The 72,089-nt window shown below is 41.5% G+C and overlaps 1 long non-coding RNA gene across 1 annotated transcript; it reads left to right on the top strand.

Annotated features, from left to right (window-relative positions):
* Positions 1-27,648: 27,648 nt before the first annotated feature.
* LOC114319686 (uncharacterized) lies at positions 27,649-37,164 on the top strand. Its single transcript, XR_014347449.1, has 9 exons — positions 27,649-27,925; positions 28,021-28,124; positions 31,652-31,733; positions 31,814-31,870; positions 32,678-32,816; positions 34,764-34,845; positions 34,943-35,423; positions 36,073-36,310; positions 36,754-37,164. It is a non-coding gene; the product is annotated as an uncharacterized LOC114319686 (long non-coding RNA).
* Positions 37,165-72,089: the final 34,925 nt, after the last annotated feature.

Below are 72,089 nucleotides of genomic sequence, written 5' to 3'. Positions count from 1 at the left end.
TTCAGGAGTCCCCACCAACCCTTCTTGGGACTCATCACCATCACATTTATTTGTCTCTGGGCCATCCTCCCAAGGTATGAAGTTTGGCCCCCAAGACCGTCATAGGTAGTAAACTATCTTGCCGCCCTCGTGCACCTTGACAATCTTAGGTGGAGGACTTGTGGACTTGCTGCTCCTCTTCTGCCCACTACTTTCTAGAACAGCCAATGCATCTTGAATGTCTTCCCACTTCAGTAACTTTACCCCTGCAACTTTACTAATCCTTGGAGTTTCATCCGTTGACAGCTCAGTAAAGAAAACTGCATCAGACTAGTGGGCCTCCTCTATCCCAAATGGCTTGTTAGATGCATTTATGGTCACTGTGCGCTTTCCCAACTTTGCCTTGACACGTTGGTGATAACTCGACGGAATAGTGCCATATTGATGCATCCAAGCTCTGCCAAGTATCGTGTGGTAATTGTGTCCGCTTCAATCACATGGAACTTAGTTACGGAGCGGATCTCGCCAACTATGCTCTGTCTGCTTCTGAAAAGGTAATAGCCAGATAGTCTTCCGGAATACGCTAAGGCACATATTCCTTAGCCTTAGCAACTTCAGAGTGGTGCACTTCAAAGATGTTGATGAGGGCTTTTGTTGTTTCCAACCTGGTGGTTTATCTCAGCCCTAACTAGTCAAAGAAGGTACGAAACTTAACAGAGTTTTGCAAGGCTTGAGCATGGGTGTCCTCTGTGAGTTTTGCCTCTGCCGATACTATCTCAAGGAGCTGACTCGTGGCGATTTCTTCCAACTCATCATAGTAGGACGCAATGTTTACTTGATCGTAGATAGGCCCAAGATACCCTATCATGTGTACATTTTTCCCCTTCTCCTTGTGGTTAGGATAAGGGTCCTTTCTCACATCGCAGTTATCGGCATCCTTGAACTTCAGCTCATTCGCGGTAACTTTCTTCTTAAAAATACTTTTCAAAGTCCAACAGTCCCTTATAGGGTGTTTAGTGGCTCTATGGTAGATACAATAATCTGGGCTCTTTTTGTCCTTCTTGGTTAGGGAAACATCAACCGGAGGTAAAGTAAGTTCACCATCGGCTACCCATTCTTTAACCAAGGCTTTAACATTCTGAAGGTTGCAAGGATATGGGTTTCTATCCTCATAACTTTTCCTCTTTCGAGTGGCTCCCTCATGTAGAGGTTACCGTAGCAACTCTGCTACTGTGGGAGTAGCGGTGACTGTCACGAGATAGCTCAAGTATACAAAATAGCTCAAGTATGCAATATGAGGCTAATTTAGCAAAGCATGCCAAATGCAATGCAACCTAAATATGCAAATATGCAATGTGCCAAACATGCAAGATGCAATACAATGCAACCTATCATGCAAACTAAGTTAATGTCACATGAACATGCCAAATATGCAACAAGGATATGTAATGTAACTAGCTAAACAACATGCAAACATGCAATCATGAAATAATGCAAGCATGCAACCAAAGTAAAGCAACATGTCAAACATGCAACTATATACAGAGATGGACTTATACCGAAATGGGAAGACCTCAGCCCATCCCAAAACAGTGGCCAAAACAAACAAACCAAGGTGCCAAAAGTGAAGGCATACATGCACACACGTAGGTCCATAAGCTAGGCCACAATGTACAATTCTCAAACATGAGCAAGATGTGATAATCATAAGGAAATGACAATGCATTAAGCTCTGAAAACATGTCAAGAGGAGTGCCAAACCAAAGGCACAAGTGAAGTGAAGCATGCAAAGGAGCCTAACACTTGGGACTAACAAAAGGGTTCAAACCATGACCACATCAAACGAACCCCAAAGGGTCAAGAGGACTTGGGACATTCCTAGGGGGGGGACCAAAACATGGCTGGAACATACATGAGATAGGGCCAAGAATATGCTAGAAAATGAGCACAAAACAAAGGACATTTGAGGCAACAAAGAGAGCATTGCTCTACACCTACCACAACCAAACATGGCATGGATTATTCAATGCAAAAGAGAGTTTTAACATGCAAAGAGGAGCCCCAAAACCCACTGATATGGCAGCTAAAGGACTCAAACCAAAAGGCATACACAATGACTCATTTTAAGGCACAAAAAGGACACCTCTTCAAAGCATGGAAAGGATGATGAATGCAAGCATACAAGCATGGATTATGGACTGAAATAGCTTGGGAAATAATTCCAAATCACTGAAACAACTCAACTAAAGCATGCTTATGACTCACACACTCAAGGCTAACAAGCCGAAATGGAAAGAGGCTATACAAAGCATGGAAAACATGGCTAAGACAACCAAAGTCAGACCTTAAGCATGGAAAAACATGACTAAAAACTTCACAAAGCTAAGCCAAAACATGCAAGCATGGTGGTCCAAATGCAAGATGCATGTTATGACAATAAAAAAGATTACAAAGCAAGTGTATTGTGCATGCAATGGACTATCAATCCGACCAAAAACAGAGGTATAATACAACTAAATAACACTAAAAAACTCTAAAATGGAGCCAAGTAAAGTCAAGCAAACATGCTACCTTTATGAGCCAAAAACACAAGCAAATGAAACACAAAGGGAGAGGGGTGTCCCTCCCCTATGCAAGACCTCAAAACCCCTTCACCACCACTGAAAATCCTCTGGATTTTAGTGGTGAGAAGGACAATACACGAAAGTTCCCAAAGCTCAACAAAGAAGGCACAAAAGAGGCCAAACAAGGCCTAAGAGGGGGAGGTCGACCCCAAACACAAAAATGACCTTAATGAAACATCTTAAACATGAAAAATCAGAACTTTTATCAGTTATACGCAAAGCTCAAAACAGCATGCAAAGTAGGTTAAAAGCTAGTGCAAGAATGGAGAATATAAAGCAATAGTGCTCACCCTTGAAGAACACTTCAAGAACCAAAACTCCAGCCCCCTTTTCTGATCAAAACCAACTCAAAAGCTCCAAGAACAACCTCTCAACACCTTAATAACCAAGGTATGGTGTAACACTAGGTGTCTTAGTGCAAAACTAAGAACAAAGCTCACTTTAAGTCTCTCTAACACACACAAATGTAGAGAGAGGGAGATATAGAGAGAGAGTGATATATCAGCTCTATCTCTGAGTTTTTTTTAACCTTTGAAATAGAAGGAGAGGCTCTCTTTTTATAGACATGGCAAGGGCTCAAGTCTTCTAAGAGAAGCTAAAGCAAAAGGGGTCAAGCTTCCTTAAGAAGCTAGGCCAAAGGTTCAAGCTTCTTAAGGAAGCTAAGGCAAAGGGTCAAGCTTCTTGAGGAAGCTAAGAGGGTCCAAGCTTCCTCAAGAAGCTAGGGCAAAAGGGTGCAAAGGGTGCAAATCCTCCATACACGTGTATGGAGGATAGGTCTGTGCACTCCAACTGGCACAGCTGGCATGCATAATGCCCAAAAAGGACAAAAAAGAAGTCCCGGCTAGAAAATATGGCCGATTGACCAACACAAAGGCCGGTCGACCATCAAAGGGGCCGATCGGCCAAATATTTGGCCGATGGCAAAAACACATGGCCGGTGGTCTCATGCCATAGCCGGTGGGTTTCAGGGATGGCTAAAAAGCCTCTTCCCGCCCTCAGAAGCACAAAACACAAGTCCTTGGTTCAAAACCAAGCACAAAGCAGTCAAGTTAAGAGATCTTGAGGCAAGGCGCGTAGCCGAGTCCTCCGAGAACTCAAAACAAACACAAACATGGATGATCATCGAGTGTTCAAATGATGACATCCAAGTCTTGAGGATGGTTAAAAATGGGGTGTCTACAATTGCCCCTCCTTGACAGAACTCGAAAGTCATAAGATGACGGGAGTGAATGTCAAAGCTCAGAGATGACCCATTTTTGACAAGGCCGAAGACTTGGACAAAGCATACAAGCTACAAATAAAGGTATGTGCCCGAAGGCGGGGGCAAAATGCAAAACAATGCACAAAGCCGATCATAACTCATGATCATGCAAAGAAAACTGTAACGAGGCATAACATGCAACAGTCTTAAGCCAGCATAAATCAAACTACATTACAATACAGAGTGGGTGTAAGAGAATTATGTAATTCTCGCTACGTTTGATGCGGAGAATATCATACCTGTGCGGTTCGTCTGGTCGCGCCAGCTTCAAATGAATCGTACATACGATATCGTGCCTGAACGGGAAAGAAAACTTAACAAGCACAACACCGTTAGCAACATGCATAACAATGCAAGTGAAAAGTGCGTGACAACGCACGGGAAGGGTGCAAGACAATGCAATCGAAACAAGCATGACAATGCAAAGAGGGCATGCGCAACAACACAAGCCGAGTGGGATGCATAACAATGCAGTTTGAAATAAGCATAACAATACGAGAAGGTGCATAAACACATGTAAGTAAAGCATATGCGGCAACGCATACAATGTGTGAAGCAGGAATTGAAATATACACATGTAAGCAAAGCATGCAGTAACGCATGCAATGTGTAAAGCAGGAATGAACACATATAAGTAAAGCATGCAGTAACGCATGCAATGTGTAACCTCCTGTAAGATGCATAAACACATATAAGTAAAGCACACGCAGAAACGCATGCAATGTGTAAAGCAAGCAAGGTATGAACACATGTAAGTAAAGTACACACGAAAACGTATACAATGTGTAACCACCTGAAAGATACATATACACATGTAAGTAAAGCATGCAGTAACGCATGCAATGTGTATAGCAGGAATGAACACATATAAGTAAAGCATGCAGTAGCGCATGCAAGGTGTAACCTCCTATAAGATGCATAAACACATATAAGTAAAGTACACGCAGAAACGCATGCAATGTGTAAAGCAAGCAAGGTATGAACACATGTAAGTAAAGTACACGCGAAAACGCATACAATGTGTAACCACCTGAAAGTTACATATACACATGTAAGTAAAGCATGCAGTAACGCATGCCATGTGTATAAAAAGAAAAAAGGGGGCATATTCAACTGAAGCATGGTAAAGGCACGTTATTCATGATGCTAAGATGCAAATTCAGAACAAGACAAGGCATTGTGTAATGCGAGACGCGTAACGAGCGTGACAATTACAGTCGAAACAAAACAATGCAATACCACATGTTTAAAGCGATTTGCGGAATCCGCAAGGCATATAAAAGGATACGAGGAAGGATACTCATTGCGCGCACTGAGCATCGCACATAGAAGACATGGCTCGAGGTCAACACGAAGGCCAGTTAATGTTAAAAAATGCACCTTCTTGCACTGTCTCGAGTGATGAAGGTGCCAAACCATATAATTGATCCGAACAAGGGCGCGGGAGGTGCATCGACCACAAGGGGAGGCCACCGGTATTAACCCAAACACTCTGCTGCCTTTCTCCCCTTTTGCTTTACTTTCCTTTTTACTGGTAGTTTAAGCACATTATACTGCCTCAGGCAGATCTTACTTTTTCAAAACTGTGTATATTTTTTGCAAAAGACATGATGGAAATGAAACGGCTATTTTGGTCCAAAAAGGTGTTACACTTGTACTTTTCATGCATCGCATCGCATTACACAACAATGTAAATGAGGTTTGAATCTTTATTTGAAAAGTAAGCGTTTGCCTCGTAATAATCACGTAGTGAGCTGACTTACGACAAAAACAACTCGATAAGCAAAACAAAGAACTCGATAAGCTAACCAAGTGTAAATATAACTCGATAAGCAAAGCAAAAACTTAAAGAATGTGAAATGCAACTCGATAATCAAATGTACAACCACTCGATAAACAAATAGACACGACTTCACAAAATCACCACCGGAAGACATTGGGGAGGGTTCCGACAATAATTCCTCAACATATTCAACTTCTAAACAGCTAATGGAACAAGAGGGAAGGCCATCGGCCATAGGGAAGGGCCATCGGCCATAATAAATTGCCATCGGCCAATAGTGGTGGTCGGTCGGCACTATTTTTGGCCGGTCAGCCATAAATGGCAAGAACCACCAGAATGCTGACAGCTGTCTTCCACTCACACCTTATCCCCTATAAAAAGCCTCAACTTCGTAGTTTTTTTCAATTCAACACTGATTTGCTCCAAATGGAAGAGTTTCTTGCCCAAAATCTCATAGCTTGGATTGCCAAATTGGATGGCTCGGAAAGGCTGAATTTCTGGGGCTTCGGCATAAACACACTATTCACTTTGAGTCGTACTCTGCTGCACTTTCCGTTCCTCCATGTCGCGGCAAGGTTTTGGAATCCGGTAACACATGTCTTTAGCTTTGGCGGGCAAGAGGTATGTCCTACCTTCGAAGATTTCCAAGTTTTGATGGAATCCGAGCACAACGAAGAAATCTTGCCCCAACTTCGCTTCGGCCACACCCAAGCTTTAGGGCGAATGTGTGGGCTCACGATGCATGACGCTCGATCTTCGATTGGTGACAGAATGCTGGATGTTCCGAGTTTGATTTGCCAGTTTTCTGATGCCGGTGACCGCGGCGACCATCATTGGCAAGGTTTTCGGCGACACGCCCTTTGTTTGTGCATGTTATCTCATTTCTTGCTTGCCTCGGGCTCCGGAGATCTAGTGTTCAGTTGATCGAGGTTGCCCAAGGCTTGAAGGAGGGCAAGAGCTGCATTGCCATGATATTGGCCGAGACATTGATGGGCTTGGACGCTTTCCATCGCCGGGAGACGACCAGATTTACGGGGAGTCCACTATTGCTACAGGTAATGTTTTCCACCCAATCTCATATATGTATTGCTCACATCACTCGGCCCTCAGGCTCGGTTTTTTGCACAAAACCCTTTTCTCACTTTTCTCTCATCGTACATCTCTCTATTCTTTATTCTCTCATTTTTCATCCCTTCCCAGGTGTGGTTAATGGACAAGTTGCAGGTTGTGGACTCTTGCCCAGCATACTCAGCTCGTGGCTATTTCTTCCGGTAATGCCTAGTCGATGCCCTTGATGAGGGATGGTGGTTCGATTGGATGTGCAGCTTGTCCACAAACCGCATTGCTTGGCGGTGCCCTTGGCTCAACCTACCGGCAATGAGTTACAACATGTCCCGGCAGACTGGGATTCAATTGATTGGCTTAACTCACTGTGTGTTCTACTTCCCATTCCGGTTCCAGCGCCAGTTCGGCCATGATCAGACTTGCCCGCTAGAAGGGATAGAGTACCTAGCTCCATTTTCGGTCCGAGGCGTACAACTTGCTCGATATGCCACGGCATGGGAAACTAGAGAGCTCTTGGCCCTTGCTCCCACTTTCAGTTGCACCTTGTCTGATGAGTGCATAGATTGGCTCAATGAAGAGGCACAGATTGGGCCCAGCTTGGCATCAGAGGCTTCGACCAGCTCTGGGAGGGAGCGCAGGAACACCTGACTTATCTATGCCCTGGATTTATTACTTTATTAGTACTTTCAAGTTTTCTTTATGAATGTAATAAAAAGCAACTTCAATTTGTATGCAAGAGCAGGAGAACTCTGTATTGAAATCAATGAAATTGAAGGTTGTGGGTACTGAAAATTTTCCGCTTTGGTCCAAAACAGGTCTAAGTTGTAAAAAGATTAATTTGAACAAAGTCAACTTTTATCAAAACTTTTCCAAACCATTTTCGATATGGATCAGAACTGGACATGCCTGAGATTTGTCATTGAGATGCACAACCCCAGATCCCAGCAACTGGAAAGTTGCTCCTAGTCTGAATAGCACTGTACCGGAGATCACCACCGGGGCTCTTGAATGCTGAACAGACAAAGATGACCAAGATGATCAAATGGACAAAGTTGATCGGGGAAAAGTTTATGGCTGAACTTCAGGATAAAGTTGCCTATGTATCCCAAAGATGGGAATCAAGCCTTATGTAGTTCAGGCTTAAGTTCACTCGAGTATTTTTACTCTCTTTTTACGCTCTAACTTTTGCCAAGGCCGCCCTTTTCGGGTTTTCAACCTTGCGAGCTCCGTTTTTATAATTTCTAATTTTTCATGCTCTACCTTTTGCCTAGGTCGCCCTTTCGAATTTTCGGCCTAGCGAGCCTCTCAGGGGTAATATTTCTTCAACTTGTCCATATTGATCGGCTGTGAAAACTCTAGGCCATCTAGATCCATCAGAATCACAGTCCCACCTGACCAGATAGACTTGATGATGTAGGGACCAGTCTAATTGGGTCTGAACTTGCCCCTAGGGTTGTGGATAGGAGCTCGGTTGTCCTTGAGCACCAGATCTCCTTCTTTCAAATTCCTGGACTTAACTTTCTTGTTGAAAGCCCGGGCAATTCTGCGTTTATAACCTTGAATATGGTACAGTGCTTTCAGTCTTCTCTCATCAAAGATCATGAGTTCTTCAAATCTGCTCTGCTGCCAATCTACTTCGACTATTTGACACTCAGCCAGTACTCGCAACGACGGAACCTCAATCTTGATTGGTAGAACGGCCTCCTTCCTGTAAACCAATGAATACGGAGTCGCCCCAGTAGAAGTTCTAATTGAAGTCCGGTAGCCCCACAGAGCAAACGACAGCTTATCTGGCCAGTCCCGGTAGGTTTCCACCATCTTCTGCAGTATGTGTTTGATGTTCTTGTTGGCGGCCTCAACTACTCCATTGGTTTGTAGCCAGTATATGGACGACTTATGAAAAGCCACGTTGTATTTTTCCAACAAGTCAATCACTTCTTTCTTGAAGTGGGAACCATTATCTGAAATGATCTCGTTCGGGACCCCGTAGCGTCAGATGATGTTGTTTCTGATGAACTTCGCAACATGTGAAGCCTTCAACACCGCATAAGATTGGGCCTCAACCCACTTCGTGAAATAATCTATCGCGACCAGAATGAACTCATGCCCATTCGACCCCTTCGGAGTGACAGCCCCGATCACATCAATTCCCCAAACTGAAAATGGCCATGGCGAAGTCATGTTGTATAGCTTTGACGGCGGGATGTTCATGCAGTTTTCATGGATCTGACATTTGTGGCATCGTCAAACAAAGTCGATACAATCCTCCTCCATGGTAGACCAATAGTAACCCTGTCTGAGGATCTTCCGAGCTAACATCACCCCGTTCATGTGTGCACCACATTCCCCTCCATGGATGGCCTCCATCAGGCGCTTCGATTCTTCGGCGTCAACACACAGCTTATGCATTCCCAGATGACCTCTCTTGTACAGTTTTCCCCCGCAGATGATGAACTGAATGACCATTCTTCTGATTGCCCTTTTATCCTTAGCATTTGCCTCTGGTGGATATGCTTCTTTCTCTAAGAAATTCCAAATGTCGAATTACCAGGGGTTCTCGTCTTGAACCTCATCTATAGCAGCAATCGACTCGTATGCTGGTACAAATTTCTGGTCAATGATGACTGGACGCATTCGGACTCCAAAAGGGATGTCCATCATGGAAGATAGAGTTGCTAGTGAATCTGCGACTCTGTTGTTCTCTCTTAACAGATGAGCAAAATTTAGCTTCTCAAACCGAGGAATTAACAAGTCCAAGGTCTGGTGGTATATTATCATCTTTTCTTCTTTGACTTTCCAATCTCCTTTTGCTTGAGACACAACAAGGTTCGAGTCCCCGGTGACGTCCAACCGTTTTGCCCCTAGTTCCAAGGCTTCTTCTAGGCCAGCAATGTATGCCTCATATTCTACTTCATTGCTTGTGACTTTGAACTGGAGTTTGAAGGCTAGAGGGATACGGGAATTGTCAGGTGCTATCAACAACACTCCTGTCCCATACCCGTATTGGTTTGACACTCCGTCAAAGTACATCGTCCAAGTTTCGTCTTCGATATGCAAAATGGCCTCATATGGGAATAAGTACTTAACTGCTTCACCTCCTTCCACTAGATGGTCGGCTAGAAATTCTGCTACTGCTCTTCCCTTGACTGACTTGTGAGTCACATATTTCAGATCGAATTCGGAAAGCAACAGCAACCAACGAGCTAGCCTACCCGTAAGTGCTGGTTTCTCAAAGAGATATTTGATGGGATCTAGTCTCGAAACCAACATTACGGAGTGAGCTAACAGGTAGTGCCGCAGCTTCCTGGTAGCCCATACCAAGGCCAGACAAGCCTTTTCCAACGGTGTATAACGAGTCTCATAATCCAATATCTTCTTGCTCAGATAGTAGATAGCCCTCTCCACCTTGTCCTCCGATTCTTGCGTGAGCATACAGCCCATTGTAGTCTCAGTTACTGACAGATACAAAATCAACAATTTCCCCGGCTCAGGTGGTGACAACACGGGTGGGTTCTGTAAGTATTCCTTGATCTATTCAAAAGCAGCTTGGCATCGGCCGTCCTACTAGAACTTCTTTCCTTTCTTGAGGAGACCAAAAATTGGTTCACAAGTCAAGGTTAATTTTGAGATAAACCGTCTTATGAATTGCACTTTACCTAGAAAGCCTCACACCTCCTTTTCAGTCCTTGGTGCTGGCATTTCTAAGATGGCCTTGATTTTGGAAGGGTCGACTTCGATACCTCTCTGTGTAATCAGAAACCCCAGCATTTTCCCTGCTGTAACACCGAACGTACACTTCTGAGGATTCAGCTGCAACCGGAATTCTTTGATCCTTTGAAAGAACTTTTGCAAGGCGGTGTAATGGCCCTCTCTTTCTTTGGACTTGACAATCATGTCGTCCATGTACACCTCAACCTCTTTGTGGATCATGTCATGCAATATCGTGGTCACGGCCCATTGATAAGTAGCTCCAGCGTTCTTCAACCTAAATGACATCACTTTGTAGCAGTACGTCCCCCACGGGGTGGTGAAAGCAGTCTTCTCCCGGTCTTCAGGTGCCATCACTATCTGATTGTAGCCTGAGAAGCCATCCATGAACGAAAGCAAAGCATGCCCCGCTATGAAGTCCACCAACTCATCGATATGCGGTAAGGGAAAGTCGTCCTTCGGACTGGCTCTGTTCAAATCCCTGAAATCTACGCATACCCTGATCCTGCCATCCTTCTTCGGCATCGGAACAATGTTGGCCAACCAAGTCGGGTATTTAGATACCAGCAGGAACCCTGCGTCGATTTGTTTGGAGACCTCTTCCTTAATCTTGGGAGCCCAGTCCGGGCGGATCCTCCTATGTTTCTGCTTGATGGGTCGGGCCTCGGGGTTAAAAGGGATTTGGTGTCGTACAGTCTCAGGATCGATTCCAGGCATGTCTTCGTAGGACCACGCGAAAACATCTTTGAAATCTTTTAATAAAGTGACTAAGTGCTCGCGTTCCTCCGAAGACAACGTGGACCCGATCTGGACCAGTCGCGGGTCCTTCTCAGTACCAATATTCACAGTAGTGATTTCATCAACTAAAGGTTTAACAAATCTTTCCTGCTCTTGATCAATTAATTGTTGCAAAATCGGAGGAATTTCTTCCTCGTCATTTTTATCAAAATTTTGAAAGTCCTGATTCAAGCAATAAATCAAAGGCACAGAAAAGTACTCAGAAACCACAGCCACATCATTCTCATTAATTGCTTCCAAATCATCTGATTCTTCTGTTACAACAGACTCAAAAGAGAAAGAAAAAGACGACCTAGACAAGATTGTGGCATCCGGGTTATCACGCCCAGGAATACCGGACTCAGACTCAGTCGAGCTGGAACCTGATTCTGACTCACAAGACTCAGTGGAATCAGATTTCAGCTCACTACCTGACCTGGTGCTGCTTGACAAAAATCCCTCCTCGTACTGCTAAATAAGGGAGGGTGTGATGGATGCATCCAAAATGGTTGACGGTAGGCCCGCAGCCGTTTCATTCCCGATCATGCATACCGAGAAGTTATCCCCCCAAGCACTTCTGTATGATCGGAGGATCTGAAAGTAGACAAGCCAATGCTATCCCCATTTCACTTTCAGCGTCCTCAGACTCCACTTTCTTGCTCTGCTCAACCTCAACTGTTAGGTCTGTCTGCTCTTCGGCAACGTCATCCTCGGATAATTGTCAGTCAAAGACGATCTCAAAACCTTGCACGCACTTCCTTTCCGCATTCAGCCACGGCTCTAGGAAGCCATAGAATGGAAAGTCTTCCCCTTCCCGGACGAAGCGTCCGTTTAGGGTACCCTGGATGGGCCGGTGCATTAACTCAAAAGGCTTCCCTGCCTGCTTTGCTCTGGCTCTCCCAGCCATCTCCTTGCCTTTCCTTACCCAATCCTCTTTGGTGGGCAGATAACCCAAACCAAAGGTATGCGGGTTGTGCGGCACTTCGGCCAATGCTGCAACGCCCTTCCGGCCACTCTTCCCCAATCCCATCCAAGGGATGTGTTGGAGCTTGTTGATGAGGTATACTGATTGAGCACAGACGCACAACCCCTCATTAACAGCCATGATGCTTTGAACGACCCGGGCCTCAGCCAAGGTAAAACTCGACAAGAACACATCCTCCATACCGTGTTCGATTTCCAAAACCGGCGTAGATGCTTCGGGCGGTGGATGAATTGAGGAATTTCCAAAAACGATGGCCAACCCTTTCCCATGAAGGTATTTTAGCATCTGATGCAAGGTGGACGAAACTGCCTTTACCTGGTGCAGCCACGGCCGTCCCAAGAGTAGATTGAAAGTGGCGGAAACCTCTAGGATATGAAAGTCTATCTCATGCTGTCCCAGACCAACCTGGGTCTGAATTTTTGCCGTCCCCATTACTTCTCTGCTTGTGTTGTCATATGCCCGAATCACCTGGGCTGTCAGCACAAAGTCTACGGTCTTTAAACCGATTGCATATGCAGTCCTTGCCGGACACACATTGATGGCGGATCTAGTATCAACAAGAACCACCGGTATCCATTTGTTTCTACACTCCACAGAGATGTAGAGTGGCTTGTTATGATTCGCACCCTCAGGTGGCAATTCCTTGTCGAAAAAAGTCAACATCGGGGTAGCTCCTCTCGAAAAAACTAATCCCACCAGCTGCTCCGGCGTGGTTTCTATTGAGAGCTTGGCCTTGTCCATGGCCGATAAGACAGCTTGTCGATGCACTTGCGACGCCATAAGCAGTCCCCAGATGGAGATGTCTGCTTGTATCTTTTTTAACTGCTTCAACATGGCCTTGTCTTCAAGTTGCTTCTCTTTCTGTTTCTCCGCCTCCTTGTCCTTTCCAGACGCCTCTGGTTGATCTAGATGTAGGGGCTTGAAATACCACCCACTCCTAGTCATATGGTCAACTTCACCAATGTACCAGGTATCATCCGGTTGATTGTTTCCCCAGTCCTCATTCGTGTGTGCAAGACATAGATCATCGTCCTTCCACCACATTCCATCAGCAGTCGACAGACACCTATCCGGCTCTGGTACAACTGTTTGTGTGCCCACAACACCTTCTACCCATATGTTCACAGCATCCTCTGTTCTTGTGCACACAGCACTTTCAGTCCCCTCATAGGCTTTAGCTTTTCTGATTCTCTCAGAATCCTCGAATCTTCCCTGTTCTAACTGCGTCAGTACAGCTGGCTATTCAATGATTCCTGTATTCAAACTGCTCAGATCCCGAGCAAAATTCTTGGCAGCAGCGCTCTCCGGTGATGCACTCTGATTCTCGACCCTTCCGGCCACAACTGATGTCCTCGCCCCCTAACGGGCCCCGTTCCAACTGAAATTCTTCGACAACGTCTGGTAGGTCATCAAGCCACCCGGTAGCCTCTATTGAATCCTAGAAATCCGACCAGTTGACGGCCATGTCCCCTGGGCCTTGTTTGTTGAAAAACTGGAGGTCAGCAAAGTCCCCTTCCACAGCCGCTAAGTCATCTGATCTCTGATCAAATCCATCTCCCTGTATCACACAAAGCTCTGCCCTCTCTGGCAATTCCACACTTGGCCTATCCTGGCCTACTGACAAAATGTAGTCACTCAGACTGTATATCTCGTCAGTAAAACTCCCAGATTCCTCAGATTCTGACTCAACAATGCCATTCTCCTCCGAAATCTCCCCTGTTCTATCTTCGACAGTCACCACCATTGGTCCGGGTTGGGTTCTGGAGATGTCCAACACGCACAAGTCAGTGCTATCAGGAATGAACATCTCTAGCTTAGGTAGGTGAGATGGGGTGATATAGATGCTGGGATCGTATGACATGACCCCGGTCTGGATAGAGTTGATTCGTTTGGGAGGTGGAGCTTGGTTGTGTGGAAGGAGAGGGTTGGTTGTGACATTAGGTTTTTTTGGAGGCACAATCACCCCATTATCAATGAGATTTTGAATCTCACGACATAATCGGAAGCATTGGTCGGTGTCATGACCATGCTGTTGGTGAAATGCGCAATATTTGGCTGGGTTGTGGGAAGGGGGAAGTTTTTCCGGCAATGGCCGCGGCTCTAGAGGCTTCAAGTGCCCTTTTCTGATTAAAACCCCCAGAGCTTTGGACAGGGGCATATATAGTGGAGCAAAGGTTCTTTGGCTTTTGGGTTGGTATTTGGTTGTTTGTGTGTTACTTCCGGACGCACCGGAGAATGGCGTAGCTGCCATGGTTCTTGGAGAGGGGTTGGTGGTGACCATGCTCACCTCTAAGGCTCTTGCAGTTGCAGCATCGCTCGGGCCTGCATTGGTGTTGCGGTTGAAGGTCCTCCTGGGTTGCTCCCTATCATTATCAATCAAGCCCTACTTCAAGGCATCCTCAATTTGTACTCCCATCTGATGCAGATTTGAAAAGGTAGGGAAGGGGAGAACGATCATTTTCTGCATCAGCTTAGGCTGGAGATTGCGCACAATCATCTGAATTTGATCTTTATCGGTGGGCCTTAGGGTCATCATTGAGGCCTTGGCCCTCCATTTGGTTACGAACTCAGAAAAACTCTCCTTAGGCTCCTGCCTTGTCGTCTCAAGATCACGGGTTGTAATCTCAATTTGCGTGTTATATGAGTACTGTGCAATGAATGCCTCAGCCATCTCATCCCAGTTCCTCTTAACATCATCTTCCAATTTTGCGTACCAGATGGTCGCCACACCTGACAGGGTCCGGTCGAACAAAGACGGCTTCTGTAATCTGGCGAGGCCCATCGGCCTTAAGATATCTGAAAACAATCGTAGATGCACCATGGGATCCCCAGATCTGTTGAAGCGGTTGATATGTGGCATCTTGAATCGGTCCGGTAGTGTCACAGCTGCATCGGTATACCCATCTTCAATATTAGGGATGGTCTTGACTCCTTGGGATTTCTTGAACAGCTTTTCAAGCTTGCTCAACTTCAACACTGTAGGGTTTACCTCGCACTCAAAAGGTGAATCTCACAAGTTGATTGGTGTTTTAGTTAACTGGGGTAGGATCGGGGGCGGAGGTGGCCCTGTGGGAATGTCCGTATCTTCCTGGACATTAGCCGTCTCCTCGAGTGTTGGAACCCCGGGTGGGGGAGGAGCTTGATGTGAGGCTGATGTTCCGGCTTGCTGCTGTAGCCGGGTGATTAGCTCTGCCTGCTGGGCCATGATCACGGCCTGCTGTTTGGCAAATTCCGTCTGGCAGGTAGTGTCTTGTTGCATGAGTTTCATACTTTCTTGAAGTTGACACATCATTGCCTCCATCCCTGACGTGTTCTGCTAATCTATTTGAACTACTGGTATATGTTTCCTTTCTGTGGTGAAAATCGAGGCCTCGGCCTGACTGTCCACTGGTTGACCACTGCTCTGGCAATCTCTGCTCGGATGCACTGCGTCTTCTCGACCTTCGTCTGATAACCGAGGGTAGAAAATAAAACACTGGTTGTCCGTCGACCAAATCCTCAGATCGATTAAGTCAGCGACCTCTAGTCCAGAGTGCTTGGGGAATGTCTGCTGGGTTGGAAGCAATTGTGCTAAACTACCTAGTAAAAAGAGAAATAAAGCAATAAGGAAATAAACAACTAGACAAACAGACAGCATAACAGCTTAAATAAACACACAACACACAGTTGGGCATCACAACACACAGTTGATAAGTTGAATAGACCGTTCTCAAACACTGATCATTGCTCCCAAATTACTACCCCCAAAGCTGAATCTGATACCCGCAAATAACTGATTTCCAAAATACTGAACTGGTGCCCTCAGACCTGATACCGCAAACTTGCGAACTGATACATGCGTTCCAATAGAGGCCAACTCTAAAGCACATGACAAACAAGTGAGAGCCAAAACACCCCTATGTTGGGGTAGGATTTCCCTATCCTATTTTGTCAAGAGTTAGGGTTTTACTACGCACGCAGCGGTTTCAAACAACCTATAATCAGGTAAGCAACCTATCCTAGTTTGGCATGGTCACTATGGATTCCGAATATGCACTAGGTCGAATGGTCAAAAAAGGTGCCCCGGTAACAACCGGGGTTTGTGTTCCCATCGTGGCAGAGCCCGTAACCGGTCAGCCTTATGGCACGCTTCTCAAAGCGGGCCTCCGACAAACCGTTCAGGAATAACAGACGGCAAACACTGTGTCCTAGGTGCACCAATGCAAATGAAATGCAAAGAAACACATAAGTGTAGTCAAAATAAGATATCACGAGTTCGAGTCAAGTTCTCTAAATCCCCAGCAAAGTCACCAGAAATTGTAGACGTACCCGAATGTCCCGGGGGAGAATCCCTGTTCTGTTCATCTAGGCTCACTACAGTTCGGACTTAAATGTCACGGTTCTGAATCTAATCTCACAATGTGCAATGTGAGATTGATAAATCACCAAAGAGTCCAAATCTGGCAAATCGTTTTGAAAAATAGATTTTTTTAGAAAGAAGTGCCAAACTTGGACTGTTTTGCCAGATACAGAGTCGCCACCTAAATATTTTATTTTGGGAGAATTTAGGAAACCCTGACTCGTAGCCTAAGGCCACATGTCCGTCATCACCAAAGTTGCCTCGGCTCGGGAACTTGGATACGATTGGGGAAGGTTAGCTATGAGCACCCCCGCTCGCCCGATCAAAGATCAGCCTCTATTAACCATGATATCGAGTTTTGAAAATATTATGCGCTCTTATTCCGGTTATTAGCTGAGAATTACTATGTGATGCGCATAGCATACAAGTATAGACTGGATTGCCTGAATTGGAACAAAACATTTCATGTTTGTTTTTTAAAGCGGTTTGCTTCTCGCAAGTAGGTTAAAAAAAGCAGATTTTGCCACCCTCGGGTGGGCTTAGAAAACATGGTTTTGCCACTATCTAGTGGGCTTAAAACTCACTGTCAATGCATTATTCCAATTCAGATAATCCAACCTTAACCCACAAGCATTCAGACAGCTATATGACATAAGCACATAGCCTCATGGTAAGCATGATATCATGGCAGTCACTCACACACGTGCAAGGATGCTAAAACATAAACATTTACCGAGTACTCCGAGCCAAAGAAAGAAACTAATTAGAAAACATGCATGAATCCTAACTATACAGATATGCCTAATGCAACACATGCAGGAATGCAACTATAATAGGCTCGGCTATTCTAAGATGGCATATGATGATGCTACAGCTAACACGTATTCAACTTGGAATTGAGATACAATGCAGTTAGTATGATGCGCCGAGCCCGGTGCATATAAAATAGATGAATGAATGCAAACATGCGAAAATAAGTATGCTAATTAAAACATGCCCTAATCTAACCACTGAAAGCTGGTAAATAAAAGGGAGAAAGACGTGGGGTTGGAAGACATACACACACTCACGCACACTTATTGCACAATTGCCCTCGCTCGGAGGGTCCAAATAAATAATACAAACCAAATGAATAATTAACTACTCTAGCTAATTAAATATTACAAAACTTCTAATTAATTAACACATTAATTATAGAAGGAAGGTGGCCTCAGCCCTGCCTCGGAATGATGGGATGATGCATGCTCGATTCGCCTCGCCCGGAATCCCTTTGCCATGCCACTGTTGCCTTTGTTTGCACTATTCTGCACCTCTGAGGGATGTGAAAATTCTTGAGTCACCTCTGAACTACTCCCTAATCATTTTGGGATGCCACCGGCCAATACAAAGCACCACCGACCATGGAAATGTGATCATCGACCATAAATTGGGCCATCGGCTGGACTTATGTGGCCGATCAACATTGAGTGTAGTCGGTCGGCCAAATCTTCCTGCAGAATCCTGTTTTGACACCAGCAGAGGGCAGACAGTGCATGGTATAGAATTTTCAAGGCAATGTGTGCATAGACACTTTCCCTATCATGCTATGGACTCAAGGGAGCATGGCTCTCGGTCCTCGAGCCATCAATCACGTATTTCAATGCATGATGGCCGAAGGTACCAAGTTTGCAAATCAATGTAAATGAACGCGACAAAACAAATGAATGCTTCACGCCCAATCATGTTGAGATCAAGGGCGTCAGTGACCGAGGATTGAGACGTGTTTCGTCACTTTAAGTACGAACACATCTCAGTCCTCATGTTTGGTTTGACACCCCAAACCAAACATAATACAATGCATGTATGCAATATGGCTCAAGTATACAAAATAGCTCAAGTATGCAATATGAGGCTAAGTTAGCAAAGCATGCCAAATGCAATGCAACCTAAATATGCAAATGTGCAATGTGCCAAACATGCAAGATGCAATGCAATGCAACCTATCATGCAAACTAAGTTAATGTCACATGAACATGCCAAATATGCAACAAGGATATGTAATGCAACTAGCTAAACAACATGCAAACATGCAATCATGATATAATGCAAGCATGCAACCAAAGTAAAGCAACATGTCAAACATGCAACTATATACAGAGATGGACTTATACCGAAATGGGAAGACCTCAGCCCATCCCAAAACAGTGGCCAAAACAAACAAACCAAGGTGCCAAAAGTGAAGGCATACATGCACACACGTAGGTCCATAAGCTAGGCCACAATGTACAATTCTCAAACGTGAGCAAGATGTGATAATCATAAGGAAAAGACAATGCATTAAGCTCTGAAAACATGTCAAGAGGAGTGCCAAACCAAAGGCACAAGTGAAGTGAAGCATGCAAAGGAGCCTAACACTTGGGACTAACAAAAGGGTTCAAACCATGACCACATCAAACGAACCCCAAAGGGTCAAGAGGACTTGGGACATTCCTAGGAGGGGACCAAAACATGGCTGGAACATGCATGAGATAGGGCCAAAAATATGCTAGAAAATGAGCACAAAACAAAGGACATTTGAGGCCACAAAGAGAGCATTGCTCTACACCTACCACAACCAAACATGGCATGGATTATTCAATGCAAAACAGAGTTTTAACATGCAAAGAGGAGCCCCAAAACCCACTGATATGGCAGCTAAAGGACTCAAACCAAGAGGCATACACAATGACTCATTTTAAGGCACAAAAAGGACACCTCTTCAAAGCATGGAAAGGATGATGAATGCAAGCATACAAGCATAGATTATGGATTGAAATAGCATGGGAAATAATTCCAAATCACTGAAACAACTCAACTAAAGCATGCTTATGACTCACACACTCAAGGCTAACAAGTCGAAATGCAAAGAGGCTATACAAAGCATGGCAAACATGGCTAAGAAAACCAAAGTCAGACCTTAAGCATGGAAAAACATGACTAAAAGCTTCACAAAGCTAAGCCAAAATATGCAAGCATGGTGGTCCAAATGCAAGATGCATGTTATGACAATAAAAGAGATTACAAAGCAAATGTATGATGCATGCAATGGACTATCAATCCGACCAAAACAGAGGTATAATATGACTAAATAACACTAAAAAAACTAAAATGGAGCCAAGTAAATTCAAGCAAACATGCTACCTTTATGAGCCAAAAACACAAGCAAATGAAACACAAAGGGAGAGGGGTGTCCCTCCCCTATGCAAGACCTCAAAACCCCTTCACCACCACTGAAAATCCTTTGGATTTCAGTGGTGAGAAGGCCAATACACGAAAGTTCCCAAAGCTCAACAAAGAAGGCACAAAAGAGGCCAAACAAGGCCTAAGAGGGGGAGGTCGACCCCAAACACAAAAATGACCTTAATGAAACATCTCAAACATGAAAAATCATAACTTTTATCAGTTATACACAAAGCTCAAAATATCATGCAAAGTAGGTTAAACGCTAGTGCAAGAATGGGGAATATAAAGCAATAGTGCTCACCCTTGAAGAACACTTCAAGAACCAAAACTCCAGCGCCCTTTTCTGATCAAAACCAACTCAAAAGCTCCAAGAACAACCTCTCAACACCTCAATAACCAAGGTATGGTGTAGCACTAGGTGTCTTAGTGCAAAACTAAGAACAAAACTCACTTTAAGGCTCTCTAACACACCAAAATGTAGAGAGAGAGGGAGATATCAGTTGTATCTCTGAGTTTTTTTCAACCTTTGAAATAGAAGGAGAGGCTCTTTTTTTATAGACAAGGCAAGGGTTCAAGTCTTCTAAGGGAAGTTAAAGAAAAAGGGGTCAAGCTTCCTCAAGAAGCTAGGCCAAAGGTTCAAGCTTCTTGAGGAAGCTAAGGAAAAGGGTCAAGCTTCTTGAGGAAGCTAAGAGGGTCCAAGCTTCCTCAAGAAGCTTGAGCAAAAGGGTGCAAAGGGTGCAAATCCTCCATACACGTGTATGGAGGACAGGTCTGTGCACTCCAGCTGGCACAACTAGCATGCATAATGCCCAAAAAGGACAAAAAAGAAGTCCCGGCCAGAAAATATGGCCGATTGACCAACACAAAGGCCGGTCGACCATCAAAGGGCCCGATCGGCCAAATATTTGGCCAATGGCAAAAACACATGGCCGGTGGTCTCATGCCACAGTCGGTGGGTTTCAGGGATGGCTAAAAAGCCTCTTCCCGCCCTCAAAAGCACAAAACACAAGTCCTTGGTTCAAAACCAAGCACAAAGCAGTCAAGTTAAGAGATCTCGAGGCAAGGCGCGCAGTTGAGTCCTCCGAGAACTCAAAACAAACACAAATATGGATGATCATCGAGTGTTCAAACGATGACGTCGAAATCTTAAGGGCCGTAAAAAATGGGGTGTCTACATAAATATATTGTTAAATTGGTGGCTCCTAGTGAGTACAAGATCATTGATCACAAAGATAGAAAACTGGTGGTTCCTAGGAGGTGTTAGACCACTGGCTGCACAATTATGAGATTGTGGTTCCTAGAAGTGAACAGATTACTGATCACATGTCAAGATATCATGGTTCCTAGTAGTGGAGAGGCTACTGGTCATATGTCAAGACATGATGACTCCTAGTAATGAAAGAGTCTATTGATCCTATGTTAGGACATTGTGATTCCTAGCAGTAGAAAGTCTACTGACCACATGCTGAGAAATTAATGATTCCTAGTGATAAGACTACTGGTCATGTTATGAAGTTCCATATAGTAGACTATTGAACACTGGATTTGTGTTTCCCAACAGTAAGACTATTGGCTTCAGAGTGATAGGTTGGACCAAATATATTTGGGTGCCTAATTCGGTTGATGACATTTTGGGAATGTATTTACTGTGATATGATTTTGAGAGTTTCATAATCATTGTGACACGAGGAATTGTTTAAAGACCTTGTATGAATTTTCGAAAAAGGCCAAAAGCCTTTGTATAAATTCTACAAATGTGGGGATGTCATGCAAAATGCGGGAATACCTAAACCCAAGAGGGTTAGGATAAGCCTAAAAATCCGTTGACATTGTATTCAACGGTTATGCACAATATAGCAGTGCATATCAATTTCTTGTGGTTCAGTTTGCTGTTCCAGATATACACAAGAATACTATCATGGAATCAAGAAATGCATCTTTCTTTGAAAATGTATTCCGAGTTCCATGAAAGAGGTTGAAGGTGACAATGATTACATAGCTAATCAAACAAATGATCACTTGCGTGATCAAGTTGATGATCAAGCTGAAGATGTGGATGATCTAAGAAGGAGTAAGAGGACTAGGATTGCAAAGTCCTTTGGTTCGGATTTTTTGACTTATATGTTAGAGGGAGAACCTCAAACTTTCCATGACGCTGTGACTTCACCTGAAAGTCCTTTGTAGAAAGAAGCAATTAAGAGTGAGATTGACTCCATCTTGTAGAATTATACTTGGGAGTTGGTTAATCTACCCCTAGGAAGTAAGGCCTTGGGGAGTAAGTGGATCTTTAAAAGAAAGATAAAAGCTGATGGGTCAATTGATAAGTATAAAGCTAGACTCGTTATCAAAGGATACATATAGAGAGAAGGCCTGGATTACTTTGATACGTATTCACTTGTGACAAGGATTACATCCATTTGCATGATGATTGCGATAGCAATGCTACGTGGTCTGAAGATACATCAGATGGATATAAAGTCAGCTTTCTTAAATGGAGATTTGAATAAAGAAATCTACATGGAGCAACCTGAGGGGTTTTCAGCTCCAGGAGAAAGTAAGAAAGTCTGTAAGCTTGTCAAATCATTGTATGGTTTAAAGCAAGCTCCTAAGCAATGGCATGAGAAGTTTGACAATGCTATGTTGTCAAATGGATTTAGAATCAATGAGTGTGACAAATGCGCTTATGTTAAAGACACTAACAGGGGTTATGTCATTTTGTGTCTATACGTTGATGACTTACTCATTGTTGGTAGTAATGATGAGATGATTAAAACTACCAAGAGATTGTTAAACTCTAAGTTTGACATGAAAGATATGGGCCTTGCAGATGTTATTCTAGGTATTAAGATGACCAGAACATCTAGTGGAATTGTACTTTCTCAGTCTCACTATGTTGAGAAGATACTTGAGAAATTTGGTAAATCAGATGCAAGTGTGTCTAGGACACCGGTAGACGTCAGTCTGCACTTGACCAAGAATAATGATGAGAGTGTCTCTCAGCTAGAATATTCTAGGGTCATTGGCAGTTTGATGTATCTGATGAGTTGTACTAGGCCGAATATAGCTTACTCGGTTAGCAGGCTTAGTAGATACACAAGTAATCCCGATGCTTCTCATTGGAAGGGCATTGTGCGGGTGTTAAGGTATTTACGCTACACTCAGGATTATGGGCTGCATTATACTCGATATCCAGCGGTGCCAGAAGGCTATAGTGACGTGAATTGGATATTAGATATAAAGGACTCAAAGTCCACTAGTTGATTTGTGTTCACTCTTGGTGGGGCAGCCGTATCTTGGAAATCTTCCAAGCAAATGTGTATATCTAGGTCTACGATCGTATCAGAGTTTATTGCTTTTGATAAAGCAGTGGGAAAAGCTGAATGGCTTCACCATTTCATTGAAGATTTGCCACGTTGGTCTAAACCTGTGCCAGCTATTTGTATACATTGTGATAGTCAATCTGCAATTAGTAGGGCACAAAGTAATATGTATAATGGAAAGTCTAGACATATCCGTCGTAGACATAATTCCATTCGACAACTACTCTCAAATGGAGTTGTTTTTATAGACTATGTAAAGTCTAAGGACAACTTTGTGGATCCGCTAACCAAAGGGTTAAATGAGTGTTGGTCGAGACGTCATCAAAAGGAATGGGGTTGAGGCCTTTGGAAGTTACCAGAATGGAAACCCAACCTAGTTGACTGGAGATCCCAAGATTTAGGTTCAATGGGACAACCTAATTGCGTGTAACGGTGGTATGTCACTGAGGAGGTTAAACCTCCAGCCATTCCTTCTATTAGTGATACCTGCAAGTGCAGAGGTTAAGCTGAGCTTTCAATGACTCTAGTGTGTTAAGCTGTTGAGCTGAGTATAGCAAGATAATCAAGTAGAGTCACCTATGTGAGTGTGAAGTTGGGCCGCTTCTAGAAGAATTGGGCAGGCCAAGATTCTTTGAAACCACTTGCTGAACCAGGCTAGTGCCTGTAGACACCCTATTTTTGACCGTCCTCAAGACTTGGACGTCACCGCTCGAACACTCGGTGATTACTCATGTTTGTGTTTCGTTTTGAGTTCCCGGAGGTCTCGGCTATGGGCCTTGCCTCAGGATCTCTCAACTCGACTGTTCTGTGTTTGGTTTTGTACCAAACACTTGTGTTTTTGCTTCTAAGGGTAGAAAGTAGCTTGTTAGCTACCCTTGACACCCACCGGCCTTGGTTTGAGGCCACCGGCCATGTTTTGAGGCTACCGGCCATTGGTGAATTATACCATTGGCCAGTCGGCACTCAGTATGGCCGACCGGCCATCTATTTGGCCGGTGACCTCCTTTTCTGGCCGGTAGCACCTTTTTACCTTTTTCAGGCATGGTGCATGCCAGCTGTGCCAGCTGGAATGCACCAAACCTGCCCCGGGGCATACATGTGGCTGTTTTGCCCTTTTTGTACCCTTTGGTCAAAGCTTCTTGAGGAAGCTTGACTCTTTGTCAAAGCTTCCTCAAGAAGCTTGCCAGCTGTCTTAGCTTCCTCAGGAAGCCTTGCCCCCTTTGCCCCCTTTGACCCTTTTTTTGTTTAGCTTCTTTGAGAAGCTTCAAACCTTTGTTTTGTCTATATATAGAGCCCCCTCCTCCATTGTTAGGGGTTGAACGAAAAAAACCAGAGCTTATACATATATTCTGATATACATCACTCTCTCTATATATATTTCCCTCTCTCTCATCTTTTGTGTGTGTTTTGTGGCATAAAAGTGTGTTTTGACCTTAGTTTTGCACTAAGACACACACCATTACACCACATTTCGACCTTGAGAGGCTTAGAGGGTTTGTTCTTGAGTTTTTGGACTGGTTTTGATCATTGGAAGGTGGCTGATCTTGCTGTTCCTCAAGGGTTCTTCAAGGGTAACATTCTTACTTTAGATTCCCCAATCTTGCACTAGATTTTTGCCTACCTTGCTTGCTGTTTTAGACTTTGTGTATAACTGAAAAAAGTCTTGTATTTTCATGCTTGAGATCTTTCATTAAGGTCATTTGGTTGTTTGGGGCCGACCTCCCCTTCTTAGGCCCCTTTTGGCCTCTTTTTGTGCTCATTTGTTAGGCTTTGGTTACTCTTATGTATTGGCTTTCTCACCACTGAAATCTTGTGGATTTTCAATGGTGAAGAAGAGGTTTTGAGGTTTTTCTTAGGGGAGGGACACCCCTCTCCCTTGGTCTCTCTTTTGTTTGCATGTTTGGCTCAATATGGTAGCATGCATGCCTAGTCTTTTTTGGCTTTATTTCAGAGCTTATTTGGTGCTCATTTAGCATGTATTGTCTCTGCCTCATGTTGGTTTTTTTTGGCCTTTTGCATGTATAATACTCTTGCTTTGAAATCCCATCATTTGGCTTAAAGTGTATCATGTTGTAGCATATCATTTGAGCATGATTTTGGCTTGGTCCTAAGAAGGTTTTAGCATTATTTTTCCATACTTAAGGTCTGTTGGTTACTGATTTGGTCATGCTTGACATGTTTGATGTGGTTGCTATGCATTTTGGCTTGTGAGCCCAAAGTGTGTGAGTCATAAACATGCCCTAGTTGGCCTATTTCAATGAGTTGGAGTCATTTGCCATGTCATTTCAGTCCCCAAACCATGCTTGTATGCTTGCATTCATCACCTCTTTCATGCTTTGAAGATGCGTCCTTTTATGCCTTAAATGAGCATTGTGCATGCCTAAGTGTTTAAGCCTTCAGGGCTGCCATATCAGAGGGTTTTAGGACTTATTTCAATGCATCCAAACTCTGTTTTTGGTTGTATAGCTCATGCCATGTTGGCTTGGGGTAGTGGTAGTAGAATACCCCTTGGTTATGCCTTAATCTTGGGCTTATTGGTGTGTATGCTTACATGAGTATTTGTTCATCATTTTAGGCATCTTTTGTCACTGTTTTGGGGTGGGCTGAGGTTTGCCCCTTCGCATTGCATTATTCATGTTGCATCTTTGAGCCAAATTTGCATACATGCATTGCATTGTTTGGTTTGGGGTGTCAAGCGAAACTTGAGGGCTGAGGAGTGTTTGCACTTCAAGTGACAAAACACATCTCAACCCTCGGTCGCCAAGCCCCTTGACCCCAACATGATAGGGTGTTGGCATTCATCTCCTCTTTGTTACATGCATTTTTACATTAAGTTGCAAACATGGCTTATTAGGCCATCATGCATAATTGATGGCCCGAGAGTCGAGGGTCATGCTCCCTTGAGTCTATGGCATGATAGAGAGTGTGACCATGCTTACATTTGCTTGAAAATTCCATGCCATACACTGCTTGCCCTCTGTTGCTATCAAAACTGATTTCTGTAGGAAATTTTGGCCGGCCAGCCATCTCCAGTGCCAACCGGCCATCAATGAATGGCCGATAGCTTTATCAGTGGCCGGTGGTCATTTCCCATGGCCGATGGCCATTCCTCCCAGCCGGTGGTGTTCCACAGTGTGCATAGAATCTATCCCGAGACTTGTGTAGTTTTCAGAGGAGCCAAGCAGTGAAAACAAGGGCAGCAATGCTATGGCAGCGAGCTTCTGGGCAGTATGAGTCAAGCATGCATCATCCAAACATTTTGAGGCGAGGGCTGTGGCCACGTTAATTCTGTATTTAATTTGTTAATTAAATAGGAGTTTTGTAATAGTTAACTAAGTAGTTAATTATTTATTCGGTTGTATAATATTTATTCGGACCCTCTGAGCGAGGGCAATTGTGTAATAAATGTGGGTGAGTGTGTGTATGTCTTCCAATCCCACGTCTTTCTTCCCTTTTATTTACCCACTTATGACGGTAGACTAGGGCATATTTAAATTAGCATACCTTATGCTATGCATGCGTGCATTTATACATTTTTCTTACATACACCAGGCTCGGTACATCATGCTAACCACATTTGTATTTCAGTTCCAAGTTAAGTACTTGTTAATTGTAGCATTTCATATGCCATCTATAGGATAACCGAGCCTATGTTAGTTACATTTTGCATGCGGTGCATTAGCCATCTTAACATGAACTAGGATCATACATCTGATTGCTAACTAGTTTCTGTTTTGGCTTGGAGTACTAGGTGAGCTTTTTATGCTTTAGCATACCGCATGCATGTAAGTGTTGCCATAATAGCATGATTACCATGAGGCTAGCTGCTTATGTGACACTACAAGAAATTGCACTTTTGGCAACTACTTTTGGCGACGACGTCAATTTTTCATAGCCAAAAGTATATTTTTGGCGACACAGTGATGAATTTCGTTGGTAAAGGTAGACTTTTACCGACGCAATTTACTATCGTCGTTAAAAAAGCATAACATTCTTTAAGCGCCTAAATTATTTGTTGGCGCCAAAATTTCAAAAGTTTTAGCTACAAGGCTTATTTTTTACCAACGGAATGAGCGTTGCTATTAGTGTGCTTACTTTTGGCGACGACAAGTTGGTGTGGGCAAAGAGTTAAACATTTAGCGACGATAACACTATTCGTCGGTAAAAGTTTTACTAGGGAAACATGTGATTTATTGATTTGTGTTTTTATTACAACTTTTAAAAGAGTTTTAAATATTCTAGTTATTGAATTGTAAAATCAAAGTGATCATTGAATTAGATCACAAAATAAACCCATCAAGGCCAAACATACTCTTTAAGTTGAGATGGCTGATTTGACTTAATTTAAACTTTTTTAAAGAATGTGATTAGATTATCAATTTCAATATATTTGGTTTTATTTTCAGATCTTTTCATTGTGGTTTTATGTTTGGTTTTATTTTCATAAATTTAGTTTAATTTTTTTTTCCTAAAAAATTATTAAAAAAAAAATTGGGTGAAAAAATAAAAAATATCCTTATTATTTTTATATAATTTTATCTTTTAGGTCATACACTACAATAAAATTGATTTTTTACCAAACCACATGGACGACCTACAAGACACTGATAGTGGGTTCTCATCGTAAGTAACATAGAAGAAACAGGGGGAGAAGAAAGAAAGTGAATTGGTTGGAAGGGGAAAGGGTTCTTCAAACCCTTGTTCTTCAAAGTTATACTATCAATTGAATCGGTGGAGATTGAGAGGCAAACACGGTAGTCCCGAAGCCCTTTGGACGTTCTTCAAAGCCATACGCTGTGTCGACCTACAGAAAACAGAGAGAGGATCTTGCTGTGAGAGGCAAATGGTACTCTCATCTTTTCGGCGGCAAGACTAATTCGACGGTAAGGCACTCATCTCATCTCTTCTCTCTTCTCTTCCTTGTTCCTAAAACCCTTGTTTCGGCTCTCTCTCGCTCTCACTATCGCATTCGATGTAGTTGGCGGTGTGATTGGAGTGGCTGTGGGTAATTTCACTGTACCTAAAACCCTAATCCTACAACGAAAGAGAAAAGAATTTGAAGAACAATCAGAAAATCTGAAGGTATTCCTCTCTCAATTGATTATTTTTGAAACCCTCCCTCTCCTAAAACCCTATTTTCTCTCTAATTATTCCCCTCTTTTCTCTGTGTAGGGTTCTCTCAGAATTCTGATTCCAATATTTCTTGGCTCTTACAGATTTGGTATTTTTACATTTGAAATGAGGCTTGCTAAAATTTTATTTTATTTTATTTTGTTTTTTCATATATTTCAGTTGACAAGTAATGAAATAATCGATGAATATTCTCAGGCATTGGGCTTTTTACATTGATTAGTGTAGTATTTTGGAGCCATACTTTTGCTTCTAGGGTGTAAAAAATGTCATATTGTTTTAGCATTAGATTTATAGATCTAATTATGTTTTTTGAATTTTGATGATGTTTGTAAAAATGCATTAAATTGTTAGCAATTTAAACAAAAGTATTTTGGAACTATATTTTCATTGTGAAAACTCGTGATTGATTTAATTCATTGGCGCCGCGGTTTGTTTTCGATGAAAATAGTAACAGAAACAAAAAACCAAAATTTGAAATTTTTTTCAGTCTTCGTCCTGTCAAGATAATGCAATTATTTTGGTTGAATTAAGGCGAAAGCTATATTCTTGTATTACATTTTCGTTTCATTACAAATGTATTGTCGCTAATTTTTTTCTTGTTGCTGCGAACTTGAATGAATTTGAATTCAATTCTAAATGGCAACACTGAATTTTGTTCTGTTTTGTGATCTGTGTTAATTGAGAAATATTAAACATATCTGAAAAATATTACACAGCACTCGGATTGTGGATTTTTGAGCTTTCCCATTAGGTTGATGTTATGCTGGTTGATTATGTGTGTTCTCTCTTACTTACTGTCATGGAATTCAATGTGCCATCTGTACTTTGGGAATGGTAGTTGCTCTTGGTCGTCTTTAGCATGCAAATGGAGTTAAACTCTTTGTTCTTGATGCTCATTATCCCATATAATTTTTGGATTTCATTGGAACCTATCATATCGTATAAAACGTAGTTACAATTCCCGTAAAAGTATAATACCTGGTTCCAAAATGGTATCTTTATGCCAGGTAGAATTGCAGTGGGAGTAATTGTGAGAGGGGTTGAAGGTTTCATATCTCGTTGACTGTTGTGGTTATCCTAGTGTTTGTAAATGATTATGAGTTGCCGAAGGTAGGGTGAGGTGGTTTACTTTGAAGAAGTGATATTGTAATACTGAAGTTCATTTGTGGTGTTGGGTTAGGGTAGTGCCTAAATGGTGGTGGTAATGATGGCTATTGTTGTGGCAATACATTGTGGTTCTTGAGATGAAGGCATCAACAATGACCACTTTTCACTGTCTAATTTACTGCAAAAATATTAGAAATTCTATATATATATTACTAAAACATTTATACGATATTGACATAAATTTTTAATATTGTTTTTGAATCACTAACATTACTCAATTTATTAGAATCATTTTTGCCTCTTTCCATAGAAAATTTATATGAGCATTTTTATGTTGTAATTCACGATCTTTTCTTAAATTTCTAAATTCTAGGGTATATTTGGTTTCTATTTTAGTCAACCAACACTTCACCCCTCAAGAAATCCAATTTCTTTTTCATCAAAAATTGAGTGTATATATATATATATATATATTTATTTATTTATCAGTATGTGTACTTTTCTGCATAATATGAAGTGTATTGAGTGAGAGTTGTTTGAATCAGTGAGAGAAAAGTTGAAAGGTAAATTGGGATTTTTAGGATAGCGAGTGTGATTTTTTTTTTTTTAGTAGTTTGTAAAGCTTTATATATCTATGTATATATAAAGATATAATCAATTGTAATACAATGTGAGAATATTGATTTAGCAAAGAGGATCTGTATATATATATTTATTTATAAATCAAAACAAACAAATAACAAACGATTTTACTATTAAAAAAAAAAAAAAAAAAAATTGGAAGGCGAAGCAACAAATTAGTTTTTATTTTGAGGCTTGTTTTCATTATGTTGCATTATTCTTGTTGAATGTTTGCTTTTGTGTTGTTTTTTTTAATTTTGTCTATGAATATGTGTCCTGTTATTCACGTCAAAAGAATTCAGGCCTTATTTATCCCACAAAAATGAACATTAGTGTTTTTATCATAATATTCAGATGTACTAAATTTCAAAAATGAATATTAGAGTCTTTTTGTGTTCCTATGAATTTTGATGGGTCTATGAGAAACTTCAACAACTCAAAGGACCATAAGCATTCTAAGAGCTCCTCCGAGAAAATCGTCAAGAGCACTTCCTCTGGTGAGAAACAAACAATACCCATTTTGATTCTTGGCCCCTAGTATGCAATACTCATTGAGTTTTCATCTGGGTAATTGATAAATTTTGATATAGGGACTTAGAAGGATATGATTTATTTTTATCAGTTATTACCAGTATAGGTAGATTTATCTTTTATTTTTATTTTTTATGGTGGAGTGGCTTTAATTTGTTGTTTTACTGAGTCTATTCATTAAGCAACAAATTGGGATTTGATTTATGGTAAGAATAGAGGTATTGGCCAATTTCTGTAAATGTAAGGTCCAATATGGATGTCAGTAATGGCTTTGGTAATAGGATGGACAAGGACGTGTCTCAGATTTGTGCAGAGGTTTTACATAAAAGCAGTTCATCTCCCCAAGAGCTTGGAGATTCATTTAGAAATAATGTGAGTGAAGATTCACCAATAACTTCTCACCTGTTAAGAGATGATTCTCTTCAAGAGATCATATCTCTAGGTCTTGGATTTCTTGTTTCAGATAGGGAACGAGGCCAGGGGGGTGGAAGTGTACTTCAAGCTGATGTGGTGAGTATATCTTCCAGCATTTTGTCTGATAGTTCCACTGAAATAAGTAATCGTGAAGCAAGACAGAATAGTAGAGACTATTCTGGGATGCTTTTTCAAGACGCAGTTCTAGAAGGCTTATTTTTTTTATATATTTTTTTTGAAAATTAGTTCTAGATGGCTTATTGATTCCCAAACATTTGTTTTCTCAACTGATGATGATAATAATTATTGCGTTATGAAATTTTATGGCAGTCACAGCTTTTGGTTTAAAGGAACCAAGGGCATTGAGCTTGTAATTTATTATTCTTTGTATTACTATTTATTGTGGGTTTTATGGTTAGAGAGAAATGCAAGATTTTTTCAAGACAATTCAAAAGATATTGGGTAGTTTATGTGATAAAATCTGTTATTTGGCTTCTTTTTGGGTGTGTCAGTTTCAGCACCATTTAAAGGAGTTCCTTTGTTTTCTATTAGTAGTAATTGGAGGGCTGTGTGCCACATTTATCTTCATTGGTTTTTTTTTCCATTGTTGTCTTTGGAGAATCTCCTTTATCCTTCGTTTTTGCTTTGGGCATTCTATCTGTTTTCTTTGTAATTAGTATGTCCTTTTTGTTGCTGAATGATAAAAAAAGAAATGTTTATTAATCTGTAGTATGTGTTTTTTTCTTGTTCTTGACGTTTTAATAGTTGACTTATCTTTATGTCATGATTAATTAATTGAATAGGTTGGAAGCTGCCATGCTGGATCTGGTTGCAGATGATAGTGGTGGCATGCAGAAACAAAAATCTAGATTCCACTGGGATAAGGTATATCTTGTGGATGTTTATTTTTTTGTTTTTCTTTCAAACTATCTCCTTTTAAACTGTGTGAATCTGTTTGCTGGCAGAGGAGTAAGAAGTACATCAAGTTAAACAATGGGGACCATGTGACAGCTAGTGGAAAGGTATTTTTTCAAAGATCTTTGCAGTTTTACAAATATATAAAGCTTTTTTATTGGTATAATTGGTATATAAAAGAAATAGGTGTAGGGGAGATGCTTTGCTTCTTGAAATTAGGTGTAAAGTGGTTTTCTTGTTGAACATATTTATTTGCAGTCTACTGAGTGTTAAAGATGTTCTATTTTTTGCTAAGAGTGTTGAATTGTTAAAGATTTGTGGAGTTTGCAGCTTCAAACTTCTTCCTATGACGGGATAATGTGGAGTTTTCTATTGGGGTTCACTATAGGCAGGTTCTATTGGACATTACCGAGTCCTTAGTGACTGTGAAATTGAATTTGAACCCTAAGAAAGAGTAGCTGTTCAAAAATTAGTCTTGATGTATTTACTTCATTGCTTGTGGATAACTCTTCATCTTCTTTTTCGTTCTTTATAATTTGGAATTCTATTGAAAATATTGGAATCATGCTTAACAATGGAAAGAATTGTTATTTGTGTTATTATAAAGTTAGTATTTTGGATTCTACCCCAGACACATGCACATATTTTTCTAATATATCTTTATGATAAGAAACTGGTCTTATGAGATGACTCTCAAGTATATGAAATTACTTTTATTTGTTTGACGTGTGATACATTGCTTTATGTTGCTTTAGTTGTGAATAGCATGTTGGATGCACCTTAATAAGTGATTTGATTTTATAGGGGGAAAAAGTGGTTTCGTTCTATCCATGGCTAGAACTAATTTGCTTACTTGTCTTGGCGTGAAGGTTATTTGGGATTATTTACTCTTTTTGTCTTTCAATGGTGAGCAGATAAAGACAGAGGGTGGTGCAAAAGTAACAGCTAACAAAACTGGCATATACAAGAGGTGAAAAGAGCGGTCACACAATAAAATATCCCCTAAAGGATCCAGTTATGAGGCCAATGCTGAAGAATCCAAAAGTTTTTCAGGTGAGTGCTTTAAAATCAGAAACTATTTGTATTCATTCGGGCTCTTGTTCTTTTGAATTTTGCTGTTCTGTAATTCTGGAGTTAACACAACTGAGAGAAGTCGTAGGTTTTTGTATGTAAATTGTTGACAGACTGTTTATAGATTCTTCTGGGAGTGAGCAACTATAGGAAACATTTGGCCTTTTTTTTTTTAACTAAATGAAATATGTGTTTTGACTTGAAACTTTTGACTTATTTTGTGAAGATACACCTATTTTTGCAGAAATCTTGCATTTACTCTCGATTGAATTGTTGCATTTGGTGCAATATATTGATCACTTGTTTCGAACAATGTAAATAAGAGCTAAGGGAATTTTATGGTTGACACATTGTGCAGAAAAGCTGTTAATCTGATCTGAGAAGTTTTTGTTGGATCAATTGTTAAGATCCTTTTGCTTTATAGGAAAGACTACTTTACACATTAAGAAAAATATGCATATTTTATTTTTTCATTATGATTTATTATGATTGGCATGCAAAAGTTTGATTTTTAATTTTTAACTTGTGAGAGAGAATTAGATTTGGTTGTTGTTTTCAAAGATCAGAACCCAACATGCATAAAAAATCTTACTATCTGGTTGTCCTCATATGGAGGTTTTTGAATTGAGTTGAGTGTACTGTAGGAGTCACATGCTCGTAGGCTTGGAAGCATTATTTTCAGAGTGAGTTTGAAGGAATGATGGGTTTTTTTTTTTGTTTTTTTGGTAAGAAGAGTGGTTAAATGATTAATTGTTAGTAATTGCTTTTTTGTGCCTAACACAGGGTTCGACATCAAGGTTATTACTTGTACCACCATTGCTCACTGTTTATTCAAGTTCCCAAACTGGTTTTACTTGCTTTCATGTAGCATGCATTTGAGACCTCCTTGATTTTGTAGGTGATTATTTATTTGTTTATATAGAAGTTAGAGATTTTATAGAAGTTTGATTAAATCGACTATTTGTTTAGTGTTGGTAACTAAATTCTCATTTGTTCCTCTCTTTTGTGTCTATATACACACACATGTATGAATATTAACATTTTTGAGTTCTATGTTGATGTGTAATAATAATGCAATCTTTGAAGTGTTGATGATTATGATGGGTTCTCACTGGAGGACTTTGTTAAAATATGTTTACTGTATGTGTTCCATTTTCAAAGATCAAAGATAATGGGTACAAAGTTCTACTTGGCGGCTATAAATGTAGTGTAGTTGCACTCCAATTCAACTCCTACATACTTATCACTCAATATCAAAGCAGTTAAGTCTTTCCTATGGGCTAGGCCTAGGCTGAGATTTGGGTGAAAACAATTAATAGACTTTCAATAGCTAGATTTTGGGCCTGGAGTTCTTCTCAAGGCCTCTTGTTTCTGCACACACACAAAACTATCTCAGTTTGCTTCAATACTGAATTTTGGTTGTTGTAGGATAGTGTTGGGCAGCGGACCTTGGTTATTCACTTTGTAAAATGCAGTGGTTTCCAATTGGGTCACCCTAAAATCCATTTTTATTTTTCACATGTTAGTAGTCTGAAAGTCTCTTCTCACTGCTCTGTGGATACCTTTGCTATAGTTAATGTCTGCTGGATTTGTGTGAGTCATTTTGTTTGTTGAGTTAGTGTTTACCATCCTCATATTGTCTACGCAAAATATGTTTAAAGTTAACATTAACATTGTGGTTCAGTGCAAGTTTGCTTTCCTTCTCAGACTTGCCAAATTCCCCCAACCCAAAATGGGAAAATCACCAATCTAATTTTATGTGCATTGCTGTTTCTTGCTTCAGATCCTTGAAGCATCCACGGCATAAATGACAATCAACTTTCCACGGCATGTCATATAATAAAAGGAATTCCTTTTATTTAGGGTTTGTGAAGTTAGAACTAGCGAGAAATCATTTTTAGTACCTTAATATCATACCCGTTATTATAGGTAAAAGAATCTGCAAGATTGCGTCAAGTAATGCAGACGATTCTCACTGTAGGAAATGCATTGAACCAAGGCACTGCTTGAGGTATTATTCTGTGAGATTGAAGTATGTTATGATCTGTAATATTTATATTTTGTTTGGTGGAAAGCTTTTGGCATTGATGTCCTCCTTTGTATTTCAGGATCTGCCATAAGATTCAAATTGGACAGCCTACTTAAGTTGTCTGTTGTTCGTGCAAGGAACAATAAAATGACATTGATGCATTAGCGACCTCAGGAGCTTGATTTATGCCCAGGAGTAGGCATACAATGTTTTCTGTAAAAGAGAACAATTTAGAAATATGCTTGAAAGGAAAAATGCTGACACTTCTTTTTGTAAAGAAATTGTTGGATCTTCGTAGATGTACATAATTCTAGTTTCATAACAAAACTAGTGTATGTTTGTTGGCAGTGATGCTGAGATATAAAATAAAGGGGATTTGCCAATACTGAAATTTTAATCTTAGTGGAAAATTTAGCAGTAAATTTGGTTTGATTTTCTTTTGTTAAAATCTGCAAGTTCTTGCTTAGTTAAGTATACCGACACATTTATCTTGTAGGAAAGCAGTGCAGATTCATTGTCTCAGTATTTTGGGGATCCAACTAGGTGCCCTCTTGAACAAGGTTTGGTTTTATTTTCCACATTTACGTACTTAATTTTCTGTTGCTGTCAAGTAAGGAAGTTCACTACATTTCTTTTCTATTTGATCTGCCACATTGATTATGTTAGAGATGTATTTGTATGTAGGTTAGATTAGATGATGGAAGTGAAAATGCTTACATTTCAAGGTAGCCCTTAACATGATCTTGCTCACATTATAGTAACATAATGTAAATAACGAAAGGATTTTTAAAGTGACCATAGTGTATAGCAGAACAGCCAATAGTAGACATAAAAGAGAGTTAGAAGAGAGGAAGTATTACCAGCCTCAATAAATCTCCATGTTTTTTGTCCTCTGCTTCAATGCTCTGTCCAGTAAGTATACCTCCAACCGTGTGACTGGTAATGCAGAAACAGCAGATTATATCTAAAGCTGTACTCTATGATTGTTAATCTACAAGGACAATACAGTAAGATTAATTTCCAAATGTGTGATGCATATTCATGGGATTTGAAGAGACAGTGTTCAGTGAATAAAGTAAGGTTACAGTATATTCTTAGTTTGGTACTCTTTACACTTGTTGGATTGGCATAAAAACACAAATTTGGCACCTCGATTAACGAACTTTAGCTTTAAAGCATCATCATCATTATCATGACCTTGGCTTTCAGGTGGAAGTTACAGTAGCATCCAGTTTAGTTGGCGAACACGAACTAGAATTTGCATTGGGATTGCACGGGGACTTGCCATTCTTCATGAGGAAGTGCGACCACATATCGTTCATCGAGATATCAAAGCTGGCAATATTCTCCTCGACAAAGACTTGACACCCAAAATTTCAGATTTTGGTCTACCAAAACTTATCGCAGCCAACATGACTCATGTCAGTACCCGTGTGGCAGGAACGATGTAAGTTCTAACAATAATGCATCCATTTTTTTAATCCATCTAATCATAAGAGTTCATCTTCATTACGTTTTTAGAGAAATTACCAAAAACATACATTGCATTTGTACTCGAGATAGTGACTTGCACAAGATGGGTTATTGGTTTGATATTAAATAATTCCCAGTCATGCACATGATGTCTACAAAGAAATGGCAACTTAATCAGTCGTCTTTAAATCATGCTACTTTTTTGTTGTAGAATTGTCTAGATAGTAGATAGTTATTTTTTGTTGATTTTGTTGATGGAGGAGATTCATTGGTGGAATCTTTTGGGTAGAATTATGGATGGCAATTAAATCTGAACCCAATGGAAACCCACCCTGCCCTGCTATTATTAGAGAGGATTTCCCCAAATTCCCCCCCCCCCCCAATAATTAATTATTTTTCTTCTCTCATTTTTCAAAGCACTGGTGGCTGATGGTTGTTGCTTGCTAGTCTGCTGCCGGTGTGCTGTTGCAGAATTTTGCTGGGCTGCTGCTGCTGCAATGTTGCTGTGAAGCGGGCTGCTACTAGATGCTGGTCTAATGCAAATTTGGGTTGTTAGTTTCATGTTTTCATTTTGTTATCTGCTGTTTTTACTCTGGGTTCACAATTTGGATGTATTTGAGTATTTTAGTGAGTTTACCCTTTCAGGTTTTATACACTGCTTCCAAAAGCATATTTTTCAACAGTGTTTTTTTGCCTACACATCAACTTTAGGTGATTTAATATCAATGTTATTAATTTGTAATAATAGTGCCTGAGGGATGCCTCTTGTAAATATGTAAATCTTATAAAAAAATATAAATGATTTTCAATTTTTTTTGCCTCTACAAATATGTCGTTATCAAAAAGTAAAGCTTTCTCGACAAACAATTTGTCGGTAAATGTGTAGCCAAAAGTTTATTTTTGCCCACTCATTGTGTTGCTAAAAGTGTATTTTTTGCCAATGCCAATTTGTCATTGCCAAAAGTAAAGTTTTATCGACAACCAAATCGTTGGCAAATGGAAACATTTACCGACGTAAATGTGTCGCTAAAAGTTACTTTTGCCCACTCATGTTGTGTTGGTATAAGTGTATTTTTTGCCAATGCCAATTTGTCATTGCCAAAAATAAAGCTTTAGCGACAAACAAATCGTCGGCAAATGGCAACATTTACCGACGTAAATGTGTCGCCAAAAGTTTACTTTTGCCGACGCATATGTTGTTGCTAAAAGTATATTTTTTGCCCATGCAAATTTGTGTCGCGAAAAGTGCCACACAGTCATCATATTTGAATGACTTTTACCAACGCAAGGTAAATTGCCGACGATGGATGAAGGCTTTTATCGACGACTATGTTCGTCGCTAAAGGCATTACTTTTACCAACGCAATGATAATTTCGTTGGCAAAAACTTTTGCCAACTCACTTTTGCCTACGGGTTGCCAACGTAGCTTTGTGTGTCGGCAAAACTCTTTGCCAACGAATTTTCCCTTTTAGCAACATATTTTGTTGCGTTGCGAAAAATGCAATTTCTTGTAGTGTGATATAACTGCTTGAATGCCTGTGGATGGAGGTCAAAATACCTAAATTGGAATAATGCATTCAAAAACTGTGAGTTTGAAGCCCACTCGAGGGTGGCAAAACCTATATTTTAGCCTACTTGCGAGTAGCAAACCATTTTCAAAACAAACATGAAATGTTTTTTTTTCCAATTTTGGCGATTTGGTCTATACTTGTTTGCTGTGTGCATCATGTAGTAAATCTAGGCTAATAACCGGAATAAGAACGCATAATGTTTTCAAAACTAGATATCATGGTTAGTAGAGGCCGATCTTTGATCGGGCGAGCGGGGGTGCTCATAGCTGACCTTTCCCAATCGTACCCAAGTTCCCGAGCCGAGGCAACTTTGGTGATGACGGACACGTGGCCTTTGGCACCGAGTCAGGGTTTCCTAAATTCCCTCAAAATAAAATATTTAGGTGGCGACTCTGTATCTGACAAAGCAGTCCATGTTTGGCACTTCTTTACAAAAAATCTGTTTTCAAAAACGATTTGCCAGATTTGGACTCTTTGGTTCAGACTAAGAACCGTAAACTAAAACGAGTCCAAACTGTGGTAGCATAAGTCCCTCGGGGTGCGTCCACAGTGCCCAGGGCTATACAGGGCACACCAGTGAGAACATAATGGTGGTAGGAGTAATTCCCGTGTGAGATCTATTGTCTTAGTTTACATAAACGGCAGAGCAGTTCAAGATGCCATGTTCACTAATCAGCCAGTAAACTCGATTAGTTTTCACTGGGAGAGGTTCAAAGCCAAAAGCTACCTTCTCTGATGTCGAGGTTAGTCCGTTGAACTCTCTCCAAGTCTTTATTGTTGAACAATGTCCGTTTGTTGAGTTATTCGGTCAATTTTTATTCATGTCGGGAATTGTTGGAAAAAATGGTTTTTGGTGACTTTAATTAAATATTAAAGTGGGTCCCAACCATCTATTGTGTTGGGTCCAAGTGGGCCTAGATACTTTGCAATGAAATCTTTACACCACAAATAGAATGGCCAAAAACCATTGAGAATTGAATGAGAAATTGCCCCATGAAATTAGCTTCATGAAAGAGTTAATAGGGTTTGTAACTTCTGCCTTTATTGCAGAGTTTAATAGTGCATTAATGGGGTTTGTAACTCTTTCCTTTATTGCAGAGGTTAATGGTGCATTAGTGACCAGCCATAAAGGCTGGAGGCTTCTCCTCTCTCCCTTATACATGTATAAATTGACACCCTCCTATCAAGTCTCAAACATAGAAATTTCTGCTTCCTTTTTACAAGTCAATTTGCTAGAAAGTTCCTACAGTGAGAGAGTGCTGCCATGGTTTTGTTCGCTAAGCTAGACAAAAAGTGCTTCTGTCGTAGCTGGTTTTTGACCGTCGTATCCTGGGAAGACAGACGCCGGAATTCCTCAAGCACTTGACCCGTGAGACGGCAAAATCTGTTTTAAGGAAACTGCTACCGTGCAGGCTTCGGTTTGCTTTCTTTACAATTTTATTGTATTGTGTATTTTTGTTGTAATTTAGTTGTAATTCTCAGTACGTGTTCTTGGTATTTTTTTTTTAATTTATTCGTGAATCTATTTATTTAATTTCACAATTTGAACAACACCAGGACCCAGCAGCAGCCCCAGCACACCTCACTTGGTACATCTCATGATATGTTGCTCGTTGATATAGGTGAATAATGTGTATGAAATAAGAATAATGCAAAAGGAAATATCACTAACACACACACACACAAAAACTCTCTCTTTTACTCAATTTTTATTAATAATCAAAACACCACTCTAGTTATAAATTCTTGTTAATCAAGAATAACTAAGAAGGAAACATTAATTTTACTAATACTTATAAACTAAGTAATCATAAGAAACTAATAAAACAAGAAATACAAACTAATAAGACACTAGATATGAAATAAATTATTTATGAAAATCTCGCGTGCATCATGAGTTTTACTCCAACCCCTTTGAGAAGAGATGGTGTTCGAATCCAATCATGTCATCTTCATAGCTTGTGAGGGGCCTTGTGGACTTGCTTAGTTTGGTCAATAGAGCGAGGCGGAGATGGTGGAGGAGTGTAGCCAAATCTGCGGGGGGCCTTGCAGGCCCTCTCCGAGGGACGAAAAGATGGTGGTAAAGGAGAGAGATCATATCTGCGAGGGGACTTGCGGGGCCTCTTCGCCTGGAGGACTGAGGGAGGCAGAGATGGTGGCGTTGTTTGGTTACCAGAGCGAGGCAGAGATGGGGGTGGTGGTGGTAGAGCAGGATGTGGTGGTGTTGTCAGGTTACTAGAAACAGAACGAATAAGAGGGGAAGGGGAGGGGGAGGGGGCTGAACAAGAACATCATTGGTCTTGTGGGCGTTATCACAGCCACCACCAGAACGACCACAGTTGTTTTTGCTATGAGAGAGAGAGAGAGAGAGAGAGAGAGAGAGAGAGAGAGAGAGATCATGGTGTGGATGGCTTAGCATTAGGAGCAGTGATTGGTACTACTAATTTTGGAGCACTATAATTGTAGCCTATAATGATGATCCTCCAAAATTAGTAGCTCCAAAATTAGTAGTACCAATCACTGCTCCTAATGCTAAACCATCCACACCATGATCTCTCTCTCTCTCTCTCTCTCTCTCTCTCTCATAGCAAAAACAACTGTGGTCGTTCTGGTGGTGGCTGTGATAACGCCCACAAGATCAATGATGTTCTTGTTCAGCCCCCTCCCCCTCCCCTCTCATTCGTTCTGTTTCTAGTAACCAGACAACACCACCACATCCTGCTCTACCACCACCACCCTCATCTCTGCCTCGCTCTGGTAACCAAACAACACCACCATCTCCGCCTCCCTCCGTCCTCCAGGCGAAGAGGCCGTGCAAGACCCCTCGCAGATATGATCTCTCTCCTTTACCACCATCTTTGCGTCCCTCGGAGAGGGCCCGCAAGGCCCCCCGCAGATTTGGCTACACTCCTCCACCATCTCCGCCTCACTCTATTGACCAAACTAAGCAAGTCCACAAGGCCCCTCACAAACTATGAAGATGACATGATTGGATTCGAACACCATCTCTTCTCAAAGGAGTTGGAGTAAAACTTGTGATGCATGCGAGATTTTCATAAATAATTTATTTCATATTTAGTTTCTTATTTGTTTGTATTTCTTGTTTTATTAGTTTCTTATGATTACTTAGTTTATAAGTATTAGTAAAATTAATGTTTCCTTTTTAGTTATTATTGATTAACAAGAATTTATAACTAGAGTGGTGTTTTGATTATTAATAAAAATTGAGTAAAAGAGAGAGTTCCATTTTTTTTTTTTTGGAAAATGTTCTAAACCACTAATTCAAGAGATCTAATAAATTTAATATTGATGTGGTCCCACATGATGGGATGTTTTGGCCTTGTATTGTTTTTTTTAAAAGAAAAATAATTATTTTCCAGCTTTAATAAGCCGTTAATTCTCCAAAATTAGTTGTACCAATCACTGATCTTTAAATATATAGTCAATGAATTATGAGGCAACACATAGATGGGGAATTTATTGGAATTTTTTTTTTATTTCTATCTCAATTAATTCATAAGATATTATTATATTCTAATAAATTTTATTATTTTGAATATTTAATTCATAAAATTTTAATTATCATATTTAAAATATTTTAATAATAATTTTATCTTTATAAAAAAAATTTTGGAACTCTTAGGTAGCGTTTGGTAATGTTTACGTTTTTTGTTTATCTTTACAAAAATTTTATAAACTGATTTTTGTTTATTTTCAGAAAAACATGAACTACAAACGCGTTTGATTTGACCAAAATGTCTGAAATTTTTTAAAAACATAAACTAAAAAATGTGTTTGTTCAGGCCTAAAATATTTATATTTATTTATTTTTATTATTTATGACAATGGGATCATACACATTATAATTGGAAAAAAAATAATTAAAAAAAATTAATTGAAAAAAATTTATTAGTCAAATTTTTAAATATCTGTTTAAAAAACCAACGTAGACTCATTTTTTAAGTTTACGTTTTTTTCTTTAATTTATAAACTGAGACAACCATTTATAAACCAAAAAAATTATCAAACAAGTTTTTATGACAGTTTTTAAAATTTTTGTAAATAGAAATTGAAAACTGAAAATGAAATTGTTACCAAACATGCCTTTAGTAATTTAGTGATGTGAATATTCACATTAAATAAATTTGGCAGTGTAAATGTTTACATTGACATTATAAATGTTTACATCATGGAATATTCATACTATTACTGTGAATATTAATACGCAGTTCACTCTATTATTATGAAGGATATTTTAATAATTATGTTACCCATAAAACTTATTAAAATATATAAAAAAAAAATAATTTAAACTGAGTAGAATATAAGTATGTGAACAGGAATTTATGAATAATGCTCCAATAGATACGTTCAAAGACTAATATTTATAAGGAAATTAATGTTTGAAATATTCAAAATGGTTTTTCAATTTATATGAGTGGTTAATGTCTAACTCACTGAATTTGTCATACTTCGTAAGATAGATGTTTTATATTTTCAAAATCTTTTCAATTTTATAGGCAAATATAACTAAAAAATCTATATTTGATATTTTAATAATATAAAAAATTAAAAATTTTATTTGAGATTTTAGAATTCTCAAAACAAATTTTATTAAAAATTGTCTTTTGTTCGAGGTTAAGCTTAATTTAGATTTATTGAAAGTGGACAACAATTTTTTATTTTTAATAGCGTTCAAATAAATCATGAATAATAACTTAGTAGTTTTAAATTGATAGTATGGTTCGATAATATCATAGAAATTTTTAATTTGTATTTTTTTTTTTATCTGTAAAAGTCAATTGTTAGAAGTTAAATTAGCACTTATGAAAGTTAGCATTATGACCCTTGTAGAATGCGATGTGATTGCCTCCTAATTCAACTTTCCCTTTGGAAGTGTTGAACTAGTAATCTCTTCTTTGGAACAAATCCTTAGGAGAGTCATGTGGTCAACAAAAAAAATTTAATTTGTATTGTGGCATATAAATAAAAGAGAAAAGAGCTATACAATTGATTTATAAAAAAAAGAAAAATATAGTTAAACTTGAGAACAATGCTTAAGTATTTTATTTTATTTTATTTATTTATTTTTTGAATTGTGTAAATTTTGAATGTTTAAAAGACCATAAAGATAGGGTTTTTTTTTTAAAAAAATAAAATAAAATAAAAAATACTCCATGTTTGATTAATTCATCAATTTCAAATCTTAGAAATAAATTTAGCAACTTATACACCATGCGCACCCATTTGCGCGCCTTGCATGCACCATTCTCACTAGTACTAATTAGTGCTTGACCATTAGTATTTGAATGTGTAAAAGTATTTTGAAAATTGAAAATGGTTAAAATAAAAAAATTGAAATAAATTATAAAGTATTTTAAAATTAGTAAAAAAATGTATTATATTGTTCACTTTTAATTTTATTTTATTTTTTGGTCCCAGGATCACTAGTGAGACTCTATATGCAAAACTTTTGTGTAGAATAATGTGGTTCGATATCGGTATTTCACTTTAAAATAAATAACAGTTAGGATGGATTTTATTACAAAAAATAAAAATGTTTTCTACTCAAAACAGAAATTCAAAATTACTTTCAAATATTCAAAATTTTAAAAGAAGATCTTAATTTGAATTAGTGTAATATGGGACTACACTCATTATAAATTTAATACAAATATTCACTTCCAAATAAATAATAGTTAAGATGGATTTTATTACAAAAAATAAAAATGTTTCCTACTCAAAACAAAAATTCAAAAATACTTTGAAATATTCAAATTTTGAAAATAAGATGTTAATTTGAATTAGTGTAATATGGGATTACACTCATTATAAATTTCATACAAATATTCACTTCCAAATAACTAACAGTTAAGATAGATTTTATTAGAAAAAATAAAAATGTTTCCTACTCAAAACAGAAATTAAAAATACTTCAAAATATTCAAATTTTGAAAATAAGATGTTAACTTGAATTAGCGGAATATGGGATTACACTCATTATAAATTTAATACAAATATTCACTTCCAAATAAATAACAGTTAAGATGGATTTTATTACAAAAAATAAAAATGTTTCCTACTCAAAACAAAAATTCAAAAATACTTTGAAATATTCAAATTTTGAAAATAAGATGTTAATTTGAATTAGTGTAATATTGGATTACACTCATTATAAATTTAATACAAATATTTCAAATTCAATAAACTCTTCGTAGTCACATTGCTGTTAACAAAAGACTATGTCACACTATTCTTGTGATCTCTTTCGCATATATAAATTAAATTATGTAAGTGTATTGTTTCTATAAAAATGGAAATTCTATTTTATTTTTATTTAATATATAATGCAATGTCTAAGAAGTACAGACAATTATAAGAATGTGACATATCCGTATCGTATTCATGTTTTTGTTTATGTCGAACACTAGCATTCATTAGACACTTCATAATATGTGTCTAACGCGCATTAAAATGTGTCCTATTTTTTTTAAAAAAAAATTCGGTCCGACAATTTTAGAAACTTGTATCCTTTGATTAAACACATGTCACTACAACATATAAAACTTTTGGTGACCAATCATTTTGGTCCCTAAAATATAAATATTCTGTAATTACATAATATATATATATATATATATATATAAGATGGAGATGTTATTTTGGTCTCTATAACATCTCCACCCAGCCCAGCCCAGCCATTTAATTTTATATTCTGTAATTACATAATAAATTTTAAAGAATAATAGTAGGAATCATGAAAAATATATAATGAAATGTTTTATGAAAAATTTTCATCATTTGATTAGTGTGCAGTGTTTTATTATATATGTAATCTAAGAATGAAATTTTTTTCATGATTATCTTCATGATTTTTTTTTTATAATCCCAAACATTACTCAACTTTAAATATATGTGTGTATATATATAAAAGACAAGTATAAATATCCATGTCTTAAAGTGAACCAGTTACTTGTTCCCCCCAAAAAGTGAAAAAGTTATCAAAAGATCCAAACTTGTATTACTATTAGATTTTGGTAACCCAAATTCAAATAATTATTAAGATGATCCGATTCATTTAAAAGTCTTAAAATAATAATAATAATATTGTCTATACTTTTACCGACAAAGTAATATTGCTCAATCATTGTCAAATTGATTGCAATATTTTTCTACCCGCAAGGTCCCATTCAAAGCATATATACCCTTTTTATTTATTTGCATAATTTTCTTTTTTTTTTTCTTTTTGTTTTTGGCAAAGTTCATCACATTCTTACATCATATAGGTTGTGTCACGCCCTCAAATTTAAAGCATATGACAATCATGCATAAGATCCATAAACATAATAGAAAAGTTACATTTCATTTATCAGAGTCTCATTTATAAAACATATTGCATGCATTACATTTTCATTGATGTTTATCCTGAAACTATAGCATGTAATTTTAACTCCAAATAACAAAGTAAATGCCCTAAGGGCTTACATCGTTTCCAAGCTATCACTTGGTTACAGCAAAAGAAGAGTTCTAAGTCTTTTATATATAAAGTCATCGGCTTGAGTTTACATTTAACATCAAAATTAAATCATCAAAATGGAGCCTTCAACTCCTAAATCTCCCAAGCTAAGATCTTGGAGGTGGCATCTCACCTGTACTTGAAAAATGGTGTCCCAAGTAGGGTGAGCCAATGCCCAGTAGAGATATGCTAAACGATATATGAGAATTAACTAAAACATTAACATTTTATAAATGTTTAACACATGTAAACTACGTACATCCTTTCCATAACCAATCAACATTCACATCCATATTTCGAACCACTTCCATTTATTTGTCCAAACCAATTCATTAACATAGATCATTATTACCCAAGCAATTCGAGATGAGACTACAACTCATATGAATAACACTTCAATCATAAACATCATTCAAACACTTCCATTCGCTTGCCATTTTTTAGAATTACATCTGAGGGAATCGGTACCCAAATATATATATGATTTCAGGACTTTCACTCTGAACACTCTGGCCAACTTAATTATCTATGGAGTCTATCTCCTATCTCCTCCCACACAATGGAGTACATTCCCTATCTCCTCCCAAACAAGATACATATACAATGACCAATTAAATCACATATTCAATGTTAATATCCAACCGTCATATTCAATGACATATTCCAATTGATTAGTTTCAATTTACCTAATCAACATGCAGTTTCTACAACAATCATGGCTATCCTCCACCGATAGCCCAAAACAGATATATCTAAACAGATAAATAAATTTCTCAACAGATAATATATCACATTTTCCATAGGTGAGTTATTCATCAATCCAACTACACCATTTAACCACAATTTCTTCCAATTTCATGATTTTCAAACCAATTTCGTGTTTCCACATTTATTTCACTATTTATACAAAATAGTTATTTAATTCAAGTTAGGGCATTTTCCCCCTTTTCTCAAATATTGCCTCATAGGCCAAATTTCCACAATTATACACAATTAACCCATTGTCAACATCTCACATACACATACGAAGCCCAAGTGAGAAAACCCCTCTTTTAACCTTCAAACTCAAACCCTAACTTTACCCAAAATTCTCAAACCCCACCATTTATAGGAAATGACTAACATTTATGTCAAAACTCATATTAAGGAGTAGATTATCCCTACCTCAAGAAGAGAAGACGAGCCAAGAAAGAGATGAGCTCCAAAGATGACGAAACCAACTTCCACTCGGATGAAAATGGAGATCTTGAAGAGCTCAAACTTTTTATCAAAGGAAGGGGGTGAGAAGATCAATAGATATAGGTCAAAATGTAGAGAGAGAAGCTCTTAACTTAGGGTTTTGAAAATTTTGAAAGAGAGAAAGGACAGAAAAAGTGATTTAAAATGTCACTTTCGCGATCTGATATACGTACAGTCCGCTCGAGCATCAGACACAAAAATTATACCCGCTTGAGCGCAATAAAGGCCGCTCGAGCGCCAAGACACAACAGCAAGGCACTACCTGCTCGAGTGCAATGATACCCACTCGAGCATAGAATACACTCGTTCAGTATTTTACAGACTTCAGACAGTCGCTCGAGGTCAGACCCGCTTGAGCGTAAGAAACTCTGCTTGAGCGTGAAAAACACTTCTGCAGTATTTTTGCAAACGCACCAAGTACTGAAGGATTGTAAACCCCGCTCGAGCGGAAGACCAAAATTCTGGGCTACAAGGTTCTAGGCCAACAACTAACCAACCTGTTCTGAACACACCCAAGACATCCCAAAACTCAAATTCAAAGAGTAAGAGGATGAAGAGACATAACAACAACATTAAACCATAAGACCCGAGTCCGAAACACCATAATGGTCGAGTTAGAAACCGGGATCGCTATAACGGATCTTCCCTAATTGTTGCCTTAACATGGCCTTTATTTGTCATCTAGAGACCTAGTGCAAACTATGAATGATAATTTTTCTCCGACATTGTCTATGTGGCATTTCAAATCAATCAGATAATAGAAAATTTTACAAGAGATGCTAACTCACTTTTATTACAAAAGACAACACACTTAGTATCTGTTGCGATTTTTCATGGGCCAGAAGTATCATATAGACACTGTCATTTGATACTATAGAAGTATTACGCAGACAATGCCAATTGACAAATTGGTCACTTGATTTGTCCCAATTTCAATATTGGTTTTATTTTGATTTGGTTTGATATTACTCGAACTCTCATATATATATATATATATATATGTAATGAGTTATTTTGGGATTAGGATCGTTTTTTTACATTGATGGAATGGAAATATCCATTGCATAATCAATGATTGTGAAATAACTATTCCATTATATCTTTATTTCATAACTTTCCATAAAAGATACCTTTCATACAAGTTACTGAATAATGAGATATTTATTGTTGATATTGTAGAGATGTAGATTGGCAGGGTTCATAATAGCAGAGGGAAGGTCTACACCAGAGGAGAGTAATGGTTTTGTCTTCAAAGACTGCAATGTCATTGGAACTGGATTCGCCTACTTGGGCAGGCCTTGGAGAGAGTATGCCAGAGTTATCTTTTATAACTCTTATTTGTTAGATGCTATTCTTCCTCTTGGTTGGAATGCTTGGAGCAATTTCACCAGCCGCAAGTACTCTCTCTCACCACCTCTCTCTTTTAGTTTAATAAATCTCTACAACTTATGTTTGTTATCAATACATCGCGTGATAAATAAAATATGATTAGGTAAGCTTTTAACAATAATTAATTGACACATCTAATTCTTAAAAATTATTCAGTGATTTAAAGTCCCCACATTAATCTGTAGGACAAATTATATTGGGAATCCTCACATTTTTCCCTTTATGTCATTTTGGTCCCTATTATATTAATTAGCTCAATTTTGATATTCAATTGGACCATATTGATGTGCTAATTGAAATTATGAGGATCAAAATAAAACAAAGACCAAAATATAAGGGCTACTTCTGTAATTTACCCTAATCTTTATTACGAACCTCTCATGCTTAGTCATTTAAAATAATTTGGATACCAGGTTTCAGTAATTTTGGGTTTGACAATTACTTTTTTAGCAATTCGTCGCTTTGTTTTTTCACTTTTAGTGATTTTTTAGTTAAAGTTTTAGATATTGTTACATTCTTAGATTCTATCCACCTGAAAATTAAAATAAAATAAATTAAATTAAATTAAAAGTCCACGAAGGGCAAAAAAAAGTTAATTTTTTTTTTGTCTTCAGTGAATTTATTTTTGTTCATTATTATTATTTTTTTACTTTTTAGATTTTTATAAACTACTAGGAATTTTTTTTTTCAAGTACTTGTATCCCAATTAATTCATAACATATTCTTGTATTTCAATACGTTATATTATTTGGACATTTGATCTACCAAATTCAGATTCAGACTTGGGGGCAATGATTTGGAAACAGTGATCGGTGATTAAGGAACAGCATATTCAGCTTATTGGCAGGATGTTGTGATACCCAATTGTGTGCTGCGTATTTATTTTACGCCATTACGCTGTCCATTTGTCTGTTTATTTATTTCCTTATTATCGCTTTTATTTATCTTTTTGCTAGGTAGTTTAGCGCGATTGCTTCTAACCCAGTAGATATTCCCCAAGCACTCTGGACTAGAGGTCGTCGACTCCATCGATCCGAGGATCTGGTAGATGGACAACCAGTGTACCACTCTCTACCCCCGGTTACTAGACGGAGGGCAGCTAGGTAGAGGGCATTAGTTCATCAGTCAGTTCAGAGGGCCTTATCTACCCCACCTGAGTACAGTAGGGATCAGGGTTTTGTTTCTCACACAGAGAGGGAATATATACCAGTAATTCAGCAAGAGCAGAACAATATGGCTAGCTTAGAGGAGATGGTGCGCCAACTCCAAGAAAGTATGAAAATGATGCAGCAGGATGCTGTCCGACAGGCAGAGTTCGCCAAACAGCAGGCCACAGTTATGAATGAACAAGCAGAGTTAATCGTGAGGCTACAACAGCAAACCGGAGCATCTGCTTCACAACAAGCTCCTCCCCCGCCAGGAGTTCCAACCCTCGGGGAGACAGCTAATGTTCAGAATGATACAGACATTCCCACAGGACTGCCTCCACCCCTGATCCTACCCCCAATCCCACCCCAGTTATCCAAAACACCCACCAACCTACTGGACTCTCCTTTTGAGTTCGAGACAGATCCCACAGCACTGAAGTTGAGCAAGCTTGAAAAACTGTTCAAAAGATCCCAGGGAGTCAAGACCATCCCTGACATTGAAGATGGGTATACCGACGCAGCTGTGACACTGCCTGACAGATTCAAAATGCCTCATATCGACCGATTTGATGGATTCGGGACCCCATGGTGCACCTGAGGTTGTTTTCGGATATTTTGAGGCCAATGGGCCTCTCCAGACTGCAGAAGCTGTCTCTATTCGGCCGGACCCTATCAAGTGTGGCAGCCATATGGTATGCCAAATTAGAAGATGACGTCAAGAGAAATTGGGACGAGATGGCTGAGGCCTTCATTGCGCAATACTCATACAATACACAAATCGAGATTATGACCCGTGATCTCAAAACAACAAGGCAAGAGCCTAAAGAGAGCTTTTCAGAATTTGTGACTAGATGGAGGGCCAAGGCTTCGATGATGACCTTAAGGCCTACAGACAAAGATCAAATTCGGATGATTGTGCGCAATCTTCAGCCGAAGTTAATGCAGAAAATGATTGTACTCCCCTTTCCTACCTTTTCCGATCTACATGAAATGGGGGTACAGATTGAAGATGCCTTGAAGCAAGGCTTAATTGATAATGACTGGGAGCAACCCCGAAGAACTTTCAATCGCAGCAGCAATGCGGGCCCGAGCGGTGCTACGACTACAAGCGCCTCTGAAGTGAGCATAGTCACCACCAACCCCCCTCCAAGAACCATGGCAACTACGCCATTCTCCGGCGCGTCCGGAAGCCATACCCAAACAGCCAAATACCCACCCAAAAACACAGGAACCTTCGCTCCACTGTATGTGCCCCTATCCAAAGCTCTGGGGGTTTTAATCAGAAAAGGGCACTTGAAGCCCCTAGAGCCGCGGCCATTACCGGAAAAACTTCCCCCTACCCACAACCCAGCCAAATATTGTGCATTTCACCAACAGCACGGTCATGACACCGATCTGTGCTACCGATTACGTCATGAGATTCAAGATCTCATCGATAATGGGGTGATTCTGCCTCCCGAGAAACCCAATGTTACGACAAACCCTCTCTCCACACATAACCAAGCTCCACCTCCTATAAGAATCAACTTTAACCAAACTGGGGACGTGTTTACGATCCTAGTATCTATATCACTCCTTCTCACCTACCTAAGCCGGAGGTACTCCTTCTTGATTGCACCAACTTGTGCATGATGGACATCTCCATAACCCAACCTAAGCCAGTGGTGGTGATAGTCAAGGACAGAAGGGAGGAGATTTCAGAGGAAAAGAGGGTTGTTAAGCCAGAATTTGAGAAGTCTGGGAGTTCCGTTGAGAAAATGTGCAGTCCGAGCGACTACATTTCGTCAATAGGCCATGATAGGCTAGATGTGGAATTACCGACGAAGGCAGAGCTGTGTGGGATCCAAGGGGATGGTTTGGGACAGAGGACAGATAATCTGACGGCTGTGGAAGAGGACCTTGCCAATCTCCAGTTTTACAATGACCGAGATCCAGGGGACGCAACAGTCAACTGGTTCGATTATGAGGAATCAGCAGAGGCTATCGGGTGGTTGGATGATCAACCAGATATCGTGGAAGAGTTCCAACTAGGACAGGGCCTGGTAGGGGCAAGAATGTCAGTGACGGCCGGAAGGGTCGAAGAACAGAGTACATCGCCGGAGAGCGCCGATGTCAAGAATTTCGCTCAAGATTGGAGCATTTTGAATACAAGAATTATTGGACAGCCAGCTGTATTGACACAGTCGGAACAGGAAAGATTTGAAGATTCTGAGAGAATCAGGAAGGCAAAGGCCCATGTGGGGACTGAAACCGCTATGAGCACAGAAACAGAGAATGCTACAAGCACAGGGATGGAAGGTACCGTGAGTACGAGAACAGTCATACCAGAGCCGGACAAGTGTCTGTCGACTGCGAATGGAATGTGGTAGGAGGACGATGATTTATGTCTTGTCCACACGGATGAAGATTGGGGGAACAACCAACCCGATGACACCTGGTACCTTGGAGAAGTCGACCATATGACACGGAGCGGGCGGTACTTCAAACCCCTGCACCTAGATCAACCAGAGGCTTCTGGAAAAGATAGGGAGGCCGAGAAACAAAAGGAGAAACAACTTGAGGAGAAGGCTGTGCTCAAATAGTTAAAAAAAATACCAGCAGGCATCTCCATCTGGGGACTGCTTATGGCATCACGAGTGCACAGACAGGCTGTCCTATCAGCCATGGACAAGGCCAAGCTTTCGATAGAAACCACGCCAGAACAGCTGGTGGGATTAGTCTTTCCGGGAGGAGCTACCCCAACGCTGACTTTTTCCAACAAAGAATTGCCACCTGAGGGGGCAGACCATAACAAACCACTCTACATCTCTGTGGTGTGTAGGAATAAATGGATACCGGTGGTTCTTGTTGATACCGGGTCCGCCATCAACGTCTGCCCGACAAGGATAGCGTATGCGATCGGTTTGAAAACCGCGGATTTTGTACCAGCAGCCCAGGTAATTCGGGCATACGACAACACAAGTAGAGAAGTCATGGGGACGGTGAAAATTCAGACTAAAGTTGGGCCGGGACAGCATGAGATAGACTTCCATGTCTTAGAGGTTCCCGCAACTTTCAACCTGCTTTTGGGGCGGCTGTGGCTGCATCAGGTAAAGGCGGTGTCATTCACCTTGCATCAAATGGTGAAATACCCCCATGGGAAGGGAGTAGCCACTGTCTTTGGAAATTCATCGATTCATCTACCACCGGAAGTATCTACGCCTGTTCCAGAAATTGAGCATGGTATGGAGGACGTGTTCATATCAGGTTTTACCCTGGCTGAGGCTCGGGTTGTACAGAACATCATGGCTGCTAATGAGGGGGTATATGTCAGTGCTCAAGCAGTATACCTCATGAACAAGCTCTAACACATCCCCGGGATGGGATTAGGAAAGAGCGGCCGAAAGGGCGTTGCAACATTGGCCGAAGTGCCACACAACCCCCATACCTTTGGTTTGGGTTATCTGCCCACCAAAGAGGATTGGGTAAGAAAGGGAAAGGAAATGGCTGGAAGAGCCAAAGAGAAAAAAATGGGGAAATCTTTTGAGTTAATGCACCGGCCCATCCGGGGTACCCTAAACGGACGCTTCGTCCGGGAGGGGGAGGATTGTCCATTCGGTGGCTTTTCTGGAGCCGTGGCTGAACGCGGAGAGGAAACACGTGCCGGGGTTCGAGATCTTCTTTGAGCTACTGTTATCTGGGGATGATGTTGCCAAAGAGCAGAAAGACCCGACAGTTGAGGCTGACCATAGCAAGGAAATGGAGTCTGAGGACACCGAACTCGAAATGGGAGTAGCACTGGCATGTCTACTTTCAGATCCTCCAATCGAACAGAAGTGCTTGGGGGATAACTCCACGGTGTCCATGATCGGGAATGAAACGGCTGCGGGCCTACCATCAACTATTTTGGATGCATCCATCGCACCCTGCCTCGTTTGGCAGTACGAAAAGGGATTTTTGTCGAGCAGCACCAGGAATATTGGTACTGATCGGGAATGAAAGGAAATGGAGTTGCCAAAGAGCAGAAAGACCCGACAGTTGAGGCTGACCATAGCAAGGAAATGGAGTCTGAGGACACCGAACTCAAAATGGGAGTAGCACTAGCATGTCTACTTTCAGATCCTCCAATCGAATAGAAGTGCTTGGAGGATAACTCCATGGTGTCCATGATCGAGAATGAAACGGCTGCGGGCCTACCATCAACTATTTTGGATGCATCCATCGCACCCTCCCTCGTTTGGCAGTACGAAAAGGGATTTTTGTCGAGCAGCACCAGGTCAGTCTTGTGAGTCGGAATCAGGTTCCAGCTCAACTGAGTCTGAGTCCGATATTCCTGGAGGTGATAACCCAAATGCCACAGTCCTGTCCAAGTCGTCTTTTTCTTTCTCTTTTGAGTCTGTTGTAACAGAAGAATCGGACGGTTTGGAAGTACATAATGAGAATGATATGGATGTGGTTTCTGAGTACTTTTCTGTGCCTTTGATTTATTGCATGAATCAGGACTTTCAAAATTTTGACGAAAACGACGAGGAAGAAATTCCTCTGATTTTGCAACGCTTAATTAATCAAAAGCAAGAAAGATTTGTTAAACCTTTAGCTGATGAAATCACTACTGTGAATATTGGTACTGAGAATGGCCAGCGGCTGGTCTAGATCGGGTCCACGTTGTCTTCGGAGGAACACGAGCGCCTAGTCGCTTTATTAAAAGATTTCAAAGATGTTTTTGCGTGGTCCTACGAAGACATGCCTGGAATCGATCCTGAGATTGTACAGCACCGGATCCCTCTTGACCCCGAGGCCCGACCCGTCAAACAGAAACTTAGAAGGATCCGCCCTGACTGGGCCATGAAGATTAAGGAAGAGGTCACCAAGCAAATCGATGCAGGCTTCCTACTGGTATCCGAATACCCGACTTGGTTGGCCAACATCATTCCAGTGCCGAAGAAAGATGGCAGGATCAGGGTGTGCGTGGATTTTAGGGATTTGAACAGAGCCAGTCCGAAGGATGATTTTCCCTTGTCGCATATTGATGAATTGGTAGATTTCACAGCAGGGCACGCTTTGCTTTCATTTATGGATGGCTTCTCAGGCTACAATCAGATAGTGATGGCATCTGAAGACCGGGAAAAGACTGCTTTCACCATCCCGTGGGGGACTTACTGCTATAGAGTGATGCCATTTGTGTTGAAGAATGCCGGAGCAACATATCAACGGGCCGCAACCACAATATTACATGACATGATCCACAAAGAGGTTGAGGTGTATGTGGACGACATGATTGTCAAGTCCAAAGAATGAGAGGGCCACTACACCGCCTTGCAAAAGTTTTTCCAAAGGATCAAAGAATTCCGGTTGCGGCTGAATCCGTAGAAGTGTACGTTCGGTGTTACAGCAGGAAAAATGTTGGGGTTTCTAATTACACAAAGGGGCATCGAAGTCGACCCTTCCAAAATCAAGGCCATCTTAGAAATGCCACCACCAATGACTAAAAAGGAGGTGCGAGGCTCTCTGGGTAAAGTGCAATTCATAAGACGATTTATCTCAAGATTAACCTTGACTTGTGAACCACTTTTTGGTCTCCTGAAGAAAGGAAAGAAATTCCAATGGGACGGCCGATGCCAAGCTGCTTTTGAACAAATCAAGAAATACTTACAGAACCCACCCGTGTTGTCACCGCCAGAACCGGGGAGACCGTTGATATTGTACCTTTCAGTAACCGAAACTACAATGGGCTGTATGCTCGCACAAGAATCAGAGGACAAGGTAGAGAGGGCCATCTACTATCTGAGCAAGAAGATGCTTGAGTATGAAACTCGCTACACACAGTTGGAGAAGGCTTGCTTAGCCTTGGTATGGGCTACCAGGAAGCTGTGGCACTACCTGTTAGCTCACTCCGTAATGTTGGTTTCACGACTGGATCCCATCAAATATCTTTTCGAGAAACCGGCACTTACGGGTAGGCTAGCTCATTGGTTGCTGTTGCTTTCCGAATTCGATCTGAAATATGTGACACGCAAGTCAGTCAAGGGAAGAGCAGTAGCAGAATTCTTAGCCGATCATCCAGTGGAAGGGGGTGAAGCAGTTAAGTACTTATTACCCGATGAGGCCATTTTTCATATCGAGGATGAAACTTGGACGATGTATTTTGACGGAGCGTCAAACCAGTACGGGTATGGGATAGGAGTGTTGCTGATAGCACCCGACAATTCCCGTATCCCTCTATCATTTAAACTCCGGTTCAAAGTCTCGAACAATGAAGCAGAATATGAGGCATGCATTGCCGGTCTAGAAGTGGCCCTGTAACTAGGGGCAAAACGGTTGGACATCATCGGGGACTCAAACCTTGTTGTGTCTCAAGCAAAAGGAGATTGGAAGGTCAAAGAAGAAAAGATGATAATGTACCACCAGACCTTGGATTTGTTAATTCCTCGGTTTGAGAAGCTAAACTTTGCTCATCTAGTAAGAGAGAACAACAGGTTTGCAGATTCACTAGCAACTCTATCTTCCATGATAGACATCCCGTTTGGAGTCCAGATGCGTCCAGTCATCATTGACTAGAAGTTTGCGCCAGCATATGAAGCAATCGCTGCCATAGATGAGGTTCAGGACGATAACCCCTGGTATTATGATATTTGGAACTTCTTGGAGAAAGAGGCGTATCCACCAGGGGCAAATGCCAAAGATAAAAGAGCAATCAGAAGAATGGCTGTTCAGTTCATCATCTGCGGGGGTAAGCTGTATAAGAGAGGTCATCTGGGAATACATAAGCTATGTGTAAAGGCTGAAGAGTCGAAGCGCCTGATGGAGGCCATCCGTGGGGGAGAATGCAGTACACATATGAATGGGGTAATGTTGGCTCGAAAGATCCTCAGACAAGGTTACTACTGGTCTACTATGGTGGAGGATTGTATCGACTTTGTTCGGCGATGCCACAAATGTCAAATTCATGCAAACCGCATGAACATCCCGCCGTCGAAGCTGTACAACATGACTTCGCCGTGGCCATTTTCAGTTTGGGGGATCGATGTGATCGGGGCTGTTACTCCGAAAGGGTCGAATGGGCATGAGTTTATCCTGGTCGCGATAGATTACTTTACAAAGTGGGTCGAGGCCCAATCTTATGCAGTGCTGAAGGCTTCACATGTCACGAAGTTTATCAGAAACAACATCATCTGTCATTATGGAGTCCCAAATGAGATAATTTCAGATAACGATTCCCACTTCAACAAGGAGGTGATTGACTTGTTGGAAAAATACAACGTGGCTTTTCATAAGTCATCCATCTACCGGCCGCAAACCAATGGAGTGGTTGAGGCTGCCAACAAGAACATCAAACACATACTGCAGAAGATGGTGGAAACCTATCGGGACTGGCCAGATAAGTTGCCATTTGCTCTGTGGGGCTACCAGACTTCAATCAGAACTTCTACTGGGGCGACTCTGTATTCATTGGTCTATGGGATGGAGGCCATTCTTCCTATCGAAATTGAGGTTCCGTCTTTGCGAGTATTGGCCGAGTGCCAGATAGTCGAAGCAGATTGGCAGCAGAGCAGATTTGAAGAACTCATGCTCTTTGACGAGCGCAGATTGAAAGCACTATACCATGTTCAAGGTTATCAGCGCAGAATTGCCCGGGCTTTCAACAAAAAGGTTAAGTCCAGGAATTTAAAGGAAGGAGATTTGGTACTTAAGGACAACCAAGCTCCCATCCACGACCCAAGGGGCAAGTTCAGACCCAATTGGACCGGCCCCTACATCATCAATTCTATTTGGTCGGGTGGAGCTGTCGTTCTGATGGACCTAGATGGCCTAGAGTTCTCACAACCGATCAACATGGACAAGTTGAAGAAATATTACCCCTGAGAGGCTCGCTAGGCCGAAAACCCGAAAGGGCGACCTAGGCAAAAGTTAGAGCACGAAAATTTTGAAATTATAAAAACTGAGCTTGCAAGGTTGAAAGCCCGCAAAGGGCAGCCTTGGCAAAAGTTAGAGTGCAAAAGGAGAGTGAAAATACTCGAGTGAACCCAAGCCTGAACTACGTAAGGCTTGATTCCTATCTTTAGGATACATAGGCAACTTCATCTTGGAGTTCAGCCATAAACTTTTCCCCGATCAACTTTGTCCATTTGATCAGCTCGGTCATCTTTGTCTATTCAGCATTCAAAAGCTTTGATTGTAATCTTCGGTGCAGTGCTATTCAGACTAGGGGCAACTTTCCGTTGCTATGAGGTGCCGCGGTACTATTCAGACTAGGGGCAACTTTCCAGTTGCTGGGATCCGGGGTTGTGCATCCCAGTGACAGATCTCAGGCATGTCCAGTTCTGATCCATATCGAAAATAGTTTTGAAAAGTTTTAGGAAAAGTTGACTTTGTTCAAATTAATCTTTTTACAACTAAGACCATTTCTGGACCAAAACGGGAAGTTTTCAATACCACAACCTTCAATTTCATTGATTTCAATACAGAGTTCTCCTGCTCTTGCATACAAATTAAAGTTGCTTTTTATTACATTCATAAGGAAAACTTGAAAGTACTAATAAAACAATAAATCCGGGGCATGGATAAGTCAGGTGTTCCTGCGCCCCCTCCCAGAGCTGGTCGAAGCCGCTGATGCCAAGCTGGGCCCGACCTGTGCCTCTTCTTAAGCCAATCCAAGCACTCATCAGACAAAGTGCAACTGAAAGTGGGAGCGAGGGCCAGGAGCTCCCTAGTCCTCCATGCTGTTGTATATCGGGCAAGCTGAGCGCCTCGGATCGGGAATGCAGCTGGATATTCTATCCCTTCTGGTGGACAAGTCTGGTCATGACCGAACTGACGCCGGATCCAAAACGGAAAATAGAAGACACAGTGAGTCAAGCCAATCAGCTGAATCCCAGGTTGGCGGGACATGCTGTAGCTCATTGCCGGTAGATGAAGCCAAGGACATCGCCAAGCAATGCGATCCGCGGACAAGCTACACATCCAGTCAAACCACCAACCCTCATCAAGGGCGTCGACTAGGCGTTGTCTGAAGAAGTAACCGCGGGCTGAGTATGTTGGGCAAGAGTCCACAACCTACAACTTGTCCATCAACCATACCTGGGAAGGGATGAAAAATGAGAGAATAAAGAATAAAGAGGTGCATGATGAAAGAAAAGTAAGAAAAGGGTTTTGTGAGAAAACCGAGCTTGAGGGTCGAGTGATGTGAGCGATACATATGAGAGATTGGGTGGGAAACTTTACCTACAGTAGTAGTGGACTCCCCGCAAATTTGGTTATTTTGCGACGATAGAAAACATCCAAGCCCATCAACGTCTCAGCCAGAGTCATGGCGATGCAACTCTTACCCTCCTTCAAACCTTGGGCAACTTCAATCAATCGGACGCTAGTGTAGACGTCCCCGAACGCCCCGGGAGGAACGAGCTCCCGTTCCGTTCATTTTGGGGTCACTACAGTTCAGGACTCTCAAATTTGTCACGGTTCTAAGTCTGAACCAAAGAGTCCAAATCCGGCAAATCGTTTTGAGAAAAACTGATTTTTTTGAAAGAAGTGCCAAACAATGGACTGCTTTGCCAGATACAGAGTCGCCACCTAAATGTTTTTAAAATGGGAAATTTAGGAAACCCTGACTCGGTGCCAAAAGGCCACGTGTCCGTCATCACCAAAGTTGCCTCGGCTCGGGAACTTGGGTACGATTGGGGAAGGTCACTTCGTGAGCACCCCCGCTCGCCCGATCAAAGATCGGCCTCTACTAACCATGATATCTATTTTTGAAAACATTGTGAGTTCTTATTCGGGTTATTAGCCTAGGTTACTATGTGATGCGTACAGCGTACAAGTATAGACTGGATCGTCTGAATTGGAACAAAACATTTCATATTTGTTTTTTGAAAGATGGTTTGCTACTCGCAAGTAGGCTTAAAATGCAAATTTTGCCACCCTCGGGTGGGCTTAGTAAAGATGGTTTTGCCACTATCTAGTGGGCTTAAAACACACATTTGATGATTTATTCCAATCCAGATAACCCAACCTTCACCCACAGGCATTCAGGCAGTTATATCACATTAGCAATTAGCCTCATGGTAAGCATGCTATTCATGGCAGTCACTCACACGCATGCAAGGATGCTAAAGCATAAAACTCACCGAGTACTCCAAGCTAAAAAAAGAAGTTTATTAGAAATCATGCATGATCCTAAATATACAGAAATGCCTAATGCAACACATACAAAAATGCAACTATAGCAGGCTCGGCTATTCTAAACATGGCATATGAAATGCTACAAATAACATGTATTCAATTTGGAATTGAAAGTACGATGCAGTTAGTATGGTGCGCCGAGCCCGGTGCATGCAAAACAGATGAATGAATGCAAACATGCTATCATACTGTATGCTAATTGAAACATGCCCTAATCTAACCATCGTAAGCTGGTAAATAAAAGGGAAGAAAGACGTGGGGTTGGAAGACATACAACACACACACGCACACTTATTACAGTTGTGCCCTCGCGCAGAGGGTCCGAATAAATATACAGTCCCGAATAAAAGAATATTACAGTCCAAATATTACAGTCCAAATAATATACAAATTCCTAATTAATTAACAAATCAACTAAGAAAATAAATAAAACTGACATGCAAGCCAGGGACTGCCCTGCTTCTGATGGATGATGCATATCCGGGTTGTCTTGCGCGGAAATCCACCGGGATGCCCCAATTAGCCTCTGTTTAGCAGTTATTCTTGAAACGCGTGCCAGACTCTGAAAAGTTGTTGATTCTTCATTTTGCTGCAACAGAGAACAGGAAAGGGGCATAGCAATGTATTTCACAAATATATGCATGCCTCGATCCTTGTGCCACCAATCACGCATATCGATGCATGATGGCCGAGGAGCCGAATTGCGCAATTCAATGTAGAATGAATGTACATGAAAACACAACAAAAACTAACACCATCATGGATGATCCGGAGTGTCGGTGGCTGGGGAATTGAGACGCGTTCCGTCACTCGGAGTACGAAACGCACCTCGTTTCCTGTGCCCGGGCTAACTTCTATCCCGAACACGATGCAATATGCATGATATGCATGAAATGCGACTAAGATACAATCCTAGCATACACAATGCTATGAAAATGAGATGCCTCGAAATGCGTGCACACGGGCACGCAAACTGAGAAAATGACAGAATGCGATCTAAGATACAACCTAGTATGCACTATGCTGTAAAAATGAGATGCCTCGAAATGCGTGCACATGGGCACGCAAACTGAGAAAATGACAGAATGCGATCTAAGATACAACCTAGTATGCACTATGCTGTAAAAATGAGATGTCTCGAAATGCGTGCACACGGACACACAAACCGAGAAAATGACATACACAATGCAAATGATATGAAATGCGATATGGGCTTACGCTAACATGAGAGAGCCTCAGCCACACTCACGTAAGAGGCCGATGGATGAAAATGAAGTGCCTCGAAATGCGTGCACACGGGCACGCAAACCGAGGCGATGGCATACGCAATGCCATGGCATGGAAATGGCATATAAAATGCAACATGGACTTATACTAACATGAGAGAGCCTCAGCCGCACTCACATAAGAGGCCGATGGATGAAAATGAAGTGCCTCGAAATGCGTGCACACGGGCACGCAAACCGAGGCGATGGCATACGCAATGCCATGGCATGGAAATGGCATATAAAATGCAATATGGACTTATACTAACATGAGAGAGCCTCAGCCGCACTCACATAAGAGGCCGATGGATGAAAATGAAGTGCCCCGAAATGCGTGCACACGGGCATGCAAACCGAGGCAATGGCATATGCATTGTAAATGACGTGAAAAATGGTATGCAAGCATGCCAATGGATTTTCAGCAATGAAATATGGGGTAAAACAGTCCCGAAATGAGACGAAATGACACCAAATGCATGGAATAGTCCCGAAATGCGAATTTAGGCACCCGAAATGGCCTATAGCTATGCAATGCGTGCACAATATGGAAATGAAGTGCAAATACAGAAGCTAGGCAGTCCCTAAATAGGCATTTTTTTAGTAATGAACATGGTCAAACAGCAAGCATAGGTAGAGCAATAATGGCATGCAAAAATGAGGGTCAAGAGAGGGGTTTGAAGGAAGTGGTATATGCAAAAGCCAAACTGAAAAATTCCCTTCTACAACACTGGACAGGGACCAAAAATATGCACATTTACAGTTTATGGCAGCCTCAAAATCAGTATAAAAACATGCTAGAAATGCAATGCAAAATGAGGCTCAAAAGTGGCTATAACATGAGGTATACAAAGCATTCACCAAACAGAAAAATATTGTTAATGAAACATGACAAGGGGGTCAAAATATGGCCACTTTTGGTTCTGATCATGGCCGAAAAGTGAAAACACAATAGGCTAAAAAAACATGCAAAAATGAGGGGGAAAGAGGGCTATAATGGTAGGTGGCATATAGAAACATCAAATGGTGATGGGCCCTCCAACAATGTTGAAGAAGGGCCCAAAATAAGCACACTTACAGTTTATAGAATGCTCAAAAACAGATCACACATGGGCTAGAAATATCATGCAAAAAGGATGGCATACAAGAGGGTTGTGAAGCAAGTGCCAAAAATAAAACTCAAACAGAGAAATATCCTTAATGAAAGATAAAAATGAGCTCAAAATAACACTAATTTCAGTTATGGCCGGAACTCAAATGTGCAAGAAAGAGAGGCCAAGAAATGTTGCAAGAAATGAGCTAAAAAGAGAGAAATGGCAACTCACCCTTGTAGACCAAACTCTAGCAACTTCTTGGACCAAATTTGTTGCCTCTAAGCTGCTGGAATTCCTCTCCTTGCTGCTGAGATGGAGTGGTGGTGGTAGAGCTTGGTGGTGATGAAGAAAACAAGGTGTAGGACTTGGAGTTTTCAAGCAAAATGAGAGGGATGAAAGGGGAATTATGTATCTAGCCTTGAAGAGCAAATTTTCTAACCCCTAAATGTGATGCCACCAGCTGGTTATATGGACAAGAAGAGGGGAGTAAAGGAGGGGCAAAAGGTGGGGGTAAATAGGCAAGTTTTCCCCCACAAAATATCCCCCGGATTGGGATATTTTCTGGGGGAAAGGGCTACACAGCTGTAAAGTACCAAGCATGAGGAGCATGGCCGGCCCCTTACTTTTGCTGCAGGTGGCCGGCCGGCCACCCCCCCTAGCTGGCCAGCTAGGGGTCAAAAGGGTCAACTTGAAATAGTGGCCGGCCACCACATATTGGTGGCCTCCCAGGTCTCCTCTTCACAACCCTGTGGTTCGAATTTGGAAATTCTAAAACAGGAGAGAGAACAAGCCAATTTTAGGAGGGGTTCAAAAGGGTCAAAAGGAAATAGTGGCTGGCCATATGATATTAGGATCCTCCCATGTGTGTACAACACAAATATGTGGTTCAAAGTTCAAGAAAAAGGGCCCAGGTTGTTCAACATTGGCTCGGAAGGAGGGGTTCAAAAGGGTCAAGCAACATTAGTGGCCAGCCATGAACTTTTAGGGTCCTCCCATGTGTGTACATCACAAATATGTGGTTTGGGTTTGAAGAAAATGGCTCCAAGGTGTTCAACATTGGCCCGGAAGTGCGAAAAACGGGTGTCGGAGGGCGAAAATGGAACATAACTGGTTGCCAAGATAATTGCTGGCCTCCCACCCTCCAGTGACCTTCCCGGTGATGAAACAGAGGCATCTGCCAAAAATGAACGAAAACCGATGCAAAACGAACCCTCGGGGGCCAAAACACGCAGTTCGGGGTCCCGAAAATGGGTTGTTAAGCACCGAAAGTGGCGTTCGGCCACGAAGTGGATTTCTCAGGCCCCAGTGTCCCTTGAAAGGGAGAAAATAAGATGCATGCCAAAATTTAGAACAAACAGAGATGGTTAGGCGGTCCCGAACCGAGGCACACGGCCAACGGTCCCGAAAAATCGGAAACCGGACTCCGAAATGGGCAAAATGGCCTGCGGCCACAAAATGTAGCCCACGTCCACTGAGAGATGGTCTACGGGACCTCTCCCTCCCCTCAGGAAAAGAAACAGAGAAAATCGAGTCTGGTTCGCAAACCGAGACAAGGCACAGAAGAGGGTTCGGAAATCCGGAGGAAGGGCTCATGGCCGCGACTCTGAAACTTTTGAACGAGCGCGATATGCAACATCACCAAGCGCTCAACTGGTGACGTCTAAGTCTTAAGGTCGGTCAAAAATGGGGTGTCTACAGTTGCCCCTCTTTGACAGAACTCGGAAGTCATAAGTGACGGGAGTGAATGTCAAAGCCCAGAGACGACCCATTTTTGACAAGGCTGAAGACTTAGACAAACATACAAGATAAACAGATACGTGCCCGCAGGCAAGGGGCAAGATGCAAAATGATATGCAGGAAGACTTTGAAGATTGGACTTATACGCTACGCGAAGCCGGTTTTGAAAGTCGGACTTATACGCTACGCGAGGCCGGTTCGAAAATTGAGGATTCATGCAATGCACTGCAATGTAGTGGCTAAAATGCAATGTAATAGCTAAGAGGTAAAGGTACCTTACAGGGTCAATTGGCAATGACTTACCTCATGCTGCTGGGGATCTTTCGCTTCTTCTTGGTTGAACTGCAGGTACTACTTTTCTTCCTGACCAAGGTCGCAGCTTTCCCTATTCTCCAACAGGGTGACAGACTAGGTTGGTTCAGTATCCAGAATTGAGGTGCATACACGCTATCTCAACCTATGGGGCTTCCATACAGATTTCAAGCCGAGGACACGCCTATGGGTATTTAAACCAGACTTTAGTCACGGAAATCCCGAACCTTTGTGTTCTAGGCATGAGCCATTCGAACTCTAGTTTCCACCGTCGTAGTTGGTCTCCTAGGAACTCACTGCAAACACAGGCAGGTGGCTATACCGGACCACCGAAAGTCGTTCGGGCACGACAAACACCAAAGGAATTACACCTTTAGAGGATTTAAGGTCTCCTAGACCAGGAGTGCACAAGTTAGTGCGAATAAAGATGCAGGATTTAAGGTCTCCGCAGACCGGAGGATTTAAGGTCTCCTAGACCGGGGAGTGCACAAGACAGTGCGATGCAGAGTAAATGCACAAAACAGTGCTAAACAGATGCACAAAATAGTGCGATGCCAAAGGTGTACAAAACAGTACGAGCAAGGTGAATGCACAAAACAGTGCGATACGCTAAGGTGCGCAAGACAGCGCGATACAATGCACCAACAAGTACAAGTGAGATGCGCAAGATAGCGCGAATGGTACAATGCACAAAATAGTGCGATACGCTAAGCAGCGCGATTGATTTGAAATGCACAAGACGGTGCGATGGAAGTGCGCAAAATAACGCGAGTGATAAACTGCACAAAACAGCGCGATTGAGGTGCGCAACATAGCGCGAATGAGAAACTGCACAAAACAACGCGATTGAGGTGCGCAACATAGCGCGAATGAGAAATTGCACAAAACAGCGCGACGCCTAAAATGGCGCGAGTGATTTTGAAATGCACTAAACAGTGCGATACGCTAAACAGCGCGATTGATCTGAAATGCACTAAACAGTGCGATACGCTAAACAGCGCGATTGATATGCACTAGACAGTGCGATACGCTAAACAGCGCGATTGATTTGAAATGCACAAGACAGTGCGATACGCTAAACAGCGCGATTGATATGCAATGCACAAGACAGTGCGATACGCTAAACAGCGCGATTGATTTGAAATGCACAAGACAGTGCGATACGCTAAGCAGCGCGATTGATTTGAAATGCACAAGACAGTGCGATACGCTAAACAGCGCGATTGATATGAAATGCACAAGACAGTGCGATACGCTAAACAGCGCGATTGATATGCACTAGACAGTGCGATACGCTAAACAGCGCGATTGATTTGAAATGCACAAGACAGTGCGATACGCTAAACAGCGCGATTGATTTGAAATGCACTAGATAGTGCGATACGCTAAACAGCGCGATTGATTTGAAATGCACAAAAATAGTGCGAGTGAGATACAACCACAAGATGCACAAGACAGTGCTAGTGAGATACAAAGTGTAAGTGCACAAGATAGTGCGAGTGAATACATGTTCTATGCAAATGAGGTGCATTTTCTATGCAAGTATGGAAGAGTGCATTTTCTATGCAAAAGATACGAGCATTTTCTATGCAAGAAACAGGAGCATATTCTATGCAATATTGAAAGCAAATTCTATGCAGAATCGAGAGCAAGCATAACGATGTGTGGCACGCATGCAACAATAGTGTATATGAAAATGCACATTCTATGTAGCAGAGGAGCATCAAATATGTACTCTGGTGCTTCTGATTTATCTCTTAGAGGACTTTGCAACAGATTCAGCTCATAAAGGGCACACCCTGTTCATATTGGCGAGAGATAACATCTGCTGCTGCTGCTTTAATTGCCGTTCTGGCTTGAAGCATGCTTAAGCTTGGAGTAGAGGCATGCTCATTCTTCAGGGCACTGGCAAGGCCTGAAAAGGTACATCCGGAGCACAATCACGGAGTTTGAAGAAGGTGAAACACATTCAGATGCTTCGGTTTTCCCTCTTTTCTTTTGCTTTGTAGTCTGGAACCCATATAGCTTCAAATAGGTCCTTGTTTTACTGTTCTTGCCTGACCTGGGTTGAACCCTACGGTTTTAAGAAAGAACAAATTCTTGTTTTGCACAAATGTGGAGAATGGCACGGCACTCGGAGCGCAAAACGATTTTATTTTGGAATTGATAAATGAGCTCTCGACCGGGTATCGAGCCTACGACTGAACACAGCAAAGCGACTCAACAAGGAAATAAAAGGCACACAACCTAGACACATCGAGTAACACTCGAAACGACTCAAAACAAGAATCGAGATAAAACAAAAAGACACGACACTCAGACATGCACAGGGAGCCTGTTTCACCGGGTAGTGTTTCCCACCCTTTCTCATTTGTGGTTCTCACATCACTCGGCCCTCAAGCTCTGTTTTTTTTGAAAAAGCCCTCTTCTCACTTTTCCTCTCATCGCACGTCTCTCTATTCTTCAATCTCTCATTTTTCAGCCCTCCCCTGGGTGGTTGATGGATAAACAGCAAATTGTGGGCTCGTGTCCCTAGCATTCTGCTAGATTCTCTTTCTTTCACTCACAGTTAGTGAATTCTTCCCACGGAAAGGTTGCGCTACAACTGGGTGTGTAGCAAGTCTGCAGCTAACATCAGTTGATGATGCTTTGCTGGGGAGTTTGGACGTGATAAGATCTGTCCAGATGATGGAGTGGAATATCTTGCCCCATTCTAGTTCGTGCTTCGCACTTTGCTTGATACCTCGTTGCTTGGAGGATGATAGAGCTTTCAGCCCTTTGTCGTTAACTTCAATTGTGCCCTCTTCTGGCAGGTAGAATGCCCTTCTTGGCAAGTATGTTGACAATGGGAAAGACAGAACATTTGACTCAACTGTGCCCCTATTTCATCACTTTGACCATTTTTTATTTTGGTTTTAAAACAATTTTGACCAACATCAGAGTTAGATTAACATGCTTGTTCGATTTTCTGATTTAAAATCATGCAAGTCAGGCCATGAGCACTGAAAATTTTCCTCTTTTGGGTCCAAGAAATGGTCCAATCTTTTTAAAAAAAAATGGAGTACTTTTCGAGAAGATTAGTCAACCTTAGTAAAAATTCTCAAAAACTATTTTTGCAAACGACCACTGCTCAACGAGCACGGAACCTACTCTCGAGATGCACAACCTCGGATTCAAAGGAAAATTGCCCCTTGCTTGAGGGGAACTACATGGCAACAGAAAGTTGCCCCTTGTTTGAACGGCACCGCGGCGCGTTGAATGGCGGCGGAAAGTTGCCCCTTGTTTGAATAGCACCGCAGCGCATTGAATGGCGACGGAAAGTTGCCCCTTGTTTGAATAGCACCGCAGCACATAGAATGGCAACGGAAAGTTGCCCCTTGTTTGAATAGCACCGCAGCACATTGAATGGCAACGGAAAGTTGCCCCTTGTTTGGGCGGTACCGCAGTGCATTGTAGGCAGCCCTCAGAGTGATGAAAACAACCAAATCCTCAGATACAGAGAAGGCAAAGATGACCAGAACCATCGCATGGACATAATCGAATTGGAAGTGTTTATGGCTGGACTTCAGAATGAAGTTGCCTACGTATCCCAAACATGGGAATCAAGCCTTACGTAGTTCGGGGTTAAGGTACACTCGGGTATTAACCTCTCCTTTTTAGGCTCTAACTTTTGCCAAGGCGCCCGTTGCAGGTTTTCGACCTTGCGAGCTTTGTTCTTCTTTCTTTTCAATTCTTTTCATTTCTTTTCCCTCTTTTTTTGATTTTCTTTTTTGTTCTTTTCTTTGCATATTTCTTTCTGCTTTTTTTTTTTGTATTTTTCTCTTGCTCTAACTTTTCCCTGGGTCGCCCTTCCGGGTTTTCGGCCCAGCGAGCCTCTCAAGGGTAAAAGTGTAGCTTTGTCCATGTCAAATGGTTTTGAGATCCTGAAGTCATCTGAATCCAGGGGAATGGCTGCTGTTTTGCTTTGTAAGCTTCTTCTGATGAGATCTGATCTTCTTGACCTGACTTTCCTGGCCTCTTGTTCGAGGGCTGCTTCAAATCCGGCCGCACAGGCCTCACATCATAGTTGACCGTTGAACCTTCTGAATTCAAGTTTCAAGGTTTGGAAGCAAAGGGGTTGAGTCTCGAGGCTGAGAGCGATCCTAGGCTGCACAATCTCAGGAGTGATTCCATACAGGTCTTCGCAAGGCCGCGCAAAACATTTTGTTTTTGAAAATTTTTAAGAAAGCGACAAATCGCTCCGCTGAAGATAGTGTAGAACCAATCTCGATCAAGCTAGGGTCCTTCTCAGTACCCACGGTAACAAGCATGATTCCATTCGTTAAAGGCTTAGCACGCCTCTCTTTCTCTCAAATGATCAAATTTTTGCAAAACCCGAGGAATTACTTCCTCTTCGTTTTCACCGCAGTGTTCAAAAATTTTTAAAAAACTTAGGTCAATGCAATAATTTTGGGGTGCAGAAGAGTAGGCGAAAAGTACCGCCGTTTCATTCAAACTTTCTGGCACAATTGGCACACGGCCGAGGCAAACACAAGAGCGTGAAAAACCACTGTTGTTTCATTCAGAATCTGTTGGCACAACTGGCTCCCTGATAGAAACAGACTCAAAACAAAACGAAAAGACAAACACAAAACAAAATGGTGATGCCCGAGGCAACACCCCCTGGAATCACCTGACTCCTATACAACAGGACTGACTCGATACAACAAGACAGACCCAAAACAAAAGAGACTGACTCAAAACAAAACGACAGACTCCAAACAAAATGACAAGACTGACTCAATACCCAAGTCAGAATGTAGCATTCGCCAACTGCTCAAAACGGTGCGTGCCATACGCCATATCTGGAGTAAACTGAGCGCCGCTCGCAGGTGGTTCATCCCTCGATCACATCACATTATCCCCTACAAGTTCACTGATCAAGTGCCGATAGACTTTGCAGGACCTGGTGCGGGGATGACCCCATTGTCAAATAGATCCTGTACTTCATGGCAAATACGGAAGCAGACGTTGGTAGTATGGCCAGTTTGTTGATGGTACACGCAGTACTGGGTAGTATCATGTGTAGCCGGAAGAGGGTTCGGGAGAGGCCGAGGCTCAAGGGGTTTGAGATGGCCTTGTCCAACAAGGATTTGGAGAGCTTTGGACAAAGGCATATAGAGGGCATGGAAGACCGTCCGACCTCGGGGTTGGTACTTCAAGGCTTGTGGATTTTTACTGGGCGCACCAGCAAAGGGATTGGCAGGTGCTGGCCTGGTTTGCCGATCTCTTCCGAGTGGAGGATTAGAGATAACAGGATCGTCTCTGGTATGATAGCCCTTCCCCCGATGTTCCCTTTGATTCGGACTGCCTCCAACCTGAGTAGTGAAAGTGTCATCCACAGCTTTTGCAACAACTGCGAGGACTTGCTCTTTGTTCAGTCCCTCAGCTTTCAAAGCCTCAATATCCCGCCGAAGGTGTTCATGGGGACCAATGCCTGCCCCTACCTTGCTCCTACTAGTTGCTTCCACTTTGTCAAGAGATTGGCTTTCCTCAAATGCAGCCCGTCCCAACATCGGGGAGTCTTTCGACATGAAGTTCCCGGTATGTGGTGTGGTCGATGATGGAGCCAATGTCCCGGAGGCCAGATCTGTCACAGTTTTTTGAAGATCTTTAATCATTCCCATCAACTCAGAAGTAGTGGGTTCACGGGTTTGAGATGGTTGAAGTTCGGGTGCACCCATCATGCATAAGTCCATGCTTTCTGGGACAAACACCTCAGGCTTGGGTAGATGGGCCGGGGTGATGTATATACTGGGGTCAAAGGTGGATGGCAGTATATGGATGTGATTGAGGTAGGCAGGAGATGTTTGGTCGTTAGGGTCTGAAGGTGGAGCTATCGTCCGGTTGTCGATGAGATTTTGGACCTCATGACGAAGGCGGTAGCAACGGTCGGTGCCATGACCGCACTGCTGATGGTACATACAATACTTGGCGGGGTTATGTGTGGCTGGGAGTGGGTCGGGAAGAGGTTGAGGATCGAGGGGTTTGAGATGCCCTTTTTCCATCAAGGCTTTTAGTGTGCTAGTCAGGCTCCTATAGAGGGGGGCGAAAGTTCTGCCCTGAGCTCGGGCTGGGCCAGCTGTTTGTAGGCTTGGTTTGGCAAAAGGGTCGGCTGTGGCGATTGTATTGATTTCGGTGGGTTTGGAAATAGCGCTACTACCAGCATTGGTACTCCCTGAAATCACCCTGCTTGTCAGTTCCCTTGTCTTGGGAATGATCCCACTGTTGAACGCATTCTCGACTTGAACCCCCAGTTCATGCAAACTTTTGAAAGTGAATAGTGGAGCAACTATCAACTTTTGCAACATATCATGCTCGAGGTTTCGGACCATCATCTGCACTTGATCCTTCTCAGAAGGGCGACGATCTGTCATTTGTGCTGCCTTTGCTCTCCACCTCGCAACGAATTCCACAAAAGGCTCTGTTGGGTTCTGGCGGGTTGCTTCAAGCTCTTGGATGGTCATTTCGACTTGGGTATTGTAGGAATACTGATCGACAAAGGCCTCAGCCAGTTCTTCCCAGTTTTGCTTTACTGTATCCTCCAATTTGGCATACCAAGTAGCTGTTACACCTGACAGGGTTCTTCCATACAGAGAGAGTTTCTGTGGCTTAGTCAGACCCATCGGCTTCAGGACATCTAAGAAAAGTCGGATATGTACCATTGGATCTCCAGACCCGTCGAAACGGTCAATATATGGCATTTTGAATCCGTCTGGGAGCCGGATGGAAGCCTCGGTGTGCCCATCCTCAATGCCAGGAATGGAGTTAAGGCCCTGTGCCTTTTTGAATTGCTTCTCAAGGTTTGCAATTTTCACTGTAGTCAGATTGAACTCATCAACATGAAAGGGTTGAGTTCTCTCATTAGGCTGCACTAGGGGTCTGAGCACCTGAGCTTGAGCCAACCCTTCTTGAGGATTCAGACACTGCAAATCTTCAACTGGCGGAATTGGGTCAAAGTTCGGCTGGGGTCCCAAAGCTGGATGTGAGGCAGATGCCCCAGATGGGCGCTGCGTTTCAATACTGGTCTCAGCTTGCATGGCAGTTCCCCGATTTAGCGCTGCTGTCATGGCCGCAAATTCTTCCGAACCTTGTGCCATCACGGCCTGCTGAGTCTGAACATAGGTGATGTGACTGGCGACTGACGGATTAGATGAACATATGAGCCCTGACCGGCTTTTCTTTACCTTGCCTCAGTGAAAGAACACTGATTACCCTTGAACTGAATCTCTGACCTGACAAAGTCTATCAGCACAAGTTCGATGAACCTCGGGGGATATCGGAGCCTTCTGAAGCGACAGTTCCAAGACTACCTAGCAAAAGAGAAAACAGACAGCACCTTAGCCTGATTTCACCTGAACAGATACGAGCATAGTTGAATGAGTGTGCCCTCTACTGAATTCTGCCCAAAATTCGGCCTCAAAATCTGAGTCTGATACCCACAGGTAAAGCTGACTCCCAAATACTGATAGTAATGCCCGCAGGCCTGATGCCCAAACTCGCAAACTGGTGCCCGCAGGCCTGACCTATTTTGTCAGGAGCTAGGGTTTCACTACGCACGCAGCGATTTCAAACAACCTGTATCGGGTAAGCAACCTGTCCTAGTTTGGAATGGTCACTATGGATCCGAATATGCACTAGGTCGAATGGTCAAAAAGGGTGCCCCGGTAAAACCGGGGTTTGTGTTCCCATACTGGCAGAGCCCACAACCGGTTAGCCTTATGGTCATGCCTTGACAAGACAAGCCTCCGGCAAACCGTTCAGGAATAGCAGATGGCAAACGCGGTGTCCTAGGCGCACCAATGCAAATGCAATGCAAAGAAACATACAAGTGTAGTCAAAAACAGATATCACGAGTTCGAGTCAAGTTCTCTAAATCCCCAGCAGAGTCGCCAGAAACTGTAGACGTCCCCGAACGCCCCGGGAGGAACGAGCTCCCGTTCCGTTCATTTTGGGGTCACTACAGTTCAGGACTCTCAAATTTGTCACGGTTCTAAGTCTGAACCAAAGAGTCCAAATCCGGCAAATCGTTTTGAGAAAAACTGATTTTTTTGAAAGAAGTGCCAAACAATGGACTGCTTTGTCAGATACAGAGTCGCCACCTAAATGTTTTTAAAATGGGAAATTTAGGAAACCCTGACTCGGTGCCAAAAGGCCACGTGTCCATCATCACCAAAGTTGCCTCGGCTCGGGAACTTGGGTACGATTGGGGAAGGTCACTTCGTGAGCACCCCCGCTTGCCCGATCAAAGATCGGCCTCTACTAACCATGATATCTATTTTTGAAA

Source organism: Camellia sinensis, chromosome 12, assembly GCF_055761805.1.
Source record: "Camellia sinensis isolate YWXY chromosome 12, ASM5576180v1, whole genome shotgun sequence".
In the NCBI taxonomy this organism is placed as follows: Eukaryota; Viridiplantae; Streptophyta; class Magnoliopsida; order Ericales; family Theaceae; genus Camellia; species Camellia sinensis.
The sequence above is the reverse complement of the archived record's forward strand: the minus strand, read 5'-3'. Positions and strand labels throughout refer to the sequence as shown.